Source organism: Symphodus melops (genome assembly GCF_947650265.1).
Source record: "Symphodus melops genome assembly, chromosome: 3".
NCBI classification, from domain to species: Eukaryota; Metazoa; Chordata; class Actinopteri; order Labriformes; family Labridae; genus Symphodus; species Symphodus melops.
This window is the reverse complement of record NC_136693.1, coordinates 24,429,789-24,501,877: the sequence shown is the minus strand read 5'-3', so window position 1 is coordinate 24,501,877 and position 72,089 is coordinate 24,429,789. Positions and strand designations below refer to the sequence as shown.

The following is a 72,089-nucleotide window of genomic DNA, read 5'->3' as shown; positions in this document are numbered from 1 at the left end:
TGGGAGGGACTAAGAGGCAAGTTGAGGAGGCAAGTGAGGGTTGCATGGATGCAATTAAGGGAACTGAGATGTACCCCTATTTGCAAAGAAAGGCTGTAACTGTAACTGCATGACTCTGTCAAAATAAAAAATAAGCCTTAAATAACAGCCAGCATGTTGTATCTCTGCTGTGTGCTCCTCATTAGACAATTTGCCCTGTGGCAAGTCTCCATAAAACACCACATTCCTTTCTTTTATTGTAATCTCCCTCTTTACCTACATGCATGCACACACATGATCAAACACACCCCCTTAAAGGCCGTGATCACACTGACTCTTGTGCTGTTTCTATGATGAGTTTGGCTTTAGCTAACCCTGAGGTATGCTGCTCACAGACCATTCTGTGTAGCTCACAGTAGAGTATGAAAATCTGCTGACTCGAGAGTGTAAGAAATTGGAAGTCCTTTTATCATCAATGTCAATGACAGTGAGGCAAAAATATCTTAAGCACAATGATGATTACATCTTGCTCACAGTTTCTTTTCTTGTAGGTAACGTCTGCACAATTCAGATGTTACTCACCCTATTTCACAAGTCTTCAACAGATTGCCTATGATCCCTTTGGTTCTTTACAAATTAATGCTTCTTTTATAACATTAGAGAAGATTAACACATTTTACAGGTATGATATGCAACATTTCAAACATTAAAATAGCAGATTCATTGGCTGAGGCTTATAGACAGAAGAGGGTGGTGATAGATGAAGCTAATTAAAGAAAGTCATCGTTGTCTCATGTTGAGCAGCTTAACCAGGGAGAAAGGCATCTAACCAAAGCTATGTATCAGGTTTGCATTCAGACAAATAAAGGAATCCATCACGCGCCAACATTTAGCATACATTTAGTTTCTCAATATGCATACATTTTGAGAAGCTAAGTCCTCTTCTGCTGCGAAATAAAGATGAAGAACTATATACCGGGATTCCCATGTCACAAACCTGCAACAATACTTGCAACAACAAGTATTGTTGTTAATTCTGTTAACTGTTGTTTTCATACAACGCTAAGTGATTTGAGAGAAATTAGAGGGTTTGGGGTTGATTTTATAAATTAGAACAAAACTCCTTGAGCGAATCTTTACACTTCAAACTGTTGAGCTTACGTAAGTGCTGAGGTCACCGAAAGGACGAGAACACTGACTTTGTTTTACAAATTGTAAAAGAAACAAAGTGATTTAGGCTGCCAGTAATGGACCTGTCCTGCTGCCATGAGTGAGTATGAGTGTGCACAACAGAAGGAGAGAGAGCGGGGAGTGAGGTTAATGAATATTTTGTTTGTTTTTCCTCCTTTAGATAATCAGTGTGCTGTGTTCTGTTAAAGAGCAGCTTTAACTGAGTGGGCTAATTAATCATTCCACACAAACGGTGCAGCAACGAGTCATTCAGCAGCACTATCACAGGGTGAGCTCATTCTGCAGATGGCACTTCACTAAATATGTGTGTGCTTTCAGTCACACTTGTGCATGTGTGTGTGTGTGTGTGTGTGTGTGTGTGTGATGTAAGGACAGCACGCACACACATAAAGCAGAGTAGATTGGCTTTACAGGCATACCATTGAGTTTCTTCACATAATTAACCTTTACAATCAGTCGTACATGTCAGTGTTTACCTCTTCCATAAACACACATCAACACAAACAGCTGGACTGCTATGAGACAGTTGTGCAGCTACTTTTGCCACCATCTTGTGGTCAGTTGAAACAATGCAGCTCTGAGGTCATGCTTCTGATTTGCTGTTAAAAGAAAAGCATACAAACCAACAGAAGTGAGTGAAAGCAAAGTGATATGATACTACCAACAGAGTCCAAAAACTGCTATTTATTTGTAAGTGGAGAAGTGTAGAGGGTCACCTGAGGTGAAATGGTCAGTCGTCTGAGTTTGTATATTTTTGTCTTTAGACAACATTTCAGCTAATTTATGTTAGGTTAAATCAACAGACAATGACAGAGAAAGCACTTCGCCAATCAGTTGTATCGTTTTCCCAACAGAAATAGAATTATTTGCAAATGAGTAAAAGAGCAGACCGGCCTTATTACTTTTTTATACAGTATACATTTAACAGTTTTTTGTTTTTGATTTTGTTTGTTTTTTTACCAAAAATATTGGAAACCACCTGTAAGAGCTTTTGTGTCTCTATGGGAAATATTCCAGTACCACACAGGCAAAACACTAAACTGAAGGACAATGTGACCAGATAAGGCCATAGTGTCACATCCCTGGGTTAAATGTCTGTTTATTTTCTGTTTTAGTCATGTATCATGTCCTGTGCTTATGTTTACTGGTTACTCTGCCTGTGTCTCGTTTCAGGTTTGTTGGCTGCATGCAATTCCCCCAGTGTGTCTCAGCCTGCTGATTACCTGATGTGTCTCACCTGTGTCTTGTTAACTCCACCCCCTGTTCAGTATTTAATGTCTGTCTTCCCCTCACTCCGTGCCAGTTCGTCTTGTCTCTTTAGTAGCAGCGTCCCAGCATTCTTTAGTATTTGATTCTTGTTCTGACCCCTGAGTGTTTTTTGGATTCCCCTTGCATGCCGATTTAGTAGCTTTGCTTCCTTGGACTGATTCCTGTGTACCGAACCCTGACCGGATTAAACGTTTTTGAGAAACTGTTTGTGCCTATCGAGTCGTGCATTTGGGTCTCTTTGTGTGTTCGTGACAGTACGAACTGGCCAAAGATGGACCCAGCTGACTCGGATCATGTGTGCGGTGCCATTCATGCGCAGGGCAAATAAATTGCCCAACAGGACCAACAGATCAACGTCCTCTACCTGCAAGTAAAGGAGTTGACTGATCGGCAGGAGTCAGTTATGTCTGGCATCAGCTCTCAAATGAACACTTTGATGTAGATGGTACAAGCCAGTTCTGTACCTCAGGTCGCCGTACAGAATGTTCTGGAAGCCAACCCGGAAACGGCTGCAGTGAATCCGCCGCCAGCAGTTGTGGCTGCCCCTCCGGTGCAGTTGTCCCGACCGGAGAGGTTTTCCGGAGACTGCAGGTCATTCCTGACCCAGTGCGAATTACACTTTGAACTCCAGTCCGCCTCGTTCCCTTCTGATCGTGTCAAGATTGCCTTCATCATCTCCCATTTAAAGGGGAGAGCCGAGGCATGGGCTACAGCCGAATGGGGTCGGAGATCACCGGTTTGTGAGACTTTGTCAGTGTTTTCTAGAACCTTCAGCCAGGTGTTTCGGCACACCGCTCCTGGTCATGAAGCCGCCCGAGCCTTGGTCCGGCTTCGGCAGGGGTCAAGACGAGTAGACGACTACGCCATTGAATTCCGTACGTTGGCTGCAGAGAGCGACTGGAATCCTGCTGCCTTGTTCGACGCTTTTCTGGAAGGGTTATCCGAAGTCTTGAAGGATCAACTTGCCCCACTAGATCTGCCCCCAGACTTGGATGGGTTGATCGCGCTGTCTATCAAGATCGACAAGAGACTTTGTGATCATGAAAGGGGAAGGCAAAGAGAGCGGCTAACTCCTCCTCGCCAGAAGAGGGAGCTGCTGTTCGATCAATCATCTCCATGGCGTCACTCCTCAGTCGTCTTCTTCAGTGCCTCCGGGGTTTCCGGAGGAACCCATGCAGTTGGGTAGAACTCACCTGACGCAAGAGGAACAACAGCGTCGATTTAGAGACGGTCGCTGTTTGTACTGTGGGCAGTTGGGACACTTAGTGGAAGCCTGCCATGTTAAGGACAGAAACCACCCAGTTAAGGTGAGAACCCTGGTGAGTCGTAAGCTAACTATTTCTAATCCGGCCCGTCTTCAGCCTCAAGTTATTGTCCAGTCGGCCTCTGATTCGGTTGAAACTTTTGCGTCTATTGACTCTGGTTCAGATGCTAACCTCATGAACTCTCTCCTGATTAGGAGACTCGGCCTGCGAGTTTTTCAACTCAACCACCCCTTAGAAGTCAGCGCCGTTGATGGCCGCTCGTTGGGTAGCGTTACTCACCACACCCAGACTGTTACACTCACCTTCCCGGACTCTCATAGGGAAAGAATTAGTTTCCATGTGTTTGACACCCCTCAAATTCAGTTAGTGCTTGGTCATCCGTGGCTAAAACTCCACAACCCTCATATCAATTGGGCCACAGGTCAGGTTATTTCATGGCTAGAGGGTTGTCGAAAGAGTTGTTTGTCCTCCACTACCACTACTTCAGGTACTAACTCAGCTACTACAATCGGAGACAATCCTGATCTCGCTTAGGTCCCTGACTGTTACCTCGACCTAAAGGAGGTTTTCAGCAAGTCACGGGCAAAGTCTTTACCCCCTCATAGACCCTATGACTGTGGAATCGACCTGCTTCCTGGTTCTACTCCGAACAGAGGACGGCTCTACTCCTTATCCGGACCCAAGACAAGAGCCATGTCGGAGTATGTGGAAGAATCTCTTGCGGCAGGAATTATTCGTCCTTCCTCATCTCCAGCAGGAGCCGGTTTCTTCTTTGTGGAGACCCTGCATTGACTACAGGGGGTTGAATGACATTACCATCAAGAACAGGTACCCTCTTCCTCTCATCTCAACGGTTTTCGAACAGCTTAATGGAGCTAAAGTGTTTTCCAAATTAGATTTACGCAACGCCTACCACCTAGTCAGAATAAGGGAGGGAGACGAGTGGAAGACTGCATTCAACACGCCTTCGGGACATTATGAATACCTAGTAATGCCCTTCGGACTCACCAACGCTCCAGGTGTTTTTCAATCATTTGTTAATGACATTCTGAGAGAAATGCTAGATAAGTTTGTTTGTATACCTTGATGACATTTTGATTTTTTTCTCCGGATGAGGAGACCCACGTACAGCACGTGCGGAGGGTTCTTCAACGCCTCCTCCAACACCAGCTTTTTGTTAAAGCGGAAAAGTGTGAGTTTCACCAGAAGTCGGTCCCGTTTCTCAGGTTTGTGCTGGCGGAGGGGGAGGTGAAAATGGATCCTAATAAGGTTAGTGCTGTGAGGGAGTGGCCTACCCCCAGCAACCGCAAGGAGTTACAAAGGTTACTGGGATTTGCAAACTTTTATAGACGATTCATTCATAATTTCAGTTCTGTGGCCTCCCCTTTACATGCATTAACCTCTCCAAATGTTCCGTTTAATTGGACAGTTCTGACCGAATCTGCTTTTCAGACTCTGAAGGAACGGTTCACATCGGCACCCATCCTTACTCTACCGGACCCTGCTTGGCAATTCGTGGTGGAGGTGGATGCTTCCGACGTAGGGGTGGGAGCGGTTCTGTCTCAGAGAGCGGCAGCTGACAGTAAGCTCCACCCCTGCGCGTTCATCTCCCGTAAGTTATCTCCAGCCGAGAGAAATTATGATGTGGGCAGTACAGAATTGCTCGCAGTTAAGGTCGCTCTGGAAGAATGGAGACATTGGCTAGAGGGTGCTGGGCAGCCTTTCCTGGTCTGGACAGATCATAAAAATTTAGAGTATCTGAGGTCAGCGAAACGTCTTACTTCTAGACAGGCTAGATGGGCCTTATTCTTTACCCATTTCAACTTTACTCTATCTTACCGCCCAGGAAACAAGAACGTTAAGCCTGATGCACTGTCCAGAATCTTTGAAAAAGATAAGACTATTGTTGAGCCTTCTACCATTCTGCCCAGAGCTTGTGTGGTGGGGGGTTTTAATTGGGACATTGAAAACAAAGTGTTAGAGGCTGGCAGAAACATTGACACTCCCGCTGAATGCCCCATTAATTGTTTGTTTGTGGTTCCGGAGGTTCGTGCACAAGTTATTCACTGGGGTCATGCCTCCCAGCTTTCCTGCCATCCAGGGGTGACCAGAACTCTGTTCATCATCCGACAACGCTTTTGGTGGTTGGACATGAGGAAGGAGGTGAGCGAGTATATTGCTGCCTGTCCCATCTGTTCTGCTAATAAGAACTCTCGTCAGCCTTCCTCCGGACAACTGCTTCCTCTACCCATACCTCATTGGCCCTGGTCAGACATCTCGGTGGACTTTGTGACTGGTCTACCTCCTAGTGACGGTAACGCCACAATTTTGACAGTTGTTGACAGATTCTCTAAAATGGTGCACTTTATTGCTCTTGCTAAGCTTCCCTCGGCCAAGGAGACGGCCGAGGTTATGTTACGTCATGTTTTTCGTATTCATGGTTTTCCTAAAGATGTAGTGTCTGACCGGGGCCCACAGTTCGTGTCACAGTTTTGGAAGGAGTTTTGTTCTCTTATTGGAGCCACGGTTAGTCTGTCTTCCGGACATCATCCCCAGAGCAATGGACAATCTGAGAGACTTGACCAAGAGTTGGAGAGTGGGTTGCGGTGCATGGCATCCCAGAAGCAGGGCTCCTGGACTAAACGCCTGATGTGGGTTGAGTATGCGCACAATTCTTTACCTTGTTCATCATCTGGATTATCACCTTTTCAGTGCGTGTTCGGCTATCAGCCACCCCTTTTTCCGGCACTGGAGGAAGAAGTAAGGGTTCCTTCAGCACACTCCATGGTGACTCAATGCAGGCGCATGTGGGAGACAGCCAGAAGAAATTTGTTAAAGAACTCTGACCGTCTACAACAAGACGGCTGATCGTCGCAGAACCGAGGCTCCCATCCTGCGCAGTGGTCAGAGGGTCTGGCTGTCCACCAAGAACCTGTCTCTCCGTGGGGAATCTAGGAAATTGGCTCCGAGGTTTGTTGGTCTTTTCCCCATTTCCAAAATTATTAACCCAGTGACTGTTCGTTTGAATCTACCCAGGACAATGAAGGTTCATCCGGTGTTCCACGTGAGCCAAATCAAGCCTGCCAGGGACAGTCCCCTGGTTCCTCCGTCCAAACCCCCTCCACCCCCCCCGGTCATTGACAGGGGTCCAGTCTACACTGTGCGGAAGCTACTGGCTGTTCGTCGCCATGGTCGTGGAGTACGGTATCTGGTGGACTGGGAGGGATATGGCCCAGAAGAGAGATCCTGGGTTTTGACAAAGAACATTGTGGACCGGACTCTAAGGACTTCCAGAGGATGCATCCGGAAGACCCTGGGCCTTCAGGTGTCGGCCATGGGGGGGGGGGGGGGGTACTGTCACATCCCTGGGTTAAGTGTCTGTTTATTTTCTGTTTTCCTCATGCATCATGTCCTGTGCTTGTGTTTACTGGTTACTCACCCTGTGTCTCATTTCAGGTTTGTTGGCTGCATGCCCTTCCCCCAGTGTGTCTCAGCCTGCTGATTACCTGATGTGTCTCACCTGTGTCTTGTTAACTCCACCCCCTGTTCAGTATTTAATGTCTGTCTTCCCCTCACTCCGTGCCAGTTCGTCTTGTCTCTTTAGTAGCAGCGTCCCAGCATTCTTTAGTATTTGATTCTTGTTCTGACCCCTGAGTGTTTTTTGGATTCCCCTTGCATGCCGATTTAGTACCTTTGCTTCCTTGGACTGATTCCTGTGTACCGAACCCTGACCGGATTAAACGTTTTTGAGAAACTGTTTGTGCCTATCGAGTCGTGCATTTGGGTCTCTGTGTGTTCGTGACACATAGTAAATGGGAAATGGCCTTGAATATTGTTGCTTTAAAGAAGAATAATTCCTATAATAAGAGCTCATAAATTCAAATCCTTTTGTTCCAGTTTTTTGCTTTAAAAGAATACATGTTTTGACATACCAGGTTATATTATATATTGCATAAAATGTATGTAGCAAAATGGGTGCAGGGACATCAAGTCTATTAAAAAACTGCTGATCAGCTAAAGCCATGTATCTGTAAATCCCCACCGTCGTTTCACAGCACTCACAGGTACATCAGCACTTTTCCATCATAAACTGGTGTGTTTGCTGTGTGAGCAGCTCAGCTCTTCAGTGCGACCTTCAAACATTCGAAGCATAAAAACCTATTTCTGGCTCACTTCAGATGTAAAAGTGTAAAGCAACCTTGAGCGTCAGGCATAGTGATCTGAGTGCTCTTTAAACCTGCTCCAAGCACGAAACCAGAGTTTCACATCAAACTTTTGACTGCAGAAGAGCAAAAACTGTGTTTAGTTAGTAACTCAGCGTAGCTGTTTCTGCATGTTATCCCATCTCCCCCATCCCATTTTCAAGCCCAGCGCAGCTTTAGCAGACTGCTGTTCCATCACTGCTAAATTGCCTGCCTGTTAAAGGGAAGTTTTTTTCTTGCCACGCTATGACGGATTAAGCTGGGCTCTTGTAATATAGCAATAAGTAAGGTCTTTTACCTGCTTTTTGTAAACATGAGCATGGTCTTGTTACCTGCTCTTTTGTTAATGTTAACAAGGAGTAAGGTCCTTTACCTGCTTTTTGGAAAGTTGAATGTGCACTGTTTCTGAATTTGCTGCACTTTTTTTCCTAATCTAAATTGTTGGGGGTGATGCAGTTTGGTTGTTGTTTTTGGCCACACCCCTTCAAGATGCAAAGTGACCACAATGAATAAAACAATAACTGTACACTTACAACTCTATCTGCATTAAATCAGTGTACAGTGTGAAGAGGATGATTATGTCCAGGAACAGAGAAGTGCTTTGTGGGAAAACGTGACAGTGAGCCTTTGTCAGAAGTTATAGAGGGAGCCGCACCTTCATATCCATCAATATCCCCACGAGACAGGGGCATAATTACAAGCTGCAGTGTGTATTTGTGTGTGTGTTTGTGTGTGTCAGCAGCATATAAAGCAGGATTTGTGAGCTGTCACGCCTCCTGTGCACAGAGAACACAGAGGAAGAGGAGTGCTGTTCATCAGTGTGATACAGAGCTGGTCAGCAGCCTGAGGCGGCCCGACACTTCCTCACACTCTGTGCTGATTGTATCTTCACTCATGTCAGCCAGCTGACTCGACACAACATTTTCACATTTTGTGGACTGCTTTTACTCCAAGGCATCACGATCAGTACACAGCATGCGTATTCATTAAAATATGAATTTCTTAATCTGTGTGTTTTCATGCACTAAACAGAACAGGAGACTGAGAATCCATCCGGAAAGACATTCACTTTGTCCATACAAAACCGTCACACAAAAAGATTGATGCATGCAGTATAACATGTCAATCAACTATATGATTAGCTTGTCACATAACATATTTTCACAAATGCACTGAAATTCCATGAAAATGGTAGAGCAGCCGGGCCCCCGAAATTTTCCAAAGTTGTTATTCACACGTCCCTCACAGCCAAAAGATTTCCCTGTTGGATGACTGGGGATCCTCTTAGCAAGCAGGACATAACATAAAAAGGAGGCAGGGGTCAGACGCTATTATCACTGGTTTCACCTTGAAATCAGTTTTACGCAGACAGACAGACAGACAGACAGACAGACAGACAGACAGACAGACAGACAGACAGATACTTTATTGATCCTGAGGGAAATTCAGGAGCAGTACATAATGGCGAACAAAGACATATGACCAGTTGCTCAGCATTCCCAGGAAGGGATGTTCTTCTATAAGCAATGTTGTTACTTGGTCATGTGTGACCCAAGACACAAGGCCACGGGCTGAATTCACCATCACTCCAGTGCAAGTGATATTTTTGTTCATGCAACAGTTGTTCAACCAGCATAGGTAAGAATATTACAATGTTTTGCTCCACTAACTGAACTAGTTCCTCATCTTAAATTAAACTGACCTGTTACCAAGCAACCCAAACATTATGTATGCTCTACTTTGTTAGTGTCCATGGTTACAGCATACCAGCTAATTTCTTTATGTAGGGCACATTTATGTGTACACTTGTAATTTGTCTTGCAGCAAGTCCCTCTGAATTATGTGATTCAGAGGAAGCAGCTAAATTAACCAGGATAAACTATAATATGCTGTATACTGTATATGCTGTATATATGTTCATATATACATTATATATATATATATATATATATATATACACACACACACACACACACACACACACACATCATATATATACACATCATATATATATATATATATATATATATATATATGAACGTATAGTGTCAGTGATAGTCAGTATAGTGTCAGTGACCTCACCCATTTGAAGCCCATTGATGGTGGTTGCTAAAGTGGAAATGATGACTCTACCTTTAACTTTATATTAAATATTAAAGAGATGGAGCTGAGGCGGTTCTTGCCCCTTCTGACAAACAACAATCCCACCTGTCACTCAGTTCAACCACGTCCCTAATTATGAATAACTCTCATCCTTCATTATATCATAATGTCGTAAAAATAAATTAATTCCTTCTCCGGTGTATGCCGATTAAGAAATATTCAGACCAAATTATTTTTGTACCAGGCTGTTAACTTTAAGTCTGAAAATAAAGGATGACTGGGATCACCAAGGATTGACTAGGCCTTCTTTAGAGTCCTTCCTTTATACAGGTGTAGAATGCAAAGGTGAAAACCTGCACCTTTCCCCAAACACATTAACAATACCCTACATCATTTATTTATATTCCTTTAACATTAAAAATTGTAATATGTCGAGAAAAAAAATGGTATGTTAAAAAAAAAAAAAAAAACATGATAAAGTTGCAGCCATACAGATGAAATCACTGAGTGATTGGCTAGAAAAATAATCAAACAGGAAATGTTTATTTTTAAAAAAGTAGTACTCCCTCTTTTATTTATACTTTTATATATCCCCCCCCCCCCCCCCCCCCCCCCCCATACTCATTTTCAATTAATGTTATTTATGGAGTTCTGTCGTATTAGCTCACATATCTAACGTCCCCCTGAACTGAACTTACAACCCCTGAGGTGTTTGAAGCCCTCAGCACCTCACCTCACACCTGCACTGTCAGCTGACGACCCTGCTCACTGTTAGCTGCAGAGGTGTGAGTGATGAGTGTTGTCAGGGTAGAGGAGGTTTATGTCTCCACATTGTCCGGCGGTAGGTGAAGTCAGTGACGTCAGTCTAGGTGGAAACAAAGACCGGAATAGAACCCACTGAATCACCTGGAAGTACGACTTCTGGCTTTCACAATAAAAGACCAAACTAAAACAAAGGGCAAACGGAAATGCAACCACTCAAGATTACATCATTTTGACCCTTCAGATAATTGTTGTTCTTGATATTGTGAAATCCTAGAGAACTAATATCTTTTAGTGTTAATTATTTTAGCATGCTAATTTCTTAGAAAAAACGTGTATTTATTATCTCTATTTACTCTGCTCAGCTACTGTTTATTTCACAAAAGAAAAATACTGTGTATCAACAGGTGTCTGACAACATTACAGCAAGGATCCCATCTAGAGACAGACCTTTTTGTTAAACAGGAAGATTAATTATTTTAAAGCTGTTGCAATGCTCACACTCACAAACACCTCTGACCACATTGATAAAGTGATAATTATTTTACCTGACAGAACTCATGACTTTCCTTAAGGCCGCATGTCTTCTAATCTTTGAAATAATTGATATATCATTGTGTGCTTCACATTAAAGGATCATTTAGGGATCTTGTCAGACACTACCAAAACTTCTCCTCCCAGACTCCAAATGACAAAATTAAATGGAACTTGATTTAGACTATTTACAATAAATAAATTGACAGTGTGAAAACAGACACGTGTTGATGATTCTTGATTTTAAGTTTCTATTCTGCAATGACAAAACAGAATTGTGACTTTAATGCAGTTGTTTAACATTTAATATGAATGATATACATACATAGATACAGTGGACAGTGGAATATCTCATCACAAGCGAAGCCAAAAGTTGGAGAGTTCCCCCTGCTGACTGGCCATGGTGTAGATCATAAGCCCTGCCTCCTCCATGTAATGACATAGGACATTCTACGTAACCCATGAACTCAGCTTACTCCTGTATTCACAGACACATTATACCAAGATGTTTGAAGGAATCAATATACCAGTATATAAATTATACCTGCAGCTAAGAAGGCCCAAGTTACCTGTCACAATGACTACAGACCTATCTCACTGACTGCCATGCTAATGAAATGCCTGCACCGGCTTGTGCTTGACTATTAAATATCAGATTCCTGGTTCTTTGGAACCCCTGCAGTTTGCTTAAAACACATACTTACTTGTTTTAAGTAGTGGGTCACCACAAGGTTGTATTCTAAGCCCATTGCTGTTCTCTTTGTGTACTTATAACTGTAATGCTTTACATCATATCAACGTTTTTCTAAAATAGGCTGATGACACTGTGATTGGACTTAACTCAAATGATGAATCACTCTACAGATCAGAGTTACAAAACTTAGTCAGGTGGCATAAAGCAAACATTCTACGCCTCCAAAACCAAGAAGTTGGTCCTTTATTTTAGACGAGAAAAAGTGTCCCATCTTCCCGTCATCATAAATGGTACTGAAGTTGAGATGTTGAGGAGTGATACATTGATACATGAGCTCAGCTGGCACTTAAACTCTGGTAACATTGTCAAAAAGTCCCAACAACGTCTCTTCTTTTTATGGAAATGAAAACATGCTACACAACTTTTTACAGCAGTGTCATTGAAAGCATCCTAACTGTCTGGTTTGTTAACCTCACTTTGCAGGAGAAAAAAAAAATCCTGAAATAAAGTTGTTTGCGTGCAAGTAGAATGATTGGTGTCAGTCTGCCAGTGCTTGAAGACATTTACAGTGCTAGGCTCCTATCACCTGCCCTCAGCATCACCAAGGACCCACAGGACATCCTGCTGTCAGTCCTTTTGTTCCTCCTACCTCAGGCAGACCGTATCACTCTATTAGATGCACTGAGCAAGCTTGCATGATTTATTGGTACGTTCCTCATGTGGCCTCACTGTCTCTGTTTTTCTTTCTTTTATATGTATTGCCTGTCTTTTGAAATGTCTGTCCTGTGTTTTTGTTCAGTTACTGTTATCTCTTGCAAACGTTTTCCAATGTGGTTTTATACTACAAATGGCAATAAACTGGACTGAACTCAACTGAGACTGATATTTGGAAAACATTTTTCATTATAATCCCCAGGCCTATCAAGAAGATTTCAAGACAAGACAAGTACTTATTTACCAGTGTGTACACAAGTTTTATTAATGACCGGTGCTAATATAGTTGCCTGATGTTATTTCTGTCTTATGTTAAATTGTTTGTTCTTTGTGGAAAACTTTCGCTGCTGACTTGACCAAGACTCACTTTTTAAAATACATTTCTTCATCTCAATGTAAGAAAAAAAAGTTAAACCTCACCTTGTAAAAAAAAAAAAAAAAGGTTAAATACAAATGAAATAAAAATACCCATGTACAAGATAAAGACTCGGTTATAGAATTGCTGAACCAGAAATAAAAATCCAACAAAACAACAAAATAAGGGATCATACTAGAAAGTGGGTGTCTCTTGATTTTTTGCAACCCCGAGCTGATGCTTTTATTCTGAAAGTGGAAACAGCAAAGAAGGTGTGTAGTGTTGGTAATTTGACTCCGCATTCAGCACAACAATCCTCGGACAGCTCCTCACCGTGAGCAGCAGCACAGCTGTGATCGGGGGAGTCCGGTGGGACGATGGAGCGGTGCCACATATCGGGACTATTGATCCGACTCTGATTCCTGTAACAGCTTCTATGTTTTTACAAGCTTTTACCTGTGCGCGTGCACGTAAGGATGTACATTCTGCGTTTTTTTCATTCTTAACGCGGACGGTTAATTGGGGAGGGGGGTAAAGTTGGTATGTGTGAAGCTCAGCTTTGATGCTGCTTGCTCCGGCTCCTGGTTCAGATGAATCCTCCGAGTGTGTCTCCTTTTGTTCGCGCTCTGAGTAGGAGGAGAATCTTGTGGATTTGCACCGATCTCACCGGATAAATCTGCGCTCTGTGCACGAGAGCTCACAATGAGTGTCGGTATGCAGATTGAACCTGAATCAGCCTGAGATCTGCGTGCGCGCGTCCTTCCCTGAGAGAGGCAGCAGCTGTATGCACGCGCCTGAAGTCCAGGTCTGCCATCGATTTATCAGAATTATTAAAAACACATCAGACAGACAGATAGACATACAAACAGAATCATCTTAATGTTTGGGTCTTCTGACAGTGACTGAGCATTTAAAGGAATGATTCAGGTGACACACTCTCTCTACCTCAGGTAGGACTGTCCATAGGCCTGTACAACCCTTACCCCCCCAACTCACCCCACACAAACACAGCTATGGACCCCCTCCCAGACTACTCTCTGTTCCTGGTCCGGATCCTGGAGGAGCTGGACACCAAGCACAGCTCCATGTCCTACCAGGACCTGTGTAAGTCGTTGTGTGCCCGCTTTGACCTGGTGCACTTGACCAAGCTTCGCAGCCTGCTCTTCTACACAGCATGCCTGGACCCTGCCTTCCCTGCAACACTCTTTAGGGACAAGATGCGCTGCTCCATGGATGACCCGCAGTCCAAGAAGCTGATGGTGGCGGCAGACATTGTCACCATGTTCAACCTGATCCAGATGAATGGTGGTTTGGCCAAAGACAAGCTCCCCGGTGTGCACCGAGTTAAGGTCCATAAGAATCAGTCTCTAGAGCTGTGCGGGTCTGAGCAGGAGACCTTTAAGTTTCAGGACTGTGACAGGGGGGCGAGTTACGATCATTCAGACCCCCGAGAGGGGCACCATCGACACCACCACCCTCACTGCCCCCAGCAACACCACGGTGCCCAGAGCGCCTCTCCCTGCTCCAAATCGTCTGACCGCGGCAGCCACCAGCAGTTTGTACGCTCCTCGAACCCAAACTTCCTGCTGGGTGTCAGCAGAGCCGCCTCATTGGACAAGCTGCAGCACCTGCCCCAGTACTCCAGCAGTAGCCCCCCCTCACCCCCATGTGAAATGCAGAGCACCTACTTCCCCATGGATGTAGACAGCGAGTCCAACATGGACCAGGAGTCCCTGCCACCGTTCTCCCTCCACCCCTGTGTGCAGAAGAGAAATGTTTTTAAAGAGGACTTCCACAACCAGCTGGCCTTCTCCCCACAGGTCTCTCTTTACACTATTTCTGTATTTGTGTGTGTGTGTGTGTGTGTGTGTGTGTGTGTGTGTGTGTGTGTGTTCGTGTTAGTGTTTCCAAATTGTGCTTGGGTTCTTAGGATTTGTTTCTATGCTTGTAGTTGTGTGTGTGTACATCTTCAGGTAAAGATATATAGCCTAATGCCCATGGAGAACATTTCCAGGTAATAATTAATTAAACTGAATTAATCTGAACATAAAAGTTTGAATCTGGCTCAGGTACGAAAAGAACAAACAGCAGTAGGTAATCCCATGGATTTGCAGTCTGTGGGTACGGTTTATGAAAATTTGCCCAGCGTTTGCAAAACTGAGCGCATAGTTTACAAATCCATGCTCAATGGATTAGAAAAACAATTTATTTTACAAAATGGTTATCATTCAGTGAGCATTGATTTGTATGTTTATTTGACCAAACAATAATAAAGGATTGAATGCTGGGAAATCCATCTTGTCATGTATAGCCACATTGGCATACTATATATATATATATATATATATATATATATATATCAATTTTCAATCAATTTTTCCCACATGTTCAGAGCTTTGAACACGAATGGCTGTCATTTTTGTCCTGACTCTTTACATACTTTTTCCCACAAGCCCATTATTACAAATTTCCACAAGTAGATGATGTGAGAATGCAGCAGGAAAATTCTCCGGCAGCGAGTAAGCAGAATGTCGTCTTTCATATCCTTGAGCCCCTACGTTGATGTGGACATCACACTTTGATTACTGCAATGTCCTTTAACTGTTGTGTCCTGCCTCCTAAGACCCCCTTCCCTAGGGTCCAACAGAGACAAATGTGTGTATAAGTTATCCAGATTACACCTCGCAAAAAAATCTTTTTTTGACATTTTTAGGAGAGCATGTTTGATAAAGGCTTACGTGAAGTAAACATGGAAGACCCATTCTACCCATTTACACCCATGTACACACTGATTGTCAAGGTTTCTATGTAAAGTGTCCATTCATACTATGATGACAAACAGCGGGAGCAACTTGGGACACATTGGACATGTTGCTGCTGGAGCTGGGGATCGAGTTTGGTTGACAGATGACTGAATCGACCACTGAGCAGTAGCTCTGATATGTTGTTAAGTGAAGTCCATAGAAACACAAGTGCTGTATGTTTTAAAGTCCTACTACTTTAGCATAGAAAATATACCCAATGTAGCTTTACACTGCCGAAGAGAAAAGGAAACTATTTAATTTCCTCTTTCATGTCCTTGATGGCTTATAAAGAGGTAGCAGCAGCTGGTACACCGCAGAGCAATTTATGTTTGGTTGATTTCAGGTTTCATCATCCCCTGACCTGCATTTAATGTTCATGTATAAATGATGCATTAATGTTCTAGCAGACACTCTCACAGGGTCGGATAAATATAGAGCTGTTACTCACTCAAGGTCTGTTTATTATGTACAGAACACACAAGAGGGTGGACAGATCCCTGAGTGGCAGATGAGAAAGAAAGGGTTTAAGTGATCTGAAAAAGATTTTTCTCCTGCAGTGTAATAATCAAGCACAGGTTACAAATACATAGATAATTTTCCGTGCAGAGCTTCTCTGTGCTGTTCTATTTCTCTAAAAGTTATTATTAAAATCAAAATGTATTATCTAACAATTCCCTCCCTTATGTTGCACGTTTAGTTTTATTATTAATACAACTGGACTGATTGTCCTAAAATTATTCTTATCTATGTAATGAATAATTTTGAACTGTTCAGTGTCAATTTGCATTTTGTTTCTGGTTTTTATTCTCCATCTTGTGATAAGAAAAAAGTCCACCCATCAGTGTGTTGTTTCTGTTGTGTACATGTATTTAAAGTTGACTCTGTGTGTGTTTATGTTGCAGGTCATTACACCTAAGTGTAAGCAGAGTAATGAGCCTGCATCTGCCTACCACCGGAGGGAGCTGCACAAGCCTGCCACCTTCTTCAACCACAGCTTCGAATTACCCTACAGTAACCCCTACTTTGAGCCTACGCTGAACTCCCCTCTTCAGGACAGGCAGAGGGTGAAGCATGAAAGCCTGGATGATCTGCAGGCGTCCACGTACTTTGGCCCGACAACGGTCTCTGAGAGCGTCAGCAAAAGGAAGCACAGTCACAAAGCGGGAAAGCAACCATCGTGGCCGGTGAAAAGTCTCAGTCTGAACACAGAGGAAGGGCCACCGGACTTTGAGTTGTCATTCATGAATGGAAAACCTCTCAAAGAAAACCTCCATCACAACATCAGCATCATCAGCACTGACGAGAAGCTTTTTCAGAGCCCCAAGGACAAGGTGGTCGCTTCTCCGTCTGGATTTGCGAAGAAAACTAATGGATTAAAAAACAAGGATCCAGCTCTGATGGCCAGTGGGCCTGCAGGCTTGGACAAAAGAGAAATAGCCAAAAGGTTTCGGGACAAAAATGTGAAAAGTCATTCCTTCCAGGGAGGGGATAGCTCGTCTAGTGTGGGGACTCAAACAGAGCAGGCCGAGCAGAAGAAATTGAAGGATTATAGAGAGAGACAGGCCTTCAAACACTCTGATGAGGATTCAGAGCTTGTCAGTGATGACATCAGCGATATCTTTCGTTTTCTGGATGATATGAGTGTTTGTGACTCTCTGGGCGTCATCCAGCCCTCTTGCTACAACAGTAACGGATCTCTATCTCAGGTTACACTCAAGTCTGAAGGTGACAGCTCCCCCGAACGCAACACAGTCAAACTAGCCAAAACCAAGCTGGACCGCCTCTTCAATTCACTGGAAAACACGGACGATGAGCTTAAATCGAGCGTTTGTAAACTGGTTATGAGGATTGGTGAGATTGAGAAGAAGCTGGAGTCTCTGTCGGGGGTTCGCAGCGAGATCTCCCAAGTGCTCTCCAAACTCAACAAGCTGGATGAGAAGATCCAAGAGCCAGAGGCTAACGGGAGACACATGGAGTCAGCTTCTGCATCTGGATCAACAGCTACCCCAAACAAGCTGCAGCCTCATCCACATCCCAACGCCAATCTTTCCCCTCATGTTTTCCAGTGCCACACCACGGGACACAACGGCAAAATGGACAGCAGCCCTCCAGGGGAGTGGTGCTGCTCTGACGGGAGTACCAACGACAGCCTGAGGACAAAAGCTCTGAAGAAGAGCATGTTCACCAGGAGGTCGTCCCGCTCACTCAATGAGGAGAACAGCGCCCCCGAGCCGAAGATCGCCAGCATCACCAACTCTCCTCGGGACTGGAGGACGGTGTCATACTCCTGCCTCCCAACAGATGACGACAAAGAAAGAGACAGAGACGGCAAGGACAGACACAGGAAGGCCAAAGAGGTACGGACACAGATTTCCTTCACTTTCAATCGAAAAAAAAGAAATGAAGCCTTGCGTTAGATCAGGCACGCCACAGAGCCACGCTCAATTATTGTGCCAACGTTCATGTCAGCTGACTCATCAGCTAATGGCCAGCTGATTTGCTGAAAGCATCCTATTGGCAAAATAGTTGTTATGCCGGCCAATGTTTCTCGAGCAAGGCAGAGAAGCATAGCAGGCTTGAGCTCTCGACTGCGATGCTTCTCTGCCTTGCTAGTCATTGATGCTTGCTCTGCCTTATTGCTTTCCTTGGATGCACAGGAAGGGCAGGAATGTGAGCTGTTCCTGCCTAATGCTTCCAAGCACTTGGATGGGCAGGGAGATCCCTCACAGAGCCATACGGCCATATAAATAATTGCATCAAAGTATCCATTTTGACTAAGAGATCCTGACTGAAATGTTTAGATACAGGTAGGCTGGTGTTTTTTGCGGACAGTTATACAGGGAAGACAAAAAACAGTCATCTGTTAATAATGTCGCTCGAACCAGGAGTTTACATTTTGTCTGAGTTGTTCCTTAGATTTTGTCATTTTTGTAATTTATTGATTTATAACACTATGGGATTGTCCAATTTATTTGTATTGAAGAAAATACTTCAAAGAGACAATATAGATTCCGCTGTCAGGGGGCTCTTAATCAATACTCCTGTAACAGAAGATGATGTCGAGGGTAGATGGGAATTAAGGGAGTTCTCTCTCTGCCTAAGGTGAAAACGACATCCACGTTGACGTAATGAAGATGAACGGGCACAATAGACCTGAAGTAGTAGAATATGTTTACCAACGTTGTATCCAAGAATTATTTATATGACATTTTTATGAAGGCTGCACATACAGCAACTGTACGGCAGCTTTTAGTTGCAATTCCTGCTTCCTTATGTAGCATACTTTGCCTTAACATCCGTTGTTTACACAGCAACAATAACCATTGTGTGTGTCATGGTGGCTTGACATGGCATCATGGCAATTTCTTTTTATTACTATAAAATTAAGGGTTTCTCAGGCTTTGATAATTGTTGGAAATATTTCCAACAATTATAATGTAAGTAAAGAGAGAATGGTGAGATAATGTAAGTAAATATATATGACATGGATCAATTTTGAATTAACATATTTTAATGTAAGTTTACATCATTAAATCCTACATTGTACATTTAAGCTCTTTCAGTAGGTGGTGTTTGGGAGCTTCATTTTAGTCTGGCTATGCAGCCTCGACAGCTTCTGGCTGCTATCACACATGCTCAGTAAAAGTTGATGTTTTGTTCATATTATGTTGATTCATGCCTTAACATGATGTTTTTGTTACACAAATGACTAAGTACTTAAACTTATGGAGGGAGTTGTTTCCACATTTTCGGTTACTAACAAACCGCAGAATACCTCAGTTTAGGGGATGTCATAAAGGTGGCCCAGAACACGAGGGTTCACACTTCAAACCAATGTGGACAAAGCCTTTTAGACCACCTCCATATGCAACACACAATGTCTATTATGGCCTTCCACTTGTGATCCAATCACCCATGATGTAAATGCAAGGTGTAAACAGGGTTTCAGTCAACGACCCTCAAGGTGCTTCATTAAGCAAAAACATTTTTTTCTGTGACACAAAACCTTGTGTGGTCTACAAAAACATGAAAATTCTTTGCAAACACACAATGACTTGGATACTGGAGTGTTTTTTTTGTTTTTATTTTATAAATGTAATTCTTTCAGATATGTGTTTGTTTATTCTGAATTCATGAATCTAGTTCATAGTTATTTCATCCATCCTGTGATATCAAAGCAAACAAACTTTCGAAAATACATTTAAAGGATGTTTAAATCTGGTAGAAAGAGAACATTTTCAATGACATTTAAAGCAATAGGTTAATGTTTATGATTAGACAAGACTTTACAGGATTAATCAAACATTCACACTCAGCCATGTTTTATGATGCAGAGCCACGCATTACAGTCACCAGTGGAAGAAATTCAAACGGGTGTAGAGCCAAAGAACTTTCCACCCCCTGCATTCAAGTCCAATAGGCTATACTCTCCACCATCAGCTGCCAATATTTCTGAAAAAGGTTACTCCTGTCAGGTATCAAAAACAACATCAGCACCAAGGGCTCTTTCTATCTGAGTGGTCCATGCTGTCTTCTTTTTTCTTTTGTGGAGGATGTAAAACTGCGCTCTTATCGCTGTCTCTGAACCCTCTCGATTAAAATCAGCCCTCAAAGCACTGTATAAATGATTTTGGATGAAATGAGTTTAAATCGTCTCTTAGCATAGACTTGATTTCACTAACTGCTGCAAAATGATTTTAGAAAAAGCCCCTACAATCATCATTTACAAACAATAAAATTAACACATTTTTAAAACAATAAAAAGAAAAAAAATCTCACATATTGATGTTGTAACTGTTTATTGGCTTACTGAAATGGTTCATTCAACACTTATTTCAACCTGTTTTTAAAAGAGATTTACTATGCTGATCCATATTTATGTACCACATTACATATAATGTTACGATGTCGGATAATACACAGTTGTTTGGTTTCCTGCTGCTCTGAACGAGACGCTATGAGAACTTCCAACATACTAGAGGAAAGCAAAGTTGTAGGACATGCACCCCCTGGCAGCTCTTTAAAGTACACACCCTCCCTGAAGTTCACTCAAATATCCCTGTGACTGCAAACAGAGCTCGGCATTTGGAGGAAAATGGGCACGTTGGCTGAAATGAATCGTTTCAGGCAGAGGCTAGAATGAGCTATTTCACTGATTCCAGTACAGTATAAGGTAAATGTTTGAGCTACATATCTTGCTTCCTTAATGGGTGTCCCAGACTGACATAATGAATGGTGAAAGGGAGTATAATAGATCTCCTTCAAACAAAGTGAAACATTAAAAGCTTATTGGAAATGAAGATTGACTGAATAAAGATTGATTGACTAGACTAGATTTAAATCTCTTCTTGTCACGGTTCATAACACTGTAGTAGCTGGATCCTTGCCAGCATAGCATTAAACTGGGATCTGCTCAGCCTCAAGCTGGAAGCAGCAGGAAAGTTCATTCACACAAAGTTTCTAGAGGGGGGTGAATAGGATAAGTTATTTCTCGTGGGGATTTTACGTAGCTACCACTGGCCATTAGTGTGTAAATGGATAGGTGTGACATGCGGTGTAAAAGCGCTTTGAGTAGTCAGAAGACAACAAAAGTGCTACACAAGCTCAAGTCCGTTTACCATTTAAATCTCAGTTGTATTTGTGATTGCATTCTTTAGACTGCGTTTGAGAAATCATCTCATGATATCATTTGCTGAATCAATTGTATAAATAGATAATAGGATTGAGGGATATGTATAAATTCCTCTGTAGTTTTATGTTTAAAGTAATGTCACAGTAATAATGCAGTACATTGGAAAAAAACTTTTGGACACATTTGGAAAGTAAGTCAAGAGTACGACAGGAAAGTCTGTGTTATGGACAAATTATTTATTTTGTCACGTCAAACAAATGAGAATATAAAATCATTGTAACCCTATAAGGCTTGCAACGTTAATTGGTCAATGATGCGATGAAGGTCAGAAATTTAAGCATTAATTCTCTTAATCACTCTATAATCCCATGCTATGATGGTCCTTGAAGTGCACATCAAACATTGTAGTAAGGGCATATTGCAAAAATCTGGGAATAAATTCCTTACCAATAGATTTCTTCACAAACGTGTTCATAAAGGTGTCTTATAACACATAAAAAAACATTTAAATCCAACTCCCATAGGAAAATCCGTGAGAGCGGCTCAAAGTCGGGGTACCTGGAATAGTACTTTCTTGGTACTATATACTTATTGGTGAAAATTTGAAAATGTTAACCTTTGCTTTTGGTAGCTTGTGAGGGGTCAAACTAGGGGTTCTTTAGGATTCTGGATACATTGCAAACATTTGTTTTCCAAATAATCCACTCCTTGGTGGAGAAATGGCCACGCCCACTTTTACATGTAAATTTACAATAGCTCTATATGTTGATTTTAATATCTCGAATACTAGTTAAAAAATATACTGCACCACATAGATAAATGTATTTGGGGTCCAGGTCTGAGCTTTCTTCACACTCTACTGTTCTTAAAGTGGGGACTGGGGCCCCCTGGGGGCTTATGAGGCACTGAGAGGGAGGTTGCGAGATGTTTTCCATCACATCTGCTCCCTATGAATGACATTTGACACCTACATAAACTGGGTGTCTGTTAAGGAAATTCTGAATGTCCACACAGTCCTACTGTTTATACATTATGTTATTATACATCATTTCTTACATTACTCTGCTGAAATAGAGACAGTGGGGTTCCCCACTGTCTTTAGCACAGTTATTGTGGGGGTCCAAAGCTGAAATGTATGGTAACCTCCGCTCTGCATCATCATTGATACAGTTCTTGCACGCTGTACCTTTACCATTTCTGCATGCCAAGATACATTCAACACCTTTCTCCATACAATTAAAGCTTCTCAGGAGCCATTGGGTCCTGTGTTTGAACCAGCTTATAACCATAAACTCCTCCCACCCATCAGTAGTCACTGAGGTCCAAAAGACTCTGCTAAACCTTCCAGTCCCAGGTTTTGATATAGGCCTGGTAAGTTTGCTTTGCAGCTTCGCCCTCTATCTGTTGGAGGTACAGTTTCGAGTTAGATTAACTCAGCCACAGCCTTCCATAAGAACCTGTATCAAACCAGACACACTGACACCAGGTATAGAGTAACAGATGGTACATGATATGTGTACTGGAAAATGTGTAATGGCTATAGTAACTTGCAAAAAGTTCACTATTAAAACCAAGAACTCCTGTTTTGATTAACAGATTTGAGCAGATATGGTACATTTATCACCAAGTGCACAGCACCTGGTGCATTTATGCAACCACCTCTAATGTTGAAAAATTAAGCCGATGTGAAAGTGTCAAATCTTGCAGTACGTCGAGTGTCCACTAGAGACTGGCTGCAGTGGCACAGGAAGTCACATACACACCCATTCAAAAAGCGTGTTTTTACAGCAGACAGATTAGCTCATGTCTCCATCCACACACACTGTACGGGGGGGGGGGGGGGGGGGGGGGGGGTTGATGACTCATCAGTTTTGATTGGATGAAGGATAAGAGTTATTCACATTCTGACCTGATTGATTGGCAGGCGTGGTGTAGCTGGTGTCAAAATGCTCAAAAAACCTGCCTCAGCCCCAGCTCTTATCCTGTTATTAGGTTGACTAAAAGTTAGTTTAACTCAAAGTTAGGTTAACTCAAAGTTAGGTTAACTCAAAGTTAGATTGAGACAGGATTTCGAGCATAGAAACGATCGGCTTCCAAAGCCCCCTGCAGTAACAGATAGGTGATGTGACGTCACTCAGGCTTCTGCCATTCATATTTACACTACAGCCAATAGTAACAACACAAGCAGAGACACAGGACCACAGTGATCCAAAGCTAAATGTGCAGGTACACTCACACTATTAGATTACTGCTTAGAAACTCGGAGAAGAGCATACAGTTTGTAAAAATAGTATGTTGTTGTGTTTTGATAGGTGTTTCTAAGGGAACCTTATAAATATGCTGTTTTCTATATAATAGATGCTTCTTTTTTTGTGCTTATTAAGATCTCATCTAAACAGATATCTGATTCGAAAAGTGCAAACTCAAATTATAAAAGTCACCTTGTATGGTTTTGGTCAGGCTCAGCCCATAAATACAGTTGAAAGGACAGACTGGGCTCAGAGAAAACCTGCATTGGCTCAGGTCAGTTGGGCATAGTGTAAGCTATGACAAAGGTGTGACTTGCAAGAACTGTATCAATGATGATATAGAGCAGAGGTTACCATACATTTCAGCTTTGGACCCCCACAATAACTGTGCTAAAGACTGGGGAACCCGACTGTCCCTATTTCAGCAGCGTAATGTAAGAAATGCTGTATAATAATATAATGTATAAACTGTAGGACTGTGTGGACATTCAGAATTTCCTTAACAGACACCCAGTTTATGGAGGTGTCAAATGTCATTCATAGGGAGCAGCAGACACCTGCATTGTTTCACTTATGGGAAGCATAAATTACTTTGCCACTGCTAACCATTTTTGAACCATTAGTTAAAATTCAACTAATATTTGAATGGGGTATTTTTCCACCATAATGGGTAAGATATTAAATTATAGATCATTCAACTTTTGTATTTAGTGATGGAAAGCATCTCGTGAACCCCCTCTCAGTGTCTCATAAGCCCCCAGGGGGCCCCAGTCCCCACTTTAAGAACAGTAGAGTGTGAAGAAAGCTCAGACCTGGACCCCAAATACATTGATCTATGTGGTGCAGTATATTTTTTAACTAGTATTCGAGATATTAAAATCAACATATAGAGCTATTGTAAATTTAAATGTAAAAGTAAACCAAGGAGTGGATTTTTTTTGGAAAACAAATGTTTGCAATGTATCCAGAATCCTAAAGAACCCCTAGTTTGACCCCTCACAAGCTACCAAAAGCAAAGGTTAACATTTTCAAATTTTCACCAATAAGTATATAGTACCAAGAAAGTACTATTCCAGGTACCCCGACTTTGAGCCGCTCTCACAGATTTTCCTATGGGAGTTGGATTTAAATGTTTTTTTATGTGTTATAAGACACCTTTATGAACACGTTTGTGAAGAAATCTATTGGTAAGGAATTTATTCCCAGATTAGCCAAATAGCTGATAAAATACCCTTACTATTGTGTCATGCTGTGAAGATGTTCTATTAGGGGAATGGCAGTTTTAGTTAATGACCTTGATATCAGGACTGCTATTTTTCAACTGTTTTCAAAGAAGGATTTGATGAGAGCTGGAAGTAAACTTTAATTAATTAGGTAGTTTATTAAAACAAAAAAATCTTAAAGAAGGAAGATTAGATATTTTGATCCAATAGATGTTGCTCTTGTACACCAGAATAAAATCAAAACAAACACCTCAGATATTCTAAAGTCTCTTCTCTCGTGCAGCTGCACATGACTCGTCTTCGCACGAAGGAGTTACCAATTAGAACACACCAAGATTAGGCACAATTAAGTTGTCCTATAAGAGGCCTGTTTTATTGTGTTAGCAGGCTAATATTAGCAGACTTTGTTAAGTCATAGCTTCATATTGCACATAAATTGACACAAATGACATAACATTAGCAGTGAGTATGTTATTCTTACTTTCTCTATGGTCCAGATTTGTACGCAAGGCCATTCTTCATGTAAACATCAGTGATGGAAAGTCAGGCTCTTTCGACTTCCAAACGGCTCCTAATTTAGGATCTTAAGTAACCTAATTTTGTAGTTTAACTTGCCCGATTCTGTGCATTTATCCTGTTACAAAAGCATTCTTACTCGTGTTTAATATTTAAATCAAACTTTTGAATTACACAAATACTAAAATGCAAATCCAAAATAAATACAAAAAACTGCATTGGCTCTCAGAGCTGCAACTTTTACAAGACATCACTAGTATAATATGATGTACTGTAAACACAGCTCTGACAGCAACACAGTTAGTAAGACTCGAGCCTCTCACTTTACTGTAAACAGTTATGACTCAAAGAAGATATACTTAATTCCTACTATATTTACTGTGTGTTTAAAATGTTGCACATTGTTCCATTTATATCTGATTAATCATTTCACTAAAACATTTCAGAGTAAGGAGTTTTTAGTCAACTCTAGAAATAACCAACAGATCAATCTATAATCAAAGAAAATGTGACTTTCAAGTCAAGAGGACTCAAAAACTCTTTGGATAAATCATCGTTGGAAATAAAGGTCTTTGATTTCATCCAGTGCAACAGCTGTGTGGACAGAGCAGCAGATTCCAGCCTTAAATCTGGGCTCAGACATAAAAAGGGAAATGTTGATGCCATGTGGCTCTTTGTCCCACATGACTCTTCTCGCAGCCAGGAGAAATGTTCACAGCAGCGAATCAGAGAGAAATTAATCCTGACAAATTATAGAGACTAAAGTCTGCCAAGAGGACTGGATGTCTCTGGATGCTTTAAAGCAGCTGTTTGGTTTGAAAAATGTTAATAACCATCAAGAACAAGGGTTCATGATGTACTTATATAATTTCAGTCTGATGAAAATAAACATCTTGGTGAGGTATCTTCTAGCTTAATGTTGGATTTTGAAATTGAATCAATCAACAAAGTACTCTTTGTTATATGATTTACAGACCCAACATTAATCCTCCATGAGCCAGCACTAAGAAACATTTAGCAAAGTAACAGTGGCAAGGTAAAATTGCCTTTAAGAGTCACAAAGAAGTGACAGCGTTCAAGTAGCAGTTGCACCTCACACAGATTTTAGGGCTGTGTGTCTCTCAACCTGAAGGAACAACCCCAAATTGCTCCTGCTGCTTCGCCAGCGGCGTATGAATGTGTATGAATGGGATTATCTTATAGTGGCACTTTACATAGCTATATCTGTCATCAGTGTGTGAATTGGTGTGAATGTGCAAGTGTGACAGGCGGTGTAAAAGCACTTTGAGTTGTCTGACGACTAGAAAATTAGTATATAACCAAAAGTCCATTTACGTAGGGTTTAAAAACCAACAGTTCATGTTTCTAATGAGGAGGCTAAACACTTTTTCACATGAGAACTTTCCCACTGAAAAATTCAAGCAACAACCCAAAATCACTACCTACCAACCAACCAACCAACCAACCAACCATCAGAAGGACAGATGTATGCATTAATCATGGATAAACAGCTAGATGGATAAAATGTGAGTTCAATGAATAGGAGAAGGAGACCGCACACTTGCTCCCTTTTTTTGTTCTTCAGAGTCTGAAGAAGAGCTGTGCTCGAAACGTCACTCACTCACTCACTCACGGGATGTGCTCATAATAAATGCACAAAAAAAGGGAGCAAGTGTGCGGCCTCCTTCTTCTATTCATTGAATGCTGACCTTTGAGACAGGCACCTTACTGGATGTGCTACGTTTACTAAAATCTGTGAGTTGACATTTTTTCTGTCATGATTCCAGTAAGGATCAACCTATGGGACCTTGATATTCTCTTAACATGCCCAATGTCGGTTTACCAATCAGCCTGGTTCGAGGTTTTTGCTGTTCTTTAACTCTGCTAATGGAAGCTCTGTTTGGATTAATGTTTGCAATTAATAAATGTTCCACACACATGTCCCTGTTTGTTTAAGACAGGGCTGTCTGTAAACAAGTAGAGTTTGTGTGTCAAGTACAGTTAAAACCCTGTTAAACTGTCTCATTAGACTATTCTAAATACCTTTACATTAAATCACTGCATTTAAAATGGGCTCATTCAGGGTTTCCCATCAGAATGTACTGCTTCTATTTCTGGTCTTTTTGGATCAGTCTTTTCTTTTACAGGATTGTTTTTTATATAACCTTTTCATGAGATTTAACAGTAATTATAATAAAAAGTGGAACTTTAAATTCAAGGTAATGTAGTTACTGACACTGCTCTGATTGCCTGAAAACATTGAACTAATGTAGTTATCCAAACTTCTCCTCGCAGTGTTTCTGCTGTTGGATACAACTTGATGCTGACAAATACGTGAACAGACTATAAAACAGGTAGACAGGTGTAACAAACACTTCAGTTCAAAATCAACCAGCCCAGGAGCTCAGTCCCTTCACAGTATGATTATGTACGAGGTTATACCAAAGAACATTCTTGCTCAGTACCTTCAAACACTAGTGGATATCACTCACCTAGAGATCCATTATTTAACTCTGGTTTAGTTGAATAATAGATCAGAGTTTCCAAAGGTCAGCACTGTTTGAAGCTCAGGACTTTGTCTGGCACTTAGTGTTAAAGGAACATTATTTTTCAGTATATGGGACTTTTCCAATTTGTTTAGGATCATCTTATTATCTCATATCATTCTCTATTCAGTATTTTAGAGGGGTATTGTTCTAGAAAAATATATGTACAGTATATATTAGGTTTTATCACAACTTATAGTTATGAACATTCAGTAACTGTCCACAAGTAAAGTTCGAGACAAGTACTAACAGTTTCAGACAGTCAGACTGTATATTAGAAGATACTTTAGTGAAATACCTTCACCTGTTGGTTGCTTCTTGCAGAAATTTCCAGTGTTGAAATGTGAAGCCATGCAGAAGTCCAAAAAAATGCAGTTCCTTAAGTGTCCACTAACGCGTGGCTCCAAAAGTCAATGAATCCCTGTGAACATGTTTATTCACAGAAGAAATAATCATGTTCACACCTTTTTTGTTCATTGTAAACACTTTACAGGGGTTGCATTGTTATGATAACTCATCCCTTTGTAATAAGCCTCATCATACATGTTTATTATAGTGGGTGTGGTTGATGTAACTGACAGGTGGGTATATCAGCTCCAAGTTAGACTGAGACAATATTTCTACCATGGTGACAATTCTCAATAATGGAAACTACGCCCCTTGATATAGCTTTAACTTACTTAAACTTTACAAAAGATTAAGTTTGTAGCCCATTGTTCAAAACTGTTGTTTAAAAACGAATGGGTGAACGAATACTTGAGACTACATCCACGTGTAATACAACCTATAGTTGCCATATTTTTACTGTCACTATGGACCATATATTATATTATGATATTATTCTTTTGTAAGGCTGTGTTAGTGTTTTTTGTCAATCTCAGGTATCCCCTTCCCCCAAATTTCCCCCCATTGTTTGGTCTATGTGGCTCTTTATGGGACTATGATTATTGAAGACGACTTGAGACCATAAACTCATTGGGGAAATTTCACTGAGGGAATAAATCAACCGAGGGGGACCCTTTCGTCATGGACTTCAATAAAGGTCTCAAAAATGTGCATCCTTTGCTCCCTTATCTTCTCCGTCTCAAGTTCTAATTCTTAAAGCACTTACTTACAGCTCTAATGATATTCAGGCACAAAGTCCCCTGCCCCCTGCTTGACGTTATAAAATTCAGCTTCCAGGCTCTTCTGAATTTTGTTTACTTTTCAAATCATGAACATAAACAATAAATGAGTATTAAATGTGTTTTTTGTCTGGATGTTTTACAGCCTACATTATAAAAATTTTGCTGAAATAATGATATGATTCTTGAAAAATAATAGAGATCATAATATTGAACCCAATGTCGGAGTAATGGCTGAGTCTTAACCCTGTGAGCCTTCTGGTGAGAGGTTTGTTGTTCGTATCATCATGATTAACATATCTTGTGGATTTAAATAACAGTTTGAAATAAATCTGATGGACTTTATTTACACATAATGTTGTTAAACTGTGAAGAGATTGATGCATAGATGGTCGCAATTCTTTACAGCCTCTCTCTGTGTGCTCCAGTTGATATTCTATCCTCATACAGTAAAATAATATTCAAATACACACACGTACCACCCACATGAAAGCTGAGGAAGTACCTGTCATGTTTACCTGCTAACTCGTCTAATATGTTTACATGTTCAGAAGTAATCTGATTATTTTCCTCTGGAGGAAATTGATAACCACATTTACATCCTGGAAGAAAGCAGACGATGGTGACTGCAGCTCAGGATGAAAATCTGTTAATCCATTTACACTCTGCAGTGTGCAATTACTCTGAACCCTCAGTGTACACACTGGTGGTCAGTAATGAGATTATAATCCCACTGCGTCCTGTCACTGTGATATGCGAGTAGAAAGCCAGTTATTTATGGAACATTACATTTTTTTCTGGTGGCATCGTCGTCTTCTTTTAGAACGATATTGTAGCAGGTCAGAAATATGGAGAAACATGATTTCTGGAATCGTAAAACAGATGTCAAAGCTTCTCTAGTGTAAATCTAAGTCACTCTTTTATCTAAGATACTTGTTCAGACTTGTTCAGCACAAAAATCCTAAAAAAAATTCTGTGGGGTGAGCTGCATATGTCTTTCAGTCAGACTTTATCTACAGTTTCTCCTGCCAGTATTTTTCCACATGATGTCCGAGTGAGCTGATGTGAGAAGACAGCAGGATATAATTCAGAATTCACCTTGAGCATTCAGGGGGGAGTGTTGTTGGTGATGTTTATCACCTTTGATCGATGCTCGGCATAGACTTTATGTGCCTGTATATGTACGATCTCCATGCACACAGCAATCCTCCTGAAACTTTAAAGAAACTTTCAGGGGTTTTTTTTTGTCTAAATTGATTAGCTTACCTCATGGGAGTTACTGTATGTTTTTTTTTCAGGTTTATTGTTTTGTTTGTACTTTTCTGTTACACTGCTGTGGACAGGTAGAGGAAAATTACATAAATGGTATCTTGATTCTTAAAGGCAGGGTTGCTAATTTTCTCCAGATACACTTTTTAAGATTATGGTTGAAATTGTCTTGCTGTAGGCATGTAATAATTTCGACCAGTTTCTGCCCCAAGGTAACAATTTGATGAACCAATCATGCCTCTCTGTCCTGCCCGTTCTCAACCCCCTTGCATGCATTTGTCCACACTCAAAGCTCAACACCAATGACAGAGTTTATACTGCGATTTGGTCATTGGCATTTGCAAGTAGTAAAAAAAGTCATCTTGTATTGTGATTAAATTGAGTTTTTACTTACTGTTGAATAAGACGTAAGACGGCTATGTTTCTTCACACTTGTGCATGTAAGTGAAGGGTGTGACTTTTTAGGAGCACAGAGGGGAGGGCCGGGTGTAGATGCAGCACAGAGGGAATGCTAATTTCAAAATTATACTAGTTTTTTGAAAATTACCAACACTGTGCAACATTTTGGAGGAATTAGGTTTGGGCACTAACCCAAGGTGTCTGAGTAAAACACACATACTGCAATGTTTTGACATAGCAAGTCTGGCTTCAGACTTGCAGCCTACTGATTCTTGAAGCTCTTTTCAACGTGTTATAGCCTGCGATCTGGCTTCTTGTTTGGTCACTCTCTCTTGTTCTCTTTGTCATCGTCATCCTCTTCCATCTCTGTGCTGCAGCCATTGTATTAGGTGACCTTACCTTATTTTATCAGATTATATCAATCCTTTTTTCTTTTGAAAAACTCAATTTCAAGATTGAATCCTATTGAGCTGCTTTCACCCTGATGGATTACATTTTAACATTCAGTTCCTGGATTTCCTGCACGTTTTGGTTCAGAGAGATTTCGTGTTGGGCATGACTCTCAGGAATGTGTCAGAAGAAGAAGACTCATTTTTATTGTATCGTTGAATGTTATGTTGTTGACAGAGCAAAAAGATCTGAGTTACACCCGAGGTCAGACACCCTGTACAAACGCTGATTTGAAATTGCACGATTAAATCATTGGAGGAGAGAGGAGCTACTCACTGAGAATCCTTCAGAACTGTCTGCTTCACTATGCTGGACTGGAACCTTATTTTAGTAAATGTTTTGTTTCTTTTTTTTTTTTTTTTTAAAACACTGTTCCAGTTTGTCAATGAGATACTAGAAATCAGGTGAATTGTCATAATCAGTTGGTTGCATTGGCTAACCATGTTATTTTATACCTCTACGACTCAAACACTATAACAGTGCTCCTTTTAAAGATACAATGAAAAGAAGGATACAATCATAGTTATTTTCAGTGTAAGAGCTAGCTTAAATCATCCAGCCTGCATGCACCCACCCTGTACAAGTTTTCCCTTGTGTCTCACCTGTGTATGGTATTACTCAAACTCAGGCTTATGTGATTAAATAAGAGAGAAGGAGTTTAATCTCATAGTCTACCATCTTTTAATTCACCCCTCTGTTGGCAAAGAATAAAACTCTTTATTTATAGCTTCCATCTCTAGAGACTCCGTCGTCTTTGTATTTTATCTCCATGTATGAGCAGGAGTGTATCCTCGTGAGTGAGGGAAACACGCCACATTACAACCAGATCAAGTTAATATCTGCAAAGCCTCCAGTTATTCAAGGGCCAACAACAATAATAGAGTTATTTCTTTATACATATAGTCTGATGCGGGCTCAGGGTAGAGCAAAATAGTAGCAAATTTACAAAAAAACCAACAAAAAAAACCCACCCTCTATGCTAACGAAAGGACACACTGAGCACTAATCTCAGGTGAGCAGATTTAACATGCTATGTAGAGAGACGATATTGGTTTATCCTCCGGTCGTGACTGCTGTTAACTCTTGCATGAATTTTCTTTAATCAGTTTTCATTCATCTCTTCCGTCTCCTCTCTCCTGGCCTGGTCTGGGTTTGATGAGGGTGATAACTAGAGCAGGAGGAGGAGAAGCATAAAGATAACAATAGTTGGGGCTCAGCTGCCACACTCAGCCTCTCTGCCAACACACTGAAGCATCAACAAACCCACCAGCTGGAACTCTGAGATCCGCCTGCTATTTAGGGCACATTGAAAAACCCAGAGTCTGTCCTGGTCCCCTTGCTCTCAGTCGGAACATTCCTCCCCTTATTCTCCTGCATTTACACAGGTGATATATGACTACACACCTCAAACTATAAAGACACCCATCATGTTTCTTCTGACAGATGATGACACTCTGCCAAAAACTGCTGCAGAGCAATGGAGAGAGCATTATCTGAACTGTACAAATACAGTAGCAACATGTTGGTACCAACGTGCAATTTGTGTTTGTTGATTAGAAATAACCAAATGTTAGGTACCTATATGGTTTCTATTTTTGTTGCCTTAGTATCAAAGTAGATGGCATTTGAAATACTTTAAAGCTTAAGCAACTTACAGTCATTCATTGTGCCAAGCCATACCTTTCCTATGACTGATGTAGCTTGGAGAAAAAAAAAAAAACACAACATGTCCTGTAAAATCTGGTCTATAAGATGCAGGTTTAAGCTGTCTTCCAGTGTGATTATTGCTGTTTTATTCAGTAAGGTCTACAACGTGCAGTTTCAATCCAGCTGTGCAGCTTTCCACCGCAAGCAGGCAATGAATTGGGGGTTATCAATCATGTCAGGTCATGTGCAGTGGGTGTTGGTGGCGTTGCACTTGTGATCATGATGGTGCTTCAGTTTCACAAAGCCTTGGATAGTTTAAAGGAAAAATAAAAGTACCTCTCTCAGGGTAGAGACACAGTGTCACTGGGCAAGACACTGAACGCCAAAATGCTCCCGCTGGTGCATCAGGGGCATTCAATGTGTATTAATGGATTAGTTAACACACTTTATATAGCAGCCTCTGCCTTCAGTTTGTGACTGTGGTGTGAACGGATAGGTGTGAACTGTGGTGTAAATATGGTTTCACTAGAAGACGAGAAAAGCGCAATACAAGAAGAGGTCCATTTACTTGGCAATCCTGTTAAACCCAGTCAATCACCAGGCTGAAAGCAAAACCAGCCACGGTCAGAACTGTGAAGATGTTGACTGACAGAACAGCTTAGAAGAGACAGACACGAACATTTGCAAAGAGGCCACAAATAACATCCCTTGGTACACAGACACTGTAAGCAGCTTTAAGAATTGGTGCACTCCAATTGTTTTCTCTCCGACTTCACATGTATTTCAGAATTAGAAGCCCTAGTTAAATGCAGACATATGCATGTAGATCAGAAGCTGGAGCCCGAGAGCTGGGTGTAAACACGTTAGGTCGTTACGTCTGATTTAGAGCCGACAGTTACAACAAACATAAAATGAAACCCAAGCTGGACCTACTGTAAGCCCCGTCAGAGTTGCACCTGGTTGTAACCGTTTCTGTCAAGGATGGATCGGAGTTAATACAGACAGAAAACGCAACAGTAAGAACTGAAAAGGTAAACACTATGACAGTGCCTCTTGTTTACAGGATGAATAATAAGGCATTAACATGAGAGAGAGAACCATTGAACTGAAGAGCTCTCTCTCAGGACCTGATTCACAAACACGATGTGCTGCTTTTGAGTCCAGTAAATCTGTGCAAATGACTTTACAACTATTCGTTCCTTTGACATCCTCTGAGAATTAAGATAAGAAGAGAAAAAACACAGTTCAGCATATGTGATGTCTATTTGATACTTTTGATACAAGTAGTTAAAGTAGAGGTTATTAGTGGAGGTATAGACTCTGGGATAAAGCAAACAGGGGCCCTTAAGTGTCAATTAAGAGTCGACGGAGTGTCTGACATGATCGGGTGCATAAATGTTATCGCCTAACCTTTCTTTTGGTGCTGACATGCTGTCATGAAGAATGGAGCACAAAAGCTCCCGCTTTTCACCAAACAGCGTTTAACAAAACCTTACACAAAAACGCATGACAAATTTAAAGGGATTCTTCATACATTTACATGAAGCTTTGTATCATTAGAAAAATGGAAGTAGTGTTGAATGGTCGTGAATCCAGCCCTCATTTTGCCCTGAGACGAGAAAAATATGTTTTTCTTTGCTTGAAAGTTTTTTTCATGTGATGCAAAAAGCGTCATATTGCATCACATGAAGAAAACTTCCAGGTACACAGCTTCATGTAAATGGGTGAAGTATCCCTTTAAAGGGGAAACACAACATTCCTTAAATTTTAAATGCATCTTTTCAGAGGACAATTTATCAGTCCGTTTCTGCAATTTAGACTGTGAGCAGGAGTTTGCATGCAATGAATGAGCCAATATTTGGTGCCTATGGACTTGTAATTGTGCTGTTGTATCAATAGAGGTACTGATATTGTTTGGTCTTTAACAGTATCATGTTGTAGGGTTTAACTCTGGTATCCTGATAACCTCATTCACAAACAAAGAGGGTTGTCCAGCCTTTCTGTAAATGTTGTGTTTTGACCTTCAGGTCTAACGTAGTTATGCCTATGGCCCAGAGATTAATTTTGCTGCCTTGTTCTGAACGCCTGCTGACATTTGTTTAGTTAAAAGCGTTAATAAGATGTTTGCAGACCACTATGACACAAAAAGGGTGGCTGGAATCAGAAAGGTTCATGCAGAGCCGAACATGGTTTTCATGAAAGATTATTATAAATGGGCTTCTTGGTCAAGCTTTTGTAACAGACCAGAGTCTCTCTAACACTGCGCAGTTGACACATGCACAGGATAACCTCCTTAGAGTCCCTGCTTAATAAAGACAAACACGTTTATTCCTCCTTCATTGACCCTGCAGACACGTTTGTCTCTGTGCTTTGTATTGATGGCTGCTTCTTCTGAGTGCCGAGGGATCCCTACGATCAATACGCTGTCTGCAGAAATGCTTTATTCTCTGTTTAGTGTTGTGTTCTCGGTTGAGAATAATATATTTCATAAAAGGAGAGCTGTTCAGAAAAAGTGCTCCCTAGAAATGAATAACTCTGTGAAGGAGCAGAAACGTTTGGTAGATTGGATGGAGAAAGATGTGAGTGTAATAGGTTTCTTTTTGCAGCTGAATATGAGGATTCTTGCTAGAATCAAAGAAGAAGAAACTGTATTGATTAAGTTTCATACTGTGTATAATTAAGGCGGACAACTTTTGTTTTTAATGGCTTGAGATGTTTATGGTAGCCTTTATTCAAAGTTTGAGTTTGGACTCCGAACTCATCTCTCCTCACAGATTTAATTTACATACAAAAATGTGAGTGCTGAGATAATCTAAAACATCAAGTCTGAGCAGTCTACAGGTGAGCATGGTGATTTTCACCGGACCAAACGTATTACCATCATTTTCATTATCTTGTGTTTGTCGGAGTGTCATAGGTCCCTGGGTAGCTTCAGCATTGTCTTTGAAGGCATGGGTGTTTCCCTTCTCCAAAACTTGCTTTTCCTATAGGCAGGTGTTCAGGATATTTTCACCTCAAAGTCTCAAATGTCCAAGGAATGGGAATTTTTTATTTTTTCATTTTTTTTTTTACGGTTTTTTGTTCTTGAATTCCTAATTTTTCTTTTTGTTAGGCATGACACATTTAAAACAAACAAACAAACAAAAACAAAGAAACACTTTTCTAATTTGACATGTATTGTCATTTTTTGATATGCTTTATGACTTTGATGAGGTACTTTTTATTGGGTATATTATATCGGCTTAAAAGTGGTGTGTTATTATAAACTGGACATACTCTCTGTTGGGTTTTGAGTCAGTAGTTTGGTAACAAACATAAGCGAAAATTTAACAATAGAGAGGTTCATGTCTCTGTCTATTTGTTTCTAGCTTCTAAGTAGCATCTCAGCACTTTATAGACATTTACAACTGCAGTCTGAAGATATGTAACTATATTTCAGAGTAAATCCTCTGATACAACCTGTGCTCACTGTGTACTGTATTATAAATATAAGTATAACAGCCTCTGGATGCTCAGATGGATGCTCTGCCTCATGTATTCTGAGTTACTCTTGAACTTACATGAAGCTATATTATGACCTGCCTGTCTTCATTTCCAGGCAGAGCGAGAGCGTCAGTACGAGCTCCCCCAGGCCCACCGCCCCCCTAAACCCCCGAAGGACTCCTACCTGGTCGAGCAAGTTTTCTCTCCTCACCCCTTCCCTCCCTCCGTAAAAGCCCACGTTAAAGGCAGCCCGCTGTACACGGACCTGAGGCTCAGCAGCCTGACGGACGGGAAGCGGGGCCAGCCGTCCTGGACTGTGGAGGAGTACAAACGCAGCTCAGGAGAGAAAGGGAAGCAGCTCACCGCTCTGGACCTTCAGGTACACTGCATGTTGACACATTCCTGCACAGATGGGGGGGGGGGGGGGTTACTAACAACCACAGTCCTGTCTCTAAGAAGTGGACATCTTCCAGTTGAATAGGACTTTAGAGTTAACAAACATAGTGGGAGACAAGTAGAAAGATTTGCCAATCTTTGGTGTACTTTGTAAAGAAAAGTAACAAAGAAAAATGTAAAGTAATGGAGATGTGTAGACAGCTGATTTGAATCTTTGTCAGCTTGGCCAAGAACATGGCAGAAAGCAGCGTTACTTTGGAGTCTGACATTCTGGGCTACTTATAAGAGCCAAAACAGAGGGGGGAATTACAGAGGAGCAAGAGGCAGCTACACCAGCCGGTGTTACAGATTAACCAGTGACCATTGTTAATTGTCAACTTGAAGCCAAATGTGTCAGTCGTTGTCATAGTTACAACAGATGTTAAAGACGGAAAGTGACTCATTTAATTGCAAATCGCCAGTTGCCACGGTCACTCTTTACACCATAACAGTGATAAGGAGAGATGGGGAGAGCCGGGGACAGCTGGCAATGTCCCTGAGGTAATGATGCACCATACACTGAAGCACAGTTGTTATGTTGCATTATTAATTACTTAATTAAGTCATAATTAATTAAGTACTTTATTCTGATTGGACAATTACGTATAGCATTGGTGTTATATTTTACATCAAATAACCGTTGTTCAGAAGTATTAACCATTAGGAAGAAAAGCAGACAGTCGCTGGGGACGTGGCCCTTATCACAGACTCTGGGGCACAATAGGGCCTTTCAGATATGGATGCAGTGTGCGGTGGAGACCAGGAGAACGCACACAAGCAATAAGCAGTGGTGCATGTTGCTTGGTGACCACTTTCTCTGACAGGTTAATCTGCTGTGTATTAAAGGTCCCATATTCTGCTTTTTTTTGTTTTTGTTTGGTATCACATACCCATGATGTCTCTGATCCAAACCCATTGGCTCGTTGTAGCACGCACAAGCTCCCTTGGACTGACTGTAGCATTCCCAATATGGTAAAGGGGTGGGATATATCAGAGCACAAAGCTGAACGACTGACCTATTATGAGAAAGCAGATCGGCCGACCTATCAGATCAGAAATGGCACACGGGGTGATTTTTTTTCTCTCTCTCTCTTTGTGGGAGGGATTCTGATAGTTAGAAAAAGCTTACATGGAGCGACAGTACATGAAAACAGATTTTTTTGAACACTAGCGATTCTGTACTTTAGATGAATGTACTTTAGTAGATATATGAACCCCAAAATGAGCATAATATGGGACCTTTAACATTTAATCCCCTTAACGAAGGCGCAGGTCCAGCCTATCCAATACGGAACGAGGGGACTTGGGGTGGCATTGGAAGGCTACAAGCTTAGTGCATTCTGGGTGTTTAAGTATTTGAACCCTTATGGCCGAAAGGCACTAAACATTTTTCACCTTTCTGCTGTTGGAGACAGTCTGCTCCATTTTCCCAGCAGCAGATTTCCCCTTCAAATATACAATAACTCATTAAGGTATCGAACATCACCAAATAATCTGTTAAAGATCACCAGGACCATATGGTACACCCCCCTCAAACTCAGCAGGATGCATGGAGGTGCCAGCTGATAAACAACAAGGTAGAACATGTCAGAGACAGAGGAGGGAGGCAAAGGGAGAGAAGTTGGCGGAAAAGTCAAATAACGTGATACTAAAAATAGATGCATCAGATTTAAAGGTGGGGAGCGTCTCTCCTCTGGAATAAGTTCAAACAGTGAAGCTCTCCTCTCGCTCTCCCTGTGACTGTAATTGTGAGTCTGCTGTTTCTCCATTCAGGACATGATTATGTGGAATCAGTGTTAATGATCCTCAAACTGCAGGCTGAGTGACTGCTATTTGCAGATTTCAATCACTTATTTGTTTCAGTAATGATTACCAATATCTCTGACTAACAGGTGAACACTACCAACATTTAATCTTGGGCGCTTTTTTCTCTCTCTCTCACTCTTTTCCTGAAGCAGCTGTGCTCAGAGGAAATATGTTTTCTGCTTCACGGTCAGTCAGTCAGTCTGCTCGATTACTGGACCGTCTGTCCTCCCTCTCCATCTCCCCCTTGCTCTTCCTCTTATAGTTCTGCTCTGGTACAGTACGTGTCGTGCTCTTTGCCTCACTAATAAACATGTTCACCTCCCTCTCACAAGACGGGAGCTTAATGAAGGGTAGAGCACCAGAGTAGTTTATAATCGACCATATTAATGGGGAACATGTTTGTGTGAGCTGCTCTCTCCCTCCTTGTATGAACAGAATTCACTTCAGTTATCAATATGCTGTTGGATGGATCATTAAGATGAAGAACGTCTCTGCTGGCAGAGCAGATTGTAACAAAGAAAATCAATCTGTGTATCACGGTCTGTAGTAACAGTGTTCTCATCATCTAGGCTTCTGGAACAATAACATGAACCTACACTTTATTGAACTGGAGACTGTATACAGATAAACCCTCACACCTTGGCTTGTGTCTTCTGAGTCATTGCTGAGACATTTATTTGATGATGTCATTACACGCTATGTAAAACATGATGAAAACTTAATAAAAACGTGCTGTAGGATGTTTTCTTCTTCTCCCAAGTCACCAACAGAACAAAATATCTGTGGCCATATTCATAAAGCTTTTTAAGTGCTAACAGTTGCCATTAGTGACGGAATGAACGAAATTTCGAAGAGAATTTCCCCTTAAAGACTTGATCCTGGTGAAATTTAAAAAGTTCTTATCAGATTATGTTAGCTTTAAAGAGAGCACCTAAGAAGAAAAATCAGTTTGGAGAAGTGAGGAGAACTTTAACTAGGATGAAGAGTTTCTTAAGCGAGGAGAAAGCAGCAAAAAGACAGAAAGAGAGCACACAGGGCACCAATTGGTAAATACTGAGGTCACTTTGGTAGCCTAGCTGACTATATATTTTAAGTACGGCTTGATGGTACAATACATTTCACTACTGGCCTTATCATTTTATCAGCCATTTTATTAATTTGTTTCCTGTTCTTTGGACCAACCAATCACAGCTTTTGAAAGAAACCTAGCAGAGGGTTAGCCATGTCTCCTGAGTCAGATCAAAGTTTCTTTGCCCTCCCGCTCAGAAACTAAACCTTATAATTGTACGTTTATATGAATTTTACAATACTTATCAAATGATCTAATGTTTGGGAATCTTCTCATATGATTTGAAAATATCTCAACAATTCAAAAGTTCAAATGGTTTCTGGAGTGTGAAGTTATATGTCACCTACATTAAAAGTTTTGGAACCAGTGGCCTAGTGGTTAGTGAGGCCCATGTACAGAGGCTAGGGTTAGGGTTAGGGTTAGGTTAGGGTTTCATCCTCCAAGCACGTACTCTGGGTACAAATCCAAACTGTAGCTCCTTTCCTGCATGTCCCTCTCTCCCAACTCTATCCACTGACCCTTATAAAGAAAGCAAAGATAAATTGTCATGTTTGGGGTTCCACGTGCAGTTTTGTTATGTTGTTTCCCTGTCTGTCAGTTCCCTCGTGTCTCCCCTTCCTCACTAATCATCTCAATAGGTTCAGCTGTGGTCACAGGTGCTTCCACTCTGATCAACTGGCTATTTAAGCTGGCTCCTTCCAGGAAGCCAGCGCCTGATTATTGTTTCATCCCCATGGGTTTGTACCTCAGTGTCAGCTCTCGCTTTTCTAGTTATCTTGGATACTTGTGTTTATTCGTACTTGTTAACCTCTCGTGTTTTCTCCCTCTCTGTAGTTCCCGTTCCCGTCCTACCAGCAACTCCGTCTTTCCCTTGTCGTCTCGTGTGTCCGATCTGGCTCCTCGTCACGCGTGTTTGGATTTAGGGTTTTTAGGGTTCACTAGAGTCACATTAATTATCGTGTTGCACAATTATTTCACCCCGAGTCACGTTTCTAATAAATTGTTATTTGTAAACGTCAAACTGTCTCTGAGTCGTGCACTTGGTTCTAAAGATTTTCTGGAGCACAACAGAATAATCTGGCCAAAAATGGAACCAGCCGACCCAGACGCAGAGAATAGTCTACTGAGAAATGCTATAGCTTCTCAAGGTATCATGTTAGGTAACCACGATCAGACTCTTCGGGGTTTATCTGAGTCACTTAACGTTATCTCTGCTAGCTTGAATCGTGTTGAGAATCAGCTGTTAGTGTCTCAAGCTACATCTGCCATGCCCACTAACTCTGTTGTTTCTGTTCCCAGTGTGGCACAACCTCGTGAGCCATTCGTCCCGGCTCCTGAACGTTTTTGTGGTAAACTAGGAGAATGTAAGTCATTTCTTTTCCAATGCGCGCTTGTGTTCGAGACCCAACCACTAACTTATGCGTCGGTCAGATCGAAAATCGCTTATGTGTTGGGGCTACTTTCGGCCAGAGCGAGGGTATGGGGAACAGCTTTTTGGACTAACCCAAGTAATGATAATGTTCAGTTCCTGCACTTCTCCGAGGCAATGGAGACTGTGTTTGATTATCCGGTTGCCAGCAAGGATTCAGGAAATCGAATACTCGGGTTACGTCAGGGAAACCATAGCGTTGCTGAATACTCTGTGGAGTTTCAAACGCTAGCCACCGAGTTGGGGTGGGATGATCATGCCCTACAGGGGATCTTTTTAATAATTATGAGATAATTAAATTCCCTCGAAACCGTCTCAATTTAGAGGCTAGTATCCTCGTGAATGGGAGACCCTTTTCCATTCGGGTGCTGACTCTAATTTCATCGACTCAGAGTTAGTTAGACAGGCCGAGATTAGTTGTCAGTCCACTTCGATTCCTCTTAAAGTGGACGCGTTAAATGGCCAACTACTAGCTCATGTTGATTCTGAGACATTTCCTTTGTCACTTACGTTAGCGGGCAGTCACAGAGAGGAGTTAAGCTTCCACGTCATGCCTTCCTCTCACGCTCCCCTCGTGCTAGGCCTTGAAGGATAAAAGTTATTATTGAAAGATAAAAGTTGCTATTTCATCCTTTTCCTAAATGTTGTATATAGAAATCTGACTCCTCTAAATAATTACCTCAAATCTCTCTGCGCATTCTTTTGATGGGATGAGAGGAATGACTGGAGGCGTCTCTTTCAGGTTAACAGAGTTTATTAACCCGATGAATCAAGAATAGAAGTCACAGAGTCTCTGGGTTCAACACTACGCGTCCCTGACAACAGACAGATGCTGGATCAGTTCACGAAGTCTGAGCCCCGACTATCTTTCCCTGAACCCTTTTATACATTAGACAGAGAATATCTAACCAAATAATGCATTCAAGAATGTGCAGTTTTCTTCCTCCGATTGGGGCAACTTCCAAATTATGCGTCTTCGGATGAGTGGTTCCCCTTCTCTCATTGGTGCATCAAACTCCCGAATCCTTTCACCTCCTGTAGGGGAAGACACATCCTGCCTGGCCTGTTTCTTATCACAAGAAAGACATCTAGTCTAGTAACCAATTCTTTTTAAGGAGAAGACAATTTAGGTGATTAAGAATCAAGGCTCACTCAACCTATATAAAAGTTGGTGAGTGATTAACTGTTCAGGGCCTTAAACTAAACCTATGTTTCAGTTGGTGAGTGATTCAGTTTAAAGGGCCACATCAAACACGTGTTGGAATGTGCATTCACTCCGACAAGCCCTCTTCACACAAACACCTTACTGAAAAGTATGACAATTTTATTAACACACACAAACCTAGAATAAAACATGATAAAATAACTGGTATAATATAAATGTAAGCGAACATCATTCAAACTGTAAATATCAAACCTTTGCTTTGGACCGGGTGATGAAACTTTATTGCAGTAAACACATTGAATATAAGCAGAAAGAGGCCTAATATTCTATCAGCCTCCCCTGGCTGCAGCGTCACAACCCGGACATTGATTGGTCCACGGGTCGGATCACGGGTTGGAGTAATTTTTGCCATGCGAATTGTTTAACTTCAGCTGCACCTCTGTGTAAATTGACTCCCAGTGCCTGCGTCGTTTCACCGGTTGACTTGTCTTCAGTTCCTCCTGTTTACCACAACTTTAGCGAGGTTTTTAGCAAAGAAAGAGCGTAAACTTTGCCGCCTCACAGACCTTACGATTGTGTGATCAATCTTCTTCCAGTTGCTCCTTTACCTTCTAGTCGGTTGTTTAATTTGTCTAAACCTGAGAAAGATGCGATGTAGAAATATATTAACGAGTCTCTCAGTTCAGGGTTTATCCGACCATCGTCTTCACCTCTTGGTGCCGGGTTATTCTTCGTGGACAAGAAGGATAAATATCTGAGCCCGTGTATCGATTTTAGAGGTTTGAATAACATCACGGTAAAGAACAAGTATCCATTACCCCTTATCAGTTCTGCATTCGAACCACTTCATGGTGCTACTATTTTTACCAAACTGGACCTGCGTAATGCGTACCATTTGGTTCGTATAAGGGAGGGAGATGAGTGGAAAACTGCATTTAATACTCATCTCGGGCATTTTGAGTACCTAGTTATGCCGTTTGGTCTGACGAATGCACCTGCGGTTTTTCAAAACCTCATCGACGTACTCAGGGATTTTTTGGACCATTCAGTTTTTGTGTACCTGGATGATATTCTCATTTTTTCCAAGACCTTCAAGGAACACATGGTTTTGGTCAAAGGAGTGCTTCAGAGACTGTTGGAGAATAGACTCTTCGTAAAAGCTGAGAAATGTGTATTTCATTTGGACTCTGTTTCCTTTTTGGGATACATTCTCGAGAGCGGTCAAGTGAGGACGGATCCGGTGAAAGTGAAGGCTGTGCTGGACTGGGAGACCCCTACTTCACGTAAGCAACTTCAAAGATTCCTGGGTTTCGCCAACTTCTACAGGAGGTTCATCAGGAACTATAGTCAGGTGGTTGCACCTCTCACGAAACTCACCTCACCCACTGTTCCATTTTCATGGGCAACGGATGCTGAGAGAGCATTCATTGACCTCAAGAGGCGTTTCTCATCAGCATCTATTCTGGTGCAACCTGACATTTCAAAGCAGTTCATCGTGGAGGTGGACGCATCAGACATCGGCGTCGGTGCGGTGCTTTCCCAAAGAGACTCAGGTGACAAGAAGTTACATCCATGTGCGTTTTTTTCGCGTAAGCTTTCTCCTGCTGAAAGAAATTACGACGTGGGTAACAGGGAGCTACTTGCTGTTAAGTTGGCGCTAGAGGAATGGCGTCACTGGTTGGAGGGAGCGGAAGTCTCTTTTGTGGTTTGGTCGGATCACAAAAACTTATCATACATTCAAACGGCCAAGAGACTAAACTCTAGACAGGCCCGGTGGGCTTTATTTTTTACCAGATTTCATTTCACTGTTACTTACCGGCCTGGTAGCAAGAATGTGAAACCTGATGCTCTTTCCAGGCAGTTTCTCAAAGACATCAAGGACGTGGAATTACCGGACACCATCCTGCCTCCCTCATGCCTGGTGGCATCTGTTACTTGGGAGATCCAGTCGGTGGTTAGAGAGGCCCAAAAGGATCACCCTGATCCGGGTGGAGGACCTGCTAACTGTCTATTTGTTCCAGATGTGGTCCACTCGCAGGTTCTTCAGTGGGGACACTCATCTAAGATGGTTTGCCATCCTGGCGTCACCAGAACCACAGACTTTATAAAGAGACATTTCTGGTGGCCGTCCATGACTGAAGACGTCAAGGAGTTCGTTCTGGCATGTACCGTCTGTGCTCAGAGTAAGGTGACTCATCGTCCGTCTGCGGGGCAACGACGTCCTCTTCCGACACCAGGACGTTCATGCACATCAACCAGGACGTCCTGGTCCATCCATGACCATGGACCAGGACGTCCATGGTTGTCATGTGGCGTTGGATTTCGTCACAGCATTACCAGTCTCCGAAGGTAACACAGTGGTACTGACTATTGTTGATCGTTTTTCCAAGTCTGCTCACTTTATTGCTCTTCCCAAACTGCCCTCTGCTTCCGAGACTGTCGAACTTATGACAGTGCATGTCTTCAGGTTGCATGGCATTCCTCTAGACATTGTTTCCGACCGAGGACCCCAGTTTACGTCACAAGTGTAGAGGGCTTTTTGTCGAGCTTTGGGGGCCCAGGTCAGCCTTTCGTCAGGGTACCACCCGCAAACCAACGGACAGACGTAGAGGGCGAATCAGGACTTGGAGACCATGCTTCGTTGTGTGTGTGAGCAGAGACCGAACAGCTGGAGCCAACATCTGGCTTGGGTGGAGTATGCACATAACTCACTCACCTCATCGGCCACAGGTATGGCTCCGTTCATGTGTTCGTTGGGCTACTTACCTCCGTTGTTTCCTAGTCAGGAGGAGGAGATTGCAATACCCTCTGTCCAAAGCCACCTGCAGCGGATTCGCAGGACATGGAGGGAGGCTCGTGCTGCCTTATTAAGGACTAAGGAACGCAACCAGAAAATGGCGGGTCGACGGAGGATGCAGTCTCCGGTGTATGTTCCAGGTCAGAAGGTTTGGTTAAATTCAAAAGACATTCCTCTAAGTGTTGCTTCCAAAAAACTGGCTCCTCGATTTATCGGCCCATACGAGGTCGAAAAGGTCGAAAAGGTCATTAATCCCTCTGCTATCCGTCTCAGACTTCCCCCGGCTCTCAGGATTCATCCCACGTTTCACGTCTCACAGATCAAGCCGTTTGTGACCAGTGATCTGAGCCCTCCGGCCGTCGGCCCTCCACCCCTCCCGGCTCATCGACGGCCATCCGGCCTTTACGGTGAACAAGATTATGGACGTTCGACGGAGAGGCCGGGGGTTCCAGTTTCTTGTGGGCTGGGTGGGGTACGGTCCGGAGGAAAGGAGCTGGATTTCCAGAGCCCTTATTCTGGATCATTCGGTTATCAGGGATTTTTATCATGCCAACCCGGGTAAACCTGGAGGACCGCCAGGAGGCGGTCGTTTAGGGGGGGGTACTGTCATGTTTGGGGTTCCACGTGCAGTTTTGTTGTGTTGTTTCCCTGTCTGTCAGTTCCCTTGTGTCTCCCCTTCCTCACTAATCATCTCATTAGGTTCAGTTGCGGTCACAGGTGCTTCCACTCTGATCAACTGGCTATTTAAACTGGCTCCTTCCAGGAAGCCAGCGCCAGATTGTTTCATCCCCATGGGTTTGTACCTCAGTGTCAGCTCTCGCTTTTCTAGTTATCTTGGATACTTGTGTTTATTTGTGCTTGTTAACCTCTCGTGTTTTCTCCCTCTCTGTAGTTTCCGTTCCTGTCCTACCTGCGACTCCGTCTTCCCCTTGTCGTCTCGTGTGTCCGATCTGGCTCCTTGTCACGTGTGTTTGGATTTAGGGTTTTTAGGGTTCACTAGAGTCACATTAATTATCGTGTTGCACAATTATTTCACCCCGAGTCACGTTTCTAATAAATTGTTATTTGTAAACGTCAAACTGTCTCTGAGTCGTGCGCTTGGTTCTAAAGATTTTCTGGAGCACAACATAAAAATCTTTTTAAAATCTTTTTTTTAGCTTATTTTGGAAAATTTAAAAATGTCCAAATAAAAAAAAAATACAACTTTTCACGTCTCTACTGAATAACTTAGCTTGTAAAGATTTAGGGAATATGAGCATGTGAAATTACTACAAGAAACAACATCACAAAACGTTAAAACTACAATGTTGGCAATGATAGGTTGTTTCAATTAAAACATTAAAAGGTTTAATTTAAAATTATTACATTTTAACATTTTTTTATTTCAACAATGGAAAAAAAAGGGATTTCTCTTTTTTTTAAGCTAAAAACCCTCCACCTGCTCTGCTTATCCACCCATTAAGTAGAGCCTCACATATGTTTTGATCACAGGCTCTTTAGATAAAAACAAAATGACTACAGGTTTGAATTTTTAATAAATCTATCTCTGTGTTGCTGGTTCAACTCTCATTTTGACTCAAACGCTGTGTTTGTTTCCTTCAGACCCAGGAGTCCCTGAACCCCAACAACCTGGAGTACTGGATGGAGGACGTCTACACGCCGGGCTTTGATTCGTTGTTGAAGAGGAAGGAGGCAGAGTTTAGAAGGGCGAAGGCATGTAAAATCGGTGCGCTGATTGCAGCCGCTACCTGCACGGTGATCTTAGTAATCGTGGTTCCAATCTGCACCATGAAAACATGAGAATGAATTATTAACCCCGTGTGTTCTGTGGCCGAGTGTTCAGAGCACTGATGGGACTTTATCTGAACGAGAATTTAAGTTGAATGCTGTTTTCACTTAGTGTGGTCTTTCTGCCAATATATAAGAACATATATTGTACAATAAAATCAACAAGTACATACTATATAAACTGTACATAGAGGTTTACCATTAGCAGTTCATTGTATTGTTATAAACTGGGAGCCCATTGATTGGACGGTCTGTCTTTAACACCTGCAGCAGATGAGCCGAACAGGATTTATTGTAGCCAGCGTAGGATATTTTTATTTTTCGTATTATTACTGTACAGTGTATTTTGACCAAACTTATTTTTGATGAATTATCCGGTTGAATGTGAGAATGTATCTTTATTTTATTATCTTTCTTCAGTCACAGCAAGCGTTTTAAGAACTTTGTGCGACACATTTTTCTAATTAGACACAGTATAAAGAAGTAGTCGAAGTAATAAAGATATACATGTACATAGGCTGCAGACACAGTATGACTGCACAGATTATCTGAATGTACTGATTATATTAGCCTGTTTAATTGTAAAGGAAAGACGTGATGAGCATTGAATGTTCTGAGCAGCCTCCAGCTCCATGCAGCTCTCCTCCTGAGAACGCCGCATTTTTTTCTTTCCCTGCTCGTTTTTCTTCATAGATTTGTTTTGTTTTGTTTTGTTCTGGGAGGCTCACCTAAGTGGAGTGCAGAGCTCAGCATTATTGATTACACTTATTTCCCACACCAGCACAAAGTAAACAGCGTCAAGAACAACAAGCCTCTCAGCAGCCTGTGGGCTGTTGCAGGTTTTTAATGCCTTAAGAGTCGTCTGTGGCACAGCTAATCTGTTAACGCGCCCGTCATCCAGGACAGCCTTAGATTAACCTCAACACAAAACTAAAACCTCTGTTCAATCTACTTACTAAGGTTGTCAACATTTACTTTTAACTACCAAGTGTTTTAATACGAGATAATCTGTTAGTGATTGATAGTCTTCGAAAGATCTTCGGACATTTTGAACCAAACGCTGCAGAGAGATAAAGCAGCAGCAACAGTGATCCATTCAAATTCCCAGGTCAGCTAACATTGATGATTCTAGAGTCATTTTGGCCTCCCAGATGGCTGTTTTACCTTGTGTAACAACCTGTGGCAGGATGTAAGCTACAAACACAGCAACATATTATTAGCATTACTAATCATAAATGCACAATCTGCAATCTAATTTTCCTACATTTGTCTCTATGAGTTGCTTTAATTATTCAAAGTATGTTTGTAGTTTAGTTTAAATTCAGTTTTGTGTTTCTTGGACCTTGATTCTTCTTTGAGATAGAGTCAACCCAGCTTTATTGGTCTGATGTCTCAGACTCCAGCCGCCCTGGAGTCGGGGAACTGATTTATTTTCTAGACTTTCAGGCTGTGACCTTCTGCTCTGAGGATTATGACTGACCTGAAACATGCTGTGTCATTCCCTTCAAAGCTTATAAGGGAAAACATCTTCACAGACTAAAGTCCCTCATCAAGTGATATGAAGGAGTTATAAAATGATTGAGCCGTGACTAAAATCAGTAGGAACTGGAGCTGTTTGTACAAGTTTAGTCCAGGAGGGGCTTAACCTTAACTAAAAACTTAACCACTGCTCAAACCACTTTGTACAGTGTCATTGTTACATTTTATTTATATTTATATTTAGGTCATCTTCAATGTGAGGTTTATCCTTTTGACAAGTATTCTTGATTTTAAAAAATTTGAAAGTTGAAAAACCTAGTTGAGACAACTTGAACAGAAAATATTGCCACTAGTTACTAACTTAACTAGTGGCAATATTTTGTTAACTAAACATGACAATTTTTTTTTTTTTTTAAGGTGTATCATTGTCATCTCCTCTCCTCTCTGTCTGTATGAAATAAAACATTGTTAGGAGATGCCAAAATTAGTAAAGAAACATTATAATCTCTGAATTGAATTGAAGTGGGAGCACTGCTGCGCTCTCTCTCTCTCACTCTCTCTCTCATGAAGCACCTTTGGGTCATAAAAATGACTTAATTGTAGTAGTTGTCTTTAAAAAGCTTCTGTATGCTTCCATACAATCCATCATCAAAATGACAGAGACCGTTTAGTTTAAAAACAGGTTGATCAAAAAGTATTGAAACAGTTGACAACGTAATTGTAGACATGACAGCGCATTCAATGCCAGCCGAATCATCTGCTGGAGAAACTCTCAAAATGTCTGTACCTTTTCTGTCATTAAGACCCCAACATATTTGTTTTTTAAATACTGAAACTCCCCATAGTTACATTATGTCCCTGTTCGAGCCTGCAGCAGTTTACAGTGTCTCTTTAGCTCATAAAAAGACACATTGGTTTCTTGTGTGGCCAACAATGTTTATTTATTCTTTATTTATTTTTAATTGGAGCATTTTGTGGGAAGATTTTATACCAAGTCAACTTCCAAAACTGGAATCCTTTGTGTAATGCCAACTCTTAGTGCCAGTGCACACAGAAACATGGGGTGATCATATTCTTTAAAGCCTTAACTTTAAGTTACCATGTGCAAATTATAAGAACATTTGAAAAAGAAAAAAAACCTTTAAGAGTAATGTTCTTTTTCAAATTAGTTTGTGGATCTAAGCTTTCTCCATCCAGTGTCTGTCAGTCTAAAGCTGAACAAGTGTGAGCAGAGTGTGTTTTTAGATCTGCCTTCATACAGGAGCAGGAACAGCAGCACACTGTACCAGTCTGTAAATAGTGTTAGGATGGAGGCACGCTGTGGCAGCAGGTGCTTACAGGAATATTACTATAATAAAAAATGATTGTTCTGACTCTTCTGGATCTGCGTTTTTCTTAATGACTCATTTCCTATGTGTAAGTATATTTCAGAAATATTTAAAAATACTTTCATGGACATTTAAACAATAAAAGGTCTTTCACATCCTTTGCTAAAATCTTCATTTAACTTATGTACTTATGTACTGCATAATCATATCAATATATCTGTCTGGAGTAATTAAACTATTACACTTAAATATCAGAGGCCACAGGTGTGTGTTTTGTCTCCAGTTTTTTTTTTTAATATGAGACAGTTGACACTGAAACCAAATTCCCACAGCGGCCATGTTTTTGTGATGTCACACTCAGGACTGGGATCTCAAATGTTGTTATGTCTTAATGTTGTATAAGAGATTGTAAGTCATTTTACATCAAGCGTCTGATGTTTTTATTTTATTAATCACTTATTGAATGAACAGGATCTAAAAGACAATGGCTACTGACCGGAGTCAGCCCGGTTAAGTTATGTTTTGTGTTTTCTTTGTCCATCCATCCATCCATTTTCTGCCGCTTATCCGGGGCCGGGTCGCGGGGGCAGCAGTCTAAGCAGAGACACCCAGACTTCCCTCACCCCAGACACCTCCTCCAGCTCTTCCGGTGGGACCCCAAGGCGTTCCCAAGCCAGCCGAGAGACATAGTCTCTCTAGCGTGTCCTGGGTCTACCCCGAGGCCTCCTCCCGGAGGGACATGACACCTCCCTAGGGAGGCGTCCAGGGGGCATCCGGACCAGATGCCCGAACTACCTCAACTGACTCCTCTCGATGTGAAGGAGTAACGGCTCTACTCCGAGCTCCTCCCTGGTGACCGAGCTCCTCACCCTATCTCTAAGGGTGCGCCCAGCCACCCTACGGAGGAAGCCCATTTCGGCCGCTTGTATCCGAGATCTCGTTCTTTCGGTCATGACCCAAAGCTCATGACCATAGGTGAGGGTAGGAACGAAGATCGACCGGTAAATCGAGAGCTTCGCCTTTCGGCTTAGCTCCTTCTTCACCACGACGGACCGATACAGCGACCGCATGACTGCAGACGCCGCAACGATCCGTCTGTCGATCTCACACTCCATCTTCCCCCCACTCGTGAACAAGACTCCGAGATACTTAAACTCCTCCACCTGGGGCAAGGACTCCCCACCGACCCGAAGAGGGCAAACCACCTTTTTCCGGTCGAGAACCATGGCCTCAGATTTAGAGGTGCTGATCCTCATCCCAGCCGCCTCACACTCGGTAGGGAACCGCCCCAGTGCGCGCTGGAGGTCCGGGTTCGATGGAGCCAACAAGACCACATCATCTGCAAAAAGCAGAGACGAGATCCTGTGGTCCCCGAACCGGACCCCCTCTGGCCCCTGGCTGCGCCTAGAAATTCTGTCCATAAAAGTAATGAACAGAACCGGTGACAAAGGGCAGCAATGCTGGAGGCCAACGCGCACTGGGAACAGGTCCGACTTACTGCCGGCAATGCGAACCATACTCCTGCTCCGGTCGTACAAGGACCGGACCGCCCTTAGCAAAGGGGGGGTGCTCCGGGAGTGTTTTCTTTGTCATATTTTCATTGTTAATTATAGTTTTACTCCCACTTGTCTCTGTGTTTCAGAGCCTTCTCTCGTGTTCACCTTGTGTGCCTAAACCCCGCCCCTGATTACTTGCATGTGTGTCTTGTTACCCCTGATTATCCACACCTGCCTCCCTGATTGCTTGCCCTATATAAGCCTGATGTTTCCGCCTCCATGTTGGCAGTTCATAGTGTTTCATTTATGAACCTAGTCCTAGCGTTTACCCTCTTGATCTTGTTACGACCTCTGCATGTTCCTGTTGGCGAGTTTTGCCTGCTCCTTTGGATTTGTTTGCCGTTTGATCACCTGTGTCACCCGAGTCTGCGTGTGCCTCCATACACCCACCGTTGTGTCAGATACTAAACGTTATGTTAACAATGCTAATGTTAGCTTTCAGCCAACGTAACATTAGGCATAGCTACACGTCTATTTCAAGTTTCAGTTGTGTTCATGTTACTTTATCGTCAGGGCAGACTTAAGTCAAACAATTAATAGGTGCTTTTAACATTTTCAAAAGCATAACCATTAGTACTAGATGAAGTGCTTTTTGATGTAGGCCTATCTGTTGATTTTAGCTTCACATTACCTACTGCACCTCAACTGAGTTTCTGTTTTAGTTTAAAAATTCTTAAAACCACTTTTAAGTTCATCACAGGCTGAAACCCAGATACTCTATTTCTCACTCTTTGTTTAATTATAATTAGCTAGTGCAGGTTGACAGTAAAGATTAAAAGAGTTTTCCCAAAGACGTGTACAAAGCCCCTTGTTGAACAGAAGTTATTACCTGTGCATCCAGTTTCATTACAGAGGCCAACGTTTCTTTCGGGAACTTAACTGTTGAAGTATTTACCTCCCATATTACTTTCAGAGGCTGTAGGTACCATGAGTACGCCTCTTTTTCGGGAGTGTCATGTTCTTGAGGGATACTACAGTATATGAGCTTCTTAATATAAGATCTTAGATCTTGTTCAGATCAGAGAAGTTAAAAAAGAGTCGAAAGCTCTCTGAAGGGAGTGGATGACACGGTCAGCACGTCCGTAATACATCCCATAATACCTTGACTCTCCAGGGATGGCACAAGGATCATGACAGTGAAAGCTCAAGAGAAACATCCTTCTTTTCAAAGGTACCCTTATCCTTAGTTTAGTTCCTGTCCTGCCAGCGAGAGTAAAACTTCCAGACAGCACCAAGTGAATCAGAAGTTAGAACCATCTCTTCCTTTTGTTCTCCCCCCACACCTCCACAGCACCATCCAGGGCAGTGAGCCGCTACGCAGAATGGAGGATTCTTCACAAGAATAATCTGGACTCAAACAGGCTCAAACTGTGGAGGTAACAGAAATCTTTCCCAATCACAATACAGAACCAGACATAGTTATGCTGTGAAACATTCATGTTAAAAACTCCCAAAATGTAAAGGCATCCAGTCTGTTCTCTACTCATTCATAACTGCAACCTGCCAGTCAGGAGACAGCGCCACATTATTCCTTTATATATGTTCTAAATGTGATGATTCTGTTTTGAAATTGTCGTAGGTGTTTGGTGTTTGTGTTTATTCGTTATATGTCATCACAGGGTCAACACCTCCTCAGTAAGATGAAAGTTTCAGTCTCTTTCTTGACCAGACTTGCCCTGAGAATGTTCCTCAGTGACTCCTAAGCTAAAAGTCTTTGCCAGGATTTTTAAGCTAAATGAATATGGGCCCTGGTCTTCACTGTCCTCATGTCTTGTTAGGTAGCATGTAGGTTCCCGAGATTTTCTTCTTAAACTGTTTTGTTCATTTGTTTGTATTGTGTGCCTGCTGCTGTGCGGCTCTAATGTCCCCAGTGAGCTCTGAGCTGGGCTCTTTTAGTTACCTATCTACCTCCGCCAGTCTTTGTTTAGGGGTTCCCTCTAAACCTGGTTGAAATATAAAAAGTCCTGTTTAACCTAATCTTCATTATTTTAGTGTTAATATAAAAATAGAATGATATTTCTAGATTTACACATTTCAGGCACAGATATCTGATCTGAAATATGAGAGACCTCCAAGTAATAAAAGGCGTCTTCCATATCAGTATTAATATGGTGACATGAGCTGTCGGGTCCCCTTATGATAAAGTTTAATTTCTTTCCTTGCCAGCTGCACATTTCTAGATAGAATATATTATATGGAAATACGCCACAGAGGAAAGGTGCTGCTGATAAAGAAGGAAAATATTTCTTTATTCAAGCCTTGAGGTAAGAATACAATTATAACAGCTTCTGTATCTTAAATGACAAACTTTTGGGGGGTTGATCTTTCATTTTTTGTGGGTCAACTGCTTCCATATTCAGCCAGCTGACTGCTCCTGAGAGTCTGAACGCTGACACAAAGTGGGTCACAGGCACAACACAGCTAAATGTGGGATACTCTAGTTGTGCTGGACTGTGGTATGTCTGCCTAAAATTCAGGATGGGTAAGGCAGGAGTCCAAAAATAAACCTGATTTGGTGACAGGTGTAGAACACGTTCACAAAAAGCAAAACTGTTGTAAGAGTCTAATTGGTCACAGATCACAAATCATTTCCTGGTCTGTTGAATACCATTTTTGAAATTCTTGAGCAATCATTTTCTTTCAAATGCCCTTTCTCTGTAATTCTGGTAAAACCAGTTATCAACATTTAACAACGTCCTCGCAATACTTCTTTTTCCATGCGGCGACAACGTCTGCAAGGTAATTGCATCATTTATTGCTCCATAACACCCCGGAGTAACAGACGATTATCTGCTGAGTCTTAGTTCAGCAGTAGAATATCAGTTACACAGCGGCTTTAGTCCTACTCACTTCAGCAGTGTGAACCTGAGAATTCTTTTGTGATTGACTTTCAATTAACGACAACTCATTTTGCTGAAATAACAATAACATGATGCTGTTATGTAAAAAGTTGTAAGTGAAGCTTTGCCAGGGCTGTTGTCGAGGGGGAGAAAACAACTAAAAGGTTTGTTTGTTTGATCGTTGTTGATGTTTCAATAGTTACAGAAATCTAAACGCTGAGTGGCTTTCGTGCCCACGTCAGGCAGATTTGAGGATCAAGTTAAAATGTTTGATCATAAATGAATTTTCAGCTACACTTTATACTGATCTTTATAGAGATCAATAAATCGTAGTTAAGGTAGTTGGTATGTCATTAGCGCAGATAACGTTCAATGGGTCAATAGAACTCGCAATACAATGTCTGTTCAGTACTGAAAAAAGAACACTTCTCATGCTGAAAATCAAAACCCCTATGCACACTGTAATCCTGTTATTCTGAGATTAGTTAAACTGCAGGTGTTGGTGGCACAGTGGTTAGTGCACACACTACATGTGTGATGGCTCTGGTCCTTCAGGCGGGCAGCCCAGGTTTGAAACCGCCTTTTGGCTCCTTTTACACACGTCCTTTTTCACTCTCTCTCTCTCTGGTTTCCGGCTCTATATATCCACATCCTCCATATATCTCGAGAATGGAGGCACAAAAATGACCAAAGAACACCTTTGCAGTAAATGTTTGGGTAAGCTGCTAAAAAAACAAAAAGATCAGAGAACCACATCCTTAGATAGAAAAAAAGGTGTGTTTTCGGCTCCTTGCAGTTTGACTGTGTTGCAGTTTTTCTGACAGCTGGTTACCCTTTGTTCCTGGCTCTCGACGAGAGGTGATACAAACAGTCAGTGCAGACTTTTGATGCTGCGTCTATGAGCTGCCGAGGGAGAGAAAGACACTCTGAAATCAGCTGCAGAGAAGTTACACCATCAAGACCAGAACAATTGTAATGCATGGCAGGTAGAAAGGAGAGATTCCTCCAACACCAGCATTTCCTGTAGTGAAAAGGGATCTATGCCATTAGCAGTGTAAATGATTAAACATCCTAATTGTTTAAAAGAATCATTAACAGTTTTAAGTTAGACCTCAAATGCCAAATTTTGTGCCCAAGCTGTAACGCAGTCACCCTTTACTTTACTTTTTGGGGGTTAAAACAATCATCTTTTTCTTTATCAAAATCCTGTACTCTCAAAATCTGAGCATTTCAGTGGAAATGATAAAATGATCTAGGCTTAGCCATTTAGATTTAATGTCAAAATGTGCAGGTAAAGATCCCACCCCTCTAAACATTGATCTTGCAGGACTCAGGAATATCAACCGCCTCTTGCTTCTGAAATTATAAATCAAACCAGGAATGAATGTATCTTGTCATGGTTTGGTTCTGTGTTTCGTCTTGTTTTGGTTTTCATTTTTCACTGTTTCTGTGTGTTGGAGTTTCCTGGTGTTTACTTTGGTCTTTGGTGTGTTTTCCTTGTATCCTTCTATGTTGTCTGTAAGTTTGTTTCCTGTTTTACTTGTGTTCAGGTTTCTAGATTGGTGTTTAGTGTTTCTTAGTTTATTCTTAAGTGTTTCCTGTTTTATTTTGTAATATCCTCTTTAGGTTGTGTTTTTGTTGTCAGGGTTTTGTTGTTGTTTGGGTACATCCCAAGTGTCTTATTTGCAGTCTCCTCGGTCCTCGGTCCTTGGCCGAACCGGAAGTAGTTCCAAAGCCGCCATGTTGAGGATCGTCCCAAAGCTCTTATAGTGAACGGAGGAGAGAGGATTGAGGAGAGAGGAGGCTGATCCGAGGAGCGATGACCGAGGAGACACGAGAGCTGACGCTGTCGAGGAAACGACGTCTCATGTGTCTTAAAGCTGATTTCCTCGGTCCTCTCTCCTCGGCTTCATTTCCTCCGTGCATCTCTGGTGGGCGGGACTAAGACGCAATTGGAGGAGACAACTCGGAGGACACTCGGTGCAAATAAGACACTTGGGATGTACCCTTTGTCTACCGTTCAATGAGGAACAATGAGGAAAACTACAAAGTAAAACCTGACACTGAAAAACCCAACCTAAACCAGATATTACAAAATAAAACAGGAAACACCTAAGAATAAACTAAGAAACACTAAACAACTAACTAGAAAGCTAAACACAAGTAAAACAGGAAACAAACTTACAGGCAACATAGTGTTGGGTCCAGCCAGGATGACAAAGTTCAGGCTGTGTCTCTTTGGAGAACCATGACAAAAGACTCTTTATCCCAGCATGCCTTGCAGGTACTCCCAGAAGGCTTTGCCACACCTAACACATAGGTGTGAAGTTTGGGAGGGATAAAACCCCAGGACAACCAGTGTTCTCTCTCTTTCATACGTCGTCTGGCGACGTCCGAGGATATTCCTCTGCTTCCTGTTTCACAGCACGCTTCTCTTTGTTCAAAAGTTTTGGCGCGCAGCTAACCCAAGGCCTTGAAGCATACCGACATCCTGAGCTTAGATCATCCATTTGAACGCATCTCTAAGAAGAGCGTCTTATTTCTCCCGTATTAAAACGGTGAGAGAGATCGTAAGGATTACGTCTCGTTCTGTCCTGTAAAGAAAGGACATCCACGGAGATCACCTCGCTCGACGGAGGACACCACGGCCCTGCTCAAACCCTTGGACGCGCCGCCATCACCATGCAACTGCAGGGAGACGCTAGAGACCGTCCCAGCGAAGGACCCTTTTGTTGCTTCTTTCATCAACCGTGGACAAAACGGTTACAAGTGAGGCTTAGCTAGGTCTGGGCAGTTAGCTTTAGAGAGTGTGTTTAATAACTGAGTTATTATTGTGAAACTGTGATAATATTTGCTTGGTATTTGACCACTGCGTCTTGGGTTTTACCAGAGTAAAACCTCTTTTGTTTTCTTTATTTGGGCCGCTGCGTCCCGTGGGTTTCTCTGTGAACTCTCGCGTCATAACCAGGTAATAGACTCATTATCAGAAAGACTAGTGTGAACGCCGTCTGATACAAATTCGGCCACCGGCTTCTGGTAGTGAAGTTAACTATGCTCTGAGTTGTGCGTGAGTTCTAGGCTGTGATTGAGCTTTCAAGGTGCGCTCTCTTTTCTCTCTCTCTCTCTCCCCACCTTTTACGCACTCACACACGCACCTTTCGGCAGACGCACACACATAGATATCTGTGGCTTTCCAGACGCTGCAGAAACATAGATCAGGTAGAGACAGAGTTTGACTCCGTCTCTAGACAATAGACCAGGTTAGGAGACCTGTGTTCTGTGTGTTCTGTGTACCTGTGTTCTGTGTTCATCACGCGTGGTCACGCTGCCATTTTGATCTCTCTCTCTCACTCACACACTCACACACACACACACACACACACACATACACACACACACACACACACACGTACACACACACACACACACACACACACACACACACACACACCTCACGCTTGTTTGTTTATGTTTGTTACCTGTAGTTTAGTTTATAATAGTTGTTTGTTTGATTGAGTTTCATTGATTAACTTGATGTTTCTTTGTGAAATAAATTCTGTTATAATTTAAAGAGCAGTTATTTGTGATTACTGTGTATTTGCATGGTGACTCAGGCTGGGTGAAAGGGCTTTGTGTTCGGATTTCACATCTTCAATTAAATACAGGTTATTAATTGTTAATGATATTAGTATTTAATTAATCAACTTGAGACTGATATTTGTAATATTGTGGTTGTTCCCTGTTTACAGGGTGGTGCTCCGAGGTTCTATTAAACTCAGTTTAATAACAATTATTTATTTATATTAATAATTAAATAAACTTAATTATTAAAATTATTTTGAAAACAAAATTTTACATTATAAAACCCAACCTAACCGTTGGTCAGATATTCGCTCCTGAAAACCCCAACATAATGGTGTCGCCGTGGGAGGTCCCGACAATAGGATACAAGGAAAACACACCAAAGACCAAAGTAAACACCAGGAAACACCAACACACAGAAACAGGACATGTCTTAATACTGCCTTACATAATGCCAGGTCCTCTTGTTCCTTATTTACTTACTTAGTTCCGAGTCTGTGTGACATATCAGCCTATTATCTCAGCACAGGGCAGAAATGTTGAACTGAGAATATTAGAATATAAAAAATAGAACAAATGAAATGAGCTTCTCGCAAAACACCCTGCTTTATGCATCAGATTAATATTTAGCGAAGTATCAGCTTGTTTATTGCAGACGTGTGACCTTTTAGACCAATTGGTACACTATGAAGGGGACTTAATAGCTTTCCTAACCGTAGAAAGTATGTGTGAGTGGGCGTGTCTGGTGTGAGAGTGTGTGTGCGAGTATTTGTGTGTTAGTCACAGATCTGGAGGGAGTTAGTTGTTTTCTGTTGTTAAATGATCTAAATACTGGCCGACACTGAACTATGTTTAAAACAATAATAGATGTTGAAAGTTTCAAACGAGAACAGGACAAATGATATGTTGAGTTTTCTTCCTATAGTGTGTCAGTATATGTCAACCTGTGAATTTGACCACCGAAACGTTGCTAGCGTAATTGGATGATGTATACACTGTCAGCTCTTCTGCTCTCTGTTTGAAAGAAATCATTATCTTTCAGTCTTTTTTTTTTTTTATAAGGAAGGGGGGTTAAAAACAGAAAAAAAAATCTTGAGAAACATCAGTATTTGCAAACCTGCTCTCTAATTTACGGCAGCGTTAGGTACATGACGGTGATAATCTGTAATATTTTGTCAGGTTACTTTTGGATACTACTGATCATCATACTATCATATCTTTTTTTACACATATTAAAAAGTATTGAAGATATATTCAGAGCCTCATCCTTATTCTCTTTCGCGTTTTGTATCAGCAGCTCTTTTATCATCAGACTGCTGTTTTTGTACATGCAATAAACTCTGCTTAGCAAATTACAGTTTTTTGTTGGACTCCTTGGTCTCTCCTCCCATGAGTCACACTCATAAAACAAGATTACTAAACACCATCTCAGGCCCTGAACAAAGCTAATCTTGGACTGTGAAATGAGTGCTGCCTCTCATGCGGCCACTTTTGTTCTTTCTAACAGATCATCATTTGGCCTGGCCTGGTTTGGTTTGGTCAGTGCTAACCTTACATATCTTCATACAGTGAGGAGACCTCAGAGAGAGGCTACAGATGTGCTTCTTTAATTGAACCCTATACGGCTCACTGTGTCACACCTCCTACTACAAAGATGTGTGTGTGTCTCATGAATTTTTTAAACTCTGGGGAAATCAGTGACGCTCCAAAACTCCTCAACTTCTCAAAGAAAGTGTTTGAACTGAAGTCATTCATCACCCTGATGGTTCTATTACCACTTTACTGCAGACACGTGTGTTACAGAGGCAGCAGCTCCTCTCTCAGTTACAATCTCCTCCTTAGGGTCCTCCCTGCAGCACTCACTGTTCACTTTAAATACAACCTGCTGTGTAATGTCTGCTGCATTTCTATTCAGGTCCCTGAACGCCACACCAACCACCCAATGACAGTGCTCCATCTTCATTCCTGCTTGTCGCTATCACTTTATCCTCCCACTGTGCCCCGTCCTCCTCCCACTGCCTGTTATGTGACTGAATCAAAAGGTTGTGACCTTTCCAAATGCTTCAGACTCCCTGTGTGTGTATGTATTTTTATGGCTCATCAGACTGTGTGTCGCATGAGAGCCTGCAGCTTCTCTTTGCAGCTCCACTGAACAATGTCACACCCAGACTATGCTTCGGATGTTTTAATTCCTGCAAGACATTAACTGTCCAGTGTCAACCGATGGAGCATGTTGGTGATAAAAGTGTCGGAGTTGCTACATTAAACCTTTTAGGATCAATTTGTGAACCAGTAAACAGATGCATTTTAAATAATATTTAAAATAACATGGTGCATTGTTGTTTTTTCTTCAATTCAAGACAGTATTCTCAAAATAATGAAACATTACAACAGTTGGACTTTTAGAGGTCACATATATAACATCAATTTTACCATGGCTTTTTGACACTTATACTCTGTCCATAAATCTCCTATGAGAAAAGTCCTTCTTTATAATTATGCACATGAATAAAGCTTGAAAACATACACATGGTTTTTTTGTCAAGTGTATGTTTCATGGTGCCCTTTGTAAAGGTGAAGGGCATCAATACTGCAGCTTTGGGATGAATCTGCTCACTTCCACGGAAACAGAAACTTGTTATAACCATGCTTACGCTTAAACGTAAAGTACATATACTCTTTTAAGTTGAAAAAATAGTTTGTTATATCCTGAATATCATGTCAGTGTCTCCCATGTTGAACAGGATGCTGTTGGAAGATTTTAAAACTCCAACAAGGTTTTGGACAGCACTCATTGTGGCAAGCATATAAACAGAGGGGAAGTGTACAAAGAGAGGCCCCTTACCTAACTTTAGATCAGGGGTCGGCAACCTTTGTGACATGGAGTGCCAGTTTGAAATGTTCTTCTCATCTAGTGTGCCATTATCAATAATAACGCAAAGTTAAATGACACAAAATACAAAATAATTTCCACTATACCTGGAATTTTATTCCATCCATTTACAGCACATTTCAAAACACAAACATTTCACAAACATAGTGCTCTGGGAAGAGAGGCCAAACCAAAACTGAGACCACAGTGCCTTGTCTTAAAACCTGCATCTGCTCAAGCTTAATAATAAAAAGTGCAACTGTATCTGTATCATAACAAAACAATAACATTATATCTGTATTCTTAACAAAATAGCCACATCAACATTTCAAAGACATGGACAAACAGCTACACATTTAAACTAAAACCTGTGTAGGCTGAGGCAACATCAAATGATCAGATGCCTACTAGATAGTCAGTGTGATCCCTGGCCCTGCTTTGCTTGGCTGAGCTCTGTGATCTGGAGCTTATAGTTGGTTACTTTGAGTTGCAAACATGCCTCAGAGTGCTCCGTTGTTAACCGACTGCGGGTGGGACTGAGCACATGTTTCATATGTGAGAACACCTGCTCACAGAGATATGTTGACCCGAAGACTGACAGCAGCGCCACTTCAATGTCCTGGAGACAGCGAAATTTCTCAGGTGCAGATGCCCAGCAGGTGAGGATGTGGGCTCCGTGATCTCGCACGGGTGTGGCTTCCAACTGTTTCCTGAGCTCTGCAAACTTGGTCACCCACAGTGTTGAGCTCTTCAGCTCAATCAGCTGCATTTCCATGTCCTCTACATCCATCCAGTCGACCAGAGTAGCGTCCAAATCATGTCCATCAAAGCTGTCGGGCTTGATCAAGAAAGAGAACATTGGCCCGTACCTTTTGAAATCCACAAATCGTGTTGTGAACTCAGCCTCCAGCTCACGCATGTACATGGTTATTTCAGCGGTGCTGATGTTGCGCTTGGAGGACAGCTCTCTCAGGTGTCGAAAGTAGCGAAAAGCGGAGGTGGAAATGTCACCTGAGAATACTGCCAGCTTACCGACAAAAGCCGTCCATGTCTCAAACAGTTTGTCCTGCACCTTGCAGTCTGAGATTGAGCCCGTTCAGGTGTCCCGTAATGTCCGCCAGAAACACAAGTTTTACAATCCACCTCTCGTCCTCCAGTTCTGGATACTTTTGGCCCTTTTCGGCCAGAAAGGCCTTGATAGCATCAAAGCAGCTGATAAATCGCTCCAGAACTTTTCCGCAGCTCAGCCATCTCACTGCTGAGCAAAGAGGCAGATCTGCGCCCAGCTCCTCCAGCAGGGACTGAAACTGCCGGTGCGTCAGTACAGATCTCTTCACTATGAAGTTAATAATCTTTGACACTGTGGCCATAACTTCATTGAGATCCGAATTTGACATTTTTGCACATAGATTTTCTTGATGTATTATACAGTGGAGTTTCATGATGGGGTGGCCGACTTTTTCTTCAATCAGTTTGACAGCTCCCTTTTGTTTCCCAACCATAGCGGGGGCGCCGTCTTTGGTCACTGCAAACACTTTTCCGATGTTAATCCCTCGTTCCTCAAAATGTTCAATTAATGCCATGGCTATGTCTTCACCTTTTGTTGTTTCAGGCATTGGCTTCAAGCAGCAAAGTTCCTCTCTGTCAGTTGAATCACAGTACCTTGCCATGACTGCCAAACGCGGGATGTCATTCACATCCACGTTTTCATTGAGTGCAATGCTAAACACCGCAGCATCTTTTAATCCAGCTGTTTGCTGAGCTCTGACATTTTCAGCCATTTCATCTATACGTCGCTGAACACTTCTAGCTGACGTGGGAATGTCCTTTATTCGCGACTTGATCGTTTCTTTATTTGGAAAGCTTTCAAAAAGAGCATCTGAGCAACTGAGAAAAGACTCCTTAATAAATTCGCCATCTGTAAACAGCTTCCCATGCTTTGCAATGCAATGCGCAATGCGATAGCTTGCTTCTGTCCCGTGATTTTTAGCTGTGGTAAAAACTTTGAGGGAACTAGCTTGTTTGTCATACCTGGACACAGCACGTTTAATCGACTCTGCTTTGTCCGCTAGGTCTTTGAAATTCTTCTCGTGCTTCGTCTCAACACTTGATGTTCGGCACACAACATTCTCACAGCATAAAGTGCACACAGCACGGTCCTACAAAAATACAAAACGAATGTTTACGTAGGTAAACACGATTTAATGAATGGAAGTGAACCTGTAACACTGTGACGATCTACCTCGGATCAGGAGCATTATACCAAATTAATCACACCTGTGGGTGCGACGTCACCCGCTGGACATTATATGTATGACGCGCATCCACACACTCTTCCTCTTTCTATTCGACTAGGAGCAAGGACAATGCCAACTGCCCGCATCGAGTGACATGGGATGGTTACAGGTTCACTTCCATTCATAAAACCGTGTTTACCTACGTAAACATTCGTTTTATTTCATTCCAGTGAACCTGTAACACTGTGACAACACAATACCAAATAAGTCACGAGGAGAGTAAGTTGGCATAACCCGCAGGTTAAGGCCATACAGAGGTGGAGTCCACCACATGTAGGAAACCAACAGAACACACTCATGTAGTTGAATGTAAGCAAATTTATTGTAACAAATGAAAATGATTGCATACACCAAATCCCCTTGGGGGCAAGGGCCACTGGGGGTAAAAAAAAAAGGAATGCCACTCCAGGGCATGTATCCTTACTGCGCCCATTGCAAAACAGGACTTTTAACAAAAATACTGCCCAGGCAGGGAAACTCAACCCTCTGCTGCCACCCCAAGGACAGATGAGGGAACAATGGACGAAGCCAGGTTCAATCTGTAGAACTTGGCAAAGGTTGAGGTGGATGCCCAGCCAGCAGCAGTGCACACCTCCTCCAAAGGTGCACCACGGAAAACCGCCCAGGAGGTGGCCATCCCCCTTGTCGAGTGTGCTGAGAGCCTAGAGGGAGGGGCCACTCCAGCCTGCACATAAGCCATTGTGATCAAATCAACAATCCAATGCGCCAGACGCTGCCTAGAGACTGGCTTGCCCAGTGTAGTATCCCCATATGACACAAAAAGTAAATCAGATTTACGAAGAGAACTCGTTTGGTCAACATAGTATCGGAGGGCCCTCACCGGGCACAGGTTGTAAAGCCTTGTCTCCTCTGCAGAGATATGTGGAGGAGGACAGAAAGCCTCCAGGACTAGGGGCTTGGCAACAAAGCTCCCAGCCATAACTTTAGGCTGAAAAGCAGGGTTTGGGAGAAAGCGGACTGACCTGTCCCCCTCTCCAAATTGAAGACACGCTCCATCCACCGATAGAGCACTCAACTCACCCACTCTCTTGGCTGAAACAATGGCCAAGAGAAATGCAGTCTTCAAACTAAGATAGCGAAGGTCCAGACTGGACAGTGGTTCAAAGGGAGGCTGACATAGCGCACGTAGAACAACCTGGAGGTCCCAAGAGGGTAGAAGGAGTTTCCTCGGTGGGCGACTCCTCCTTGCCCCTCGTAGAAACTGTGTAGCTATGGGGTGTGAACCCAGAGACCAGCCCTCACACCTCTCATGGACCGTAGAAATCGCGGCAAGGTAGCCCCTGATAGTAGATTCTGCTCGGCCCAGGGCCAAGAGGTGTTGGAGGAAGGACAAAATGATTGGCATGCCACACGTCAAAGAATTCGCCCCCTTAACACAACACCAATCCTGAAACACTCTCCACTTACCACTATACAGAAGCTGAGTGGAGGATGCTCTGGAGGCCAGCAATGTGCCCACCACTTGCCTCTCTAGGCCTAGGGAGAGCAAATGCTGCCATTCAAGGGCCACACATGAAGCCTCAGTGTTCGTGGCTCTGGGTGCCATATCTGGCCTTGTATCTGGGACAGTATATCCCGTCTGACTGGCAGACACCACGGAGAGTCCTCCAGCATCTCGTAGACCTCGGCCTTCCACGGCCACTGCGGCCAATGAGGTGCCACTAACAGCACCCGAGCATCCAGCGACCTCACTCTCCTGAGGAAAACTGGCAGAAGTGGGAGTGGAGGGAAGGCATACATCCGCACCCGAGGCCATGAGACACTCAGGGCGTCCATCCCCAGTGGCCCAGGAGGGCCGTACATTGATGACCACAGGGGACAGTGAGCGTTGTCTGCTGTGGCAAAGAGGTCCACCCTGAGCTGGCCAAAGCGAAGCCATATCTGGTTCACTATATGTGGGTGTAAACGCCACTCGCTGGGGTGGGGACCCCCCCGTGACAGCAGATCTGCTGCTGCATTCTGCGGTCCTGGCAGATAAAAAGCCCTCAGAACCACCCCCTTGGACTGTGCCCATAAGAGCAGCTGACGAGCTCCCGCTTGAAGGGATGGAGACCTCAGCCCGCCCTGATGGTTGACGTAAGACACAACTGAAATGCTGTCTGTTCTCAACATGACCTGCCTCCCCTGTATTACAGGGAGAAAGTGTTGCAGAGCCATGTAAACCGCCTCCATCTCGAGGAGGTTCACATGCAACCCCTGTTGCGCAGGGCCCCATTGACCCCAAACCAACCTGCCTTCCCAGACAGCGCCCCAGCCTGATTGGGAGGCGTCGGTAGTTATGGTCACCCTGCAACCCTCCTGTCCCAGGGAAACGCCTTCGCGGACAGCTCGAGCGTGTTTCCACCATGTAAGGACCTTGAGGCCTCCCTGGGTCAGGGCCAGTGTCTTTGACCAGTCCCTGGGCAGGCAGACCTTCTGGAGCCCAAACCACAGCTGCAGGGGGCGCATGTGCAAAAGACCTAAGGGCACTACCTGGGCAGCCGCCGCAAAAAGACCCAACAGCTTCTGCCACTGCCTCACCGAGGCCGACTTGCGAAAGATGCAGCTCGCGATGCACTCCCTGATATTTCTCCTTCTTGTCGTAGTCTGGCAAGCCCTCATGGCGACTGAGTCCAAGACAAGACCTCGATACTCGACAGACCTGGCTGGGACCAGGTTGCTCTTTCCAGCATTGAGATGGAGCCCCAGCGTACCCAAATGAGTTAACACCTCCGTTGTGTGGCTCCGTGCTAGCACCTCTGATGGGGCGCACACCAGCCAGTCGTCCAGGTAGTTGAATACCCGGATACCCCTCTCTCGCAGAGGAATGAGTGCAGCATCTATACATTTTGTGAACGTGCGTGGGGACAGGGACAGACCAAAGGGTAGGACATTCTACTCGTATGCTGTCCCTCTGAAGGCAAACCTGAGGAACTGCCTGTGGGCTGGAGCGATAGGGACATGGAAATAGGCGTCGCAAAGGTCCACTGTTGTGAACCAGTCGCCTGCCCTGATGGCTTGAAACAAAGCCTTCAGCCTCAGCATCTGAAACGGCAGCACCTTGAGGTACGCGTTGAGCTGCCTCAAATCCAAAATGGGGCGGAATCCTCCTGTCCTCTTGGAGACGAGAAAATAGCCTGAATAGAACCCGCTTAGCTTCTCCTCTGTAGACAGAGGTCGGATTGCGCCTTTCTTTAGTAAGGTGGAAATCTCGTTGGCCAGAATGACGGAACGAGACCCGTCTTTTACCACAGTTTCCAAAACCCCTCGAAAGCGAGGTGGGTGGACCCTGAACTGCAGGCGGTACCCAAACTGCAGAGTCCCGATAACCCATGGACACGTGGTACACTGACGCCACGCCTGGAGTTGGGCGACGGTGAAGCCTGGCGTCAGTGATGGCACACCGTCAGGGACGCTGGCGGGCCTTGGCTGGCCCCCGGTCCAAGCGCTCCCGAGAACGGGGCTGAACCCGTGGGCGGCCCCGCCCCGGCATTGAGGGAGGCCCCTGCCTCTCCTTCCCTGAACCCTGTGAAGAGCTCTGTTCTACAAAACGAGGTCGTGAAAAACTCCCACACCTCTCCATGGCTCTGCGCACCCCAGACCCCGACTGTCCTGGGCGCTGAATGGACTGCGTGCGGAGTCGGATTTTCGGTGCTTCATCCAACGCAGCCTCAGCTGCTGGCCCAAACACTTCCCCAGGAGCTATGGCAGCTTCCAATACAGCACCCCGGTCTGCATCTGCTAAACCTGATTGGCTCAACCAGACGCCGAGCCATGGTCAGCTGTGCCAAGGAGTTACCCAGCACCCCGGCCTGCGAGCTAGCACCCTGGATCACCGTATCCACCACCCTTTCCATTTCTGGGAGGAGGTTGTCTGGGCTCTTGGACTCCAGATCCCTTATCAAGCCCTCCAGATAAACCAGCAGAAGGGCATTGGTGTTTGCCAGTCTAGATGCCATAGCTACGGACTGGAAAGCCTTCAGCACCAGCCCACGGTGGGCCCAAGTTGGGCCCACCTTGGACACCCCATCCAGGCCGTGCTCTGCGGCCTGGCTCAGGAGGCTAAGGGCTGAGCGGGGTGCTGTAGCCTCCCTCGGATGAGCCCATGACCACTATAGATGTTGCACAAAATCCTTGTACACAGGCAGGGGAGCCTGCCTTTGGCTCCTAGGGTCCCTGTCCAGAGCAGAGGCTTTCGGTGGAGAACATGGAGGAGGAAGCCCTGCAGCAGCAGCCGCCCGTGAGAGCAGAGCCTCCACGGAAAAATCACAGGACCTTGGACAGTCCCCGCCCCCCTGGGAGTCAGCCCCCACATCGTCATCCTACGCGTAAACTTCAGCCTGCCCAGAGGAACCACAGCCAGAGCTGTTGGTCCTATCAAGGTTGTCTGAAGCAGCAAGGGACACAGCATCAGGATGAGGAGGCCCACATGGAGGAATCTGCTGGGGCAGGTCAAAAAGGCGTTGTTGATATGCAGCCATGCATTCGATGGTCTTACGCACATCCTCCAATTGCCTCTGTATGAGGTCAACCCGTGGGTCACAAAGTGAGCTCCGCTCAGTCCACCTCCGCTTCTTGGCCCGCTTCCCACCAGCAGAGGCCTGTGAAGATGGAGGGGGTGGGTCCTGGCCAGAGGGCACACTGGCCTCTGGGCCGCTGTCCCTCTCACCATTCCTCGGAGACGCCATACCCCTATTATGGCAGCGCTTCCTTCTGCCCTCCTTCTTAGAATGGAGGGTCTGTGAAGAAAAGCCCATCTGCAGCAATTAAATATGTAAAAGAATATCCAACATGCAATCACACATTTTTTGTTCTATAAAAAATGATCCAAGCATGAAAACATTTTAACCTGTCAATAAAATGTTTTTTGTTTTTTTTTCTTTTGGTGCAGCTCAAGCAGCTGAATATTATACTCGTACAAACCTAAATTCCGGTTACTCTTACGTAACTCCTTAATACACAGAAGTCCGGGGCTGCTTGAACGCGCACCCGGAAGCTCGAGCGTTTCTGATACAACGCTGGTGTCCTCACCGGCACGCGCTGATAATTAGCCCGGACAAACTCACGAATGACGAGGGGGTGCCAATACACGGCAGCCCGACGATGGTGTCGGGCTGCCGTGGTGTGATTAAGGTGTGATTAATTTGGTATAATGCTCCTGATCCGAGGTAGATAGTCACAGTGTTACAGGTTCACTGGAATGAAATAAAACCTAACTCTTGTGTCCAGGAGGACAGGAATGCTCTAGTTTTGGCCTTTTTAACAGCCGGCGTAGCCATTGTTGACAACATGTGTGGGGGTCTCTGGGAACGTGGGCGGGACCGTGGCTACAACGCTGTGGCGGGAGCTGTCACTCAAACCCATGAAATCAGGACACACAAAGTGAGGAACACTGAGGTGCCAGCGTGCCAGTGTTTGTTCCGCGGCGTGCCACCCGTGGCACGGGTGCCAAAGGTTGCCGACCCCTGCTTTAGATCAAACAAGTGGAGCTGAAATCAATTACACGTAAAAAAAATTCAAAAGTGATGACTGATCCCCTCCTGTTTAGTTTTAACCAACAAAGAACTGAGCTTTAGAAATTAAAACGTTTTTTTTTTTTTATGTGGGACTTCATGGAGATTTATTCACACTTATACAGACAGCCTCAAATGGACACTCTTGGAACTGCAGGTTTTTTAAACGTTTAAACCTTGTCTTTAACACCACAAACATCAATCAGGACATATAACAACAAAAAGCTTTACACTGAAAATCATTAGACAAGGGTGTATGGGTGTTTGACAGTGAAAATAGGAGCCTGTCCTCCAACCTATACGACTCCACTGGTCGTTTGTGCAAGCGTCAAATTACGACCCATATTTACGAGTCAAGCGACCTCTAGTGGATGTATAAATAACTTCAATCTGGTGAATGTGTGTTCGTCATCGAATGATGTTTGACCCCTAACCCTAACCCGAGTCCAAGCTAGCTAAGAATAGATAATGAAAACCGCAAGCGGTGATGAAGGGCCTTAAAGCACCCCGTGCATGTCAGGGTGTGTTGCAACCGTGAGGGTGCGACCGCGGGAGTGCAGCCGCGACATGTGGCGAAGCATCAAAGGTTAAAAAAATGGGGTGCGCCGAGACATCAAAGTTTGATGGTACGATGTGGCCACGCCCTTTAACAAAATAACGTGGAGAGCACAACAAGAGATCTTAAACGTGTAGAACACACTGACACTGAGTTTACGATGATCGGATAAACGCTTTTGGAGGAGTTCGTTCAAATAGATAATTTGTGAAAAAGGAATTTCAGCCATTTTTCTTGCATTCCAAAAAATATGGCGAACTTCCTGTTGGGTTATGACTATGGGTGTCAGAGGATTTTATGTAGCTCCTGACATGTCCAATGAGCATAAACAATTTCATGCATGTAGGACAAAAAAAAGTCCATGGGGAGGCCTTTTTGAAAATTTCAGAATAGTTAATTACCACTTACCTTGGTAAGCGCATCAAGCAGTGTGACGATTTACTGGTATTTCTCCGTTCGCCGGTAGGGGCGCTAATTTATGGGTCGTATTACGTGACAGAAAATAGACTGCTTGAGTTTTTAAATGTACACTTCTTTATGAGCTGTTATGTTTCCTATGGCAAATGTATCCACCATATCTGTCAGAACACAGCATCATTAAACAGCTGTCACACTTTTCTTCTCACTCACTGCATGCATCCTCATAAATTATTCAGAGTTCTGGTTGGACAGCATATGGCTGTGCAGACTATGTTTTCCCCACCTTTCCCTCTGTCCTATTTCCACTGCTGCTGCTGACGTGTATCTGAGTCTGTGTGTCTCTGTGACTCTGGCTTTGCTGCTAATTGAAATAAATCAGCCCAGTTCAGTCTGGCCCTCCTGCACACACCTCTAGAGTTAGCTGCACATTGAGGAACTAAAGGGAGAGTGACAGTGTGTGTGTGTGTGTGTGTGTGTGTGTGTGTGTGTGTGTGTGTGTGTGTGTGTGTGTGTGTGTGTGTGTGATGAATGAAATGAATTACAAGGTGTGGACACTAAGATTGGAAATCTCTCCATCGTAAATCACGCCATGGTTACAGTCTGCTGACAGGCCTGACTTCCTGACCACGGGCGAAGGTTGGAGAACAAATAAAACGTAAATTATTTACATTTTATCAATAAATTTTATGATATAAAATGCAAGGTTTTGTTTTTAGGTCCCTAGTCCCAGATTTTTCCCGGAGTTCCATTGAAATGGCTGACCTAAATAAGGAAGACAGTTTTGTATTGTTTCCCCTCTAAATCGTGCATGTAATTAGCTCTCGGCAGCACAGCAGGTAAGTGAACATGTGGACATGTTAAGTATGTACAGGTAAGAATGCAGGAGGCCTGCTTTCTGCTGAATATCGTTCATGTTTCATTCCAGCAGTCTGGCCGACAAGGGCAACTGCCCTGCAACTGCTGAAACGACTACATTAGGAAATAAGTAAAGCAAATTGAAACGGTATAAACTCAAAAGCAATGCATGCAAAAGCAAATGGAATGCTGCAAAAAGCCAAAACTATTTACAACACTGGTGGTAGCAACACCCTTAATTATGAATAGCTGTTGTGATATGGGTTTTTTAGTGCTTTCCACGTATGTTTGTTGTCAGTTTTCCCTGTCTTTCTGCTCCTCCTGTGTTCTCCCTTCCACCCTTGGTTAGATTGGTTGCAGGTGTGCACACAGGTGTGGATCATCTCATTAGCTCCTGTATTTAAGCCGGCTCTCTCCATGCTGCTGGCGCCAGATTATTGTCTTCACCTCATGGTATTGATAGAATATTAGGCCTATTTTTTTACTCATAATCAATGTGTTTTAATCTAATTGTTTGAGATTTCAGTTCAGAGGTTAAAGGTATTCTGTGAAGAGGGCTTGCAGAAGTGAGTGCACATTCCAACATGTGTTTGATGTGGCCCTTTATACTGAATCACTCACCACCAAATCAAACATAGGTTTAGTTTAAGGCCCTGATTAGTTAATCACTCACCCACATTGATAGGTTCAGTGGACCTTGATAGTTAATCACTCAAATGGTTTGTTGCTTAAAAGGAAATGATGACTAGACTAGATGTCTTCTTGTGATAAGAAACAGGCCAGGCAGGATGTGTCTTCCCCTATAGAAGGACAAAGGATTCGGGAGTATGAGGCACCAATGAGAGAAGCGGAACCAAACATCAGGAGGCGCATAATTTGGAAAGCTGCCCAATCGGAGGAAGGAAACCGCACATTCTCAAATGCATAATTTGGTTAGATATTCTCTGTCTAATCTATAAAAGGGTTCAGGGAAAGATAGTCGGGGTTCAGACTTTGCAAACTGACCAGGTATCTGTCTGTTGTCAGGGACACGTAGTGTTGAACCCAGAGACTCTGTAACTTGTATTCTTGATTCATCGGGTTAATAAACTCTGTTAACCTGAAAGAGACGTCTTCAGTCATTCCTCTCATCCCATCAAAAGAATGCGCAGAGATTTGAGGTAATTATTCAGAGGAGTCAGATTTCATTTGCATTGCATTTGGGTCCTATTCTGAAAATCGTAACAATAGCTCTTTGTTAAATACAATCAAAATGGATATGTTATTAAAGGAAAATCTGAGAGAACTGAGCGAGGTTCTGTGAGGTCAGCAGGGCTGACCTGCATCTATAGATGCAGTTTGCGTTTGTGGAGCGATTTGAGGTTTTTGTCTTAAATTTAAGGTTATGGAGTTGAACATTTAAAAATATCAAAATGTACTGTATACATGAAGAGTTCCTCTCTTCATGTTAGTGGAAATTGTTCTCCCATTTACACCCATGTTAACCACATGTTTTCAGTCCTTGTTACCTACAGTAGAAATTCATAACATTTTGGTGAAATGTTTTTTTTTTTTAGTTTATAAACTGTTTTTTTTTTTTTTTTGCCAGATTAGGATTTTTATTCATTTTTGGCCAAGGGAGCAATTTTGGCTTACTGCTCTCCAATTGAGCAAATTAATGAAACAATTTTGACTCAGGTGTGATCTTACGGTTGCCATTTTAAGATGGAGTAAAATTATGTAATAATGTATATTTCTGTATGCAGGTCTCTGAGCTTTTATTTTCCCAGGCAAAAATGTCTTTGATATACATGTTGAAAGAACTCTTGCTTTGTTCTTCTCATAATCTCATAATCATAAACCAAATCTGGCACTGTTTATAAATGTTTACACAGGTGCAGTCAATATGAAAG

The 72,089-nt window shown here is 42.7% G+C and overlaps 1 protein-coding gene across 1 annotated transcript; it reads left to right on the top strand.

The window, feature by feature from the left end:
- The first annotated feature begins 13,166 nt into the window (after positions 1-13,166).
- minar1 (membrane integral NOTCH2 associated receptor 1) lies at positions 13,167-48,535 on the top strand. Its single transcript, XM_079339973.1, has 4 exons — positions 13,167-14,888; positions 16,775-18,229; positions 36,526-36,789; positions 46,714-48,535. The coding sequence occupies exons 1-4, from the start codon at positions 14,082-14,084 to the stop codon at positions 46,909-46,911; spliced, it is 2,724 nt and encodes a 907-aa protein (XP_079196099.1). The 5' UTR covers positions 13,167-14,081; the 3' UTR covers positions 46,912-48,535.
- Positions 48,536-72,089: the final 23,554 nt, after the last annotated feature.

Excerpts from the sequence above, each read along its gene's own strand:
- minar1 (XM_079339973.1), top strand. The coding sequence starts at position 14,082 with ATGGACCCCCTCCCAGACTACTCTCTGTTCCTGGTCCGGATCCTGGAG. Across the intron at positions 14,889-16,774 it reads AGCTGGCCTTCTCCCCACAG|GTCATTACACCTAAGTGTAA; the intron begins GTCTCTCTTTAC and ends TTTATGTTGCAG. Across the intron at positions 18,230-36,525 it reads GACACAGGAAGGCCAAAGAG|GCAGAGCGAGAGCGTCAGTA; the intron begins GTACGGACACAG and ends CTTCATTTCCAG.